General features: G+C 39.5%; 1 long non-coding RNA gene and 1 pseudogene across 1 annotated transcript; one reads left to right on the forward strand and one right to left on the reverse strand.

Moving 5' to 3' along the window:
* Nucleotides 1-23,238: 23,238 nt before the first annotated feature.
* On the reverse strand, nt 23,239-28,656 carry LOC107761603 (late blight resistance protein R1-A-like; annotated as a pseudogene).
* A 21,235-nt stretch (nt 28,657-49,891) lies between these two features.
* Nucleotides 49,892-51,283, forward strand: LOC107764565 (uncharacterized). The gene is made up of 2 exons (XR_001643259.2): nt 49,892-50,697; nt 50,935-51,283. It is a non-coding gene; the product is annotated as an uncharacterized LOC107764565 (long non-coding RNA).
* Nucleotides 51,284-72,089: the final 20,806 nt, after the last annotated feature.

Genomic DNA, 72,089 nt, shown 5'->3' on the forward strand with positions numbered 1-72,089 from the left:
TTGTACAAGCGGTAATGCTTTTCTAGACTAAATCATAGGCAGATTTGAAGCATTGCAAGTCCTATAGATATGATTTCTAACTATCTACGTAATGAGGCAGTGAAGCAGCTTGAAAACCTAGGATTGGCAGCATCGAACTCATAAACAGTTTCTTATGCGAATGATAATATCCTATAGGTAGGATTTCTAACAATTGATAATTAGACTTGGTTTTATAACACTTTATCCCTATAGGTATGTCATCTAAGTGAGGCAGTATAAAAGTAACAGAAAGCAGCTGATCAATTATTTAAAACCTTACAGTGATGATATCTAGATTAGCAAAGGCATGTATTATTATATCCTATAGGCATGCTATCTAAGAACGTTGAGTAGTATATATGGAAACAAGTATAGTAATTACTTGAGCCAATATATTTTTGACAAGTTAAGTAAAGTGTATGCGTGATTCATATAGGCATGGTTCCTATTAGTGTGCACAAATAGGGCATGCTAGACGTAATAGCATATAGAACACATAGACCTTATAGGCATGTTTTCTACCCTTTCACGTGAGTATTAGAGTACCCCAAGTCCCTTTTATTACTAATCTCCCAATTATTCATTATTACAAATTATTACAGACCAAATAAATAGTGTAAATAGAATAAACAGTCATAAGCCCAATAGGACAGTTATAAGCCCAACACCAAGGAATCCTCCAACCTTTTGGGCCTTCCACTGTCTTGTTCTCTGAACCACCAGTAGGCCCAAATCCCAAGCTCACAGGGATAATTAGCATGCACCTGAATCCAGTACCCAGGTCCAACAACACATATGACCCATTAAACCAGGCCCAAACACAAAGACAATTGTCTTGCTTACCCAGTAGCCAATGACAAATGCCACAAATAACAACTCATGCAAATTAATTACTTAAACAACTTCAGATATGTAACGACCCAACCGGTCATTTTGAGTGTATTAACCTCGATCCCCTATTTACTATTTTCCCCATATCTTTTTCTGCTTATGTGACTTGCCGGGAAATCTTGTTTTTGGTTTCAAAGTGTTTTGGTACACTTAGTCCCTAAAACGGAATCTAAGTCTCAGAATTTTGACCGTAGTCGAAATTGTGTGAAGATGACTCCGGAATGGAGTTTCGTAGGTTCTGTTAGCTCCGTTGGGTGATTTTGGACTTAGGAGCGTGTCCGTGAATTTGAGGTTTGTAGCCAATTTAGGCTTGAAATGGCGAAAGTCAAATTTTGGGAAGTTTGACTAGGGGGTTGACTTTTTAATATCGGGGTCGGATTCCGATTCCGGAAGTTGGAATAGGTTTGTAATGTTGAATATGACTCGTGTACAAAATTTGAGGTCAATCAAACGTGGTTTGGTAGGTTTCTGCGTCGTTTGTGGAATTTGAAAGTTTAGAAGTTCTTTAGGCTTGATTCCGGGTGTAATTAGTGTTTTGATGTTGTTTTGAGTGATTCAAAGGTTTGGCTAAGTTCGCATGGGGTTATATGACTTGTTGACATGTTTGGTTGAGGTCTCGGGGGCCTCGGGGGTGTTTCGGATGCATTTCTGAAGGAAATTTGGACTTAGGCATTGATGGTTTTTTTTTCCTGGTGTTTCGCACCCGCAGTGGGAGCCCGCAGGTGCGGCCGCGTAGAAGCAAAGAGGAGGACGTGGATGCGGGCAAGGCTAGTTTGGACTGGAAGCGCAGGTGTGAGGTTAGGAGCGAATCTGCGAAACCGCAAATGCGGAAGGGGAGGCGGAGATGCAGAAAAAGGCCTGAGTAGGAACAAATGAGTGACCGTAGATGCGGAGTCTGGGAGCTTAAGTGGGATCCGCACCTGCGATGGAATTTCCGCATGTGCGGCGTCGCAGATGCGACAGAATGTCCGCAGGTGCGGAAGAACTGGGTAGAAAATGGAACTTCGAGGGTTTTATTCCCATTTCGATTTTGGTACTGTGAGAGCTCGATGCGAGGCCATTTTTCGAGGTTTCTTCAAGAAGATTGTTGGGATAAGTGATTCTAACTCGGATTGGACTATATTTCATGAATCTATTGCTATTTTCATCATCTAATTAGGGATTTGAATTGTAAATTTGGGGGGAAAATGGTAGAAACTTCATATGCTAAAATTTCGAGTTTTGGAAGGCGATTGAGGTTGGATTCGAGTAATGCTTGTATGGTTGGACTCGTGAGTGGATGGGCGTTCATATTTTGTGACTTTTGTCGGATTTCAAGACGTGGGCCCAGGGGCCGATTTGAGCCTATTTCGGATTTTGACTTATAGTTTCGTGTTTCTCTTATGGAATTGATTCTTTTAGCCTACATTAATTATATCGCACTACTTGTGGCTGGATTCAGGCGTTTGGAGATTGATTCGAGGGGCAAGGGCATTGCGGAGTAGGATTTCTGCGCGGTTGAGGTAAGTAACATTCTTAAATCTAGTTTTGAGAGTATGAAACTCCGAGAATTGGTATGATATAAGTGTTCGGAGGTGACGCACATGCTAGGTGACGGGCGTGTGAATGTGCACCGCGAGGGATTGTGACTTGGTCTGTCCCGGGAGACTGTAAAGTCGAATAGCCATTGTTATTACTTGTTTTTCCTTGTCTTTGAGCAATTGACTGCCTTTCATATTAGAAACCATGCTTAGACCATATGATATCACTGTTGGGACCCACAGCGATCGTATACTTGTTGAATTGACTGCTAATTGATGTCTTGTACTCAGTCACAGTCTTACTTATGTGTTATATCTCTGTTCCCTCTCATTTCTTGTTGATACTTGTTGTATTCTCTATTTGGGCTGATTATTATGATATTCTATGAGCCCGAGGGGCTGGAGACATTAGTGACTAAGATGGGGCCTGAGTGCCAAGCTGTGAGCTATGTGAGGGTATATGGATCGGGTTTCACGCCGCAACGAGCCCGATGAATATTTATGGATTGTAGATGGGGTTGCACGCCGCAACGAGCCTTATGGCTACTTATATGATTGGGTCGGGCTGCACGCCGCAGCGATATAGCGCTTGGGCTGAAAAGAGACCCTCCGGAGTCTGCACACCCCCAGTGAGCGCAGGTACCTATTGAGAGTGTGTATTGAGGGCTAAGAGCCGAGAGTATGAGCTGAATGACTGTTGCCTTGAGAGGCTGTACTTGCTTTTATTTATTGTTGCACTTAGTTGTTATCTGTTGTTGTTGTAAAATTTCTGGAAGATTCATATCTGCTTTACATGATCTCAAACTGATTTGACTTATACCACCGGATTTGAAAGCATATTCACCCTTTACTGAAAACTTTTGAAATGATTTGTATTTTTTTGATAGCTCATCACTGCTTCTTAGTTCCTTATTTAATTTTGTTACTTGCTAAGTTAGTTGTACACATTCTACACCCTGCACTTCATGTGCAGATCCAGGTGTGTATGGTTCTGACGGTCGATGAGTTCGTGTGCGAGCTGATTATCAGAGACTTACGAGGTAGCTGCCGGCGTCCGCATTCCATGTTTCTCCTTTCTTATTATCTTTTCTCTCTTGTATTAGCATTTAGCACAGATTGTAGTAGACTCTGTTTCTAGATTGGTTGTTAGATGCTCATGACTTAGTGACACCCCGATGTCGGGCTATCATTTCGCACTTGTATTTTAGGTTTTTACCCCGTTATTATGTAAACCTTCACTTAGTTTAATTGCTTTAGCTCACTTTTGTTATATATTGAAAGCATATTGAGAATGTCTACTTGCCTTGTTCCACGGTAGGCGCCATCACGACTAGTTAGGTATTTGGGTCGTGACAAGTTGGTATCAGAGCCTAGGTTACATAGGTCTCACAAGTCATGAGCGGGTTTAGTAGAGTCTTGTGGATCGGTACAGAGACGTTTGTACTTATATTCGAGAGGCTGTCGAACCCTTAGAAAACTTCACATTCTTGAATTCTTGTCGTGCGAATCTTTTGATTCTGGTAACTAAATTTTTGTTGTTCTAATTCTCTCACATATAGTGAGGATGCGTACTACGGGGTAGGATGAACATCCACTAGTACCACCAGTCAGGGCCGCGAGAGGCCGAGGTCGCAGTAGAGGCCGCGGTAGGGTAGAGGTGCAGCTCGCACCGCAGCTAGGAAAGCACTTGCAGATCCACCAGTTGCCCCAGTTCAGGAGCAGGCTCTAGTTATGGATGAGCCAGTGGGGCCAGCTCAGGCACCACCCGTGCCTATTGTGATTCCAGGCCTTCAAGAGGCTTTAGCTCAGATTCTGACTACGTGTACCAGTGTTTCTTAGGAGATCCCTGTTTCAGCCGCAGCAGCCGCTTCTCAGGCTGGGGGAGGTGCTCAGACTTCTGCCGCCCGCACACCAGAGCAGGTGGTACAGGGATTCCAGACACCGGGGGCACCACCAACCCAACCGGTTGTAGCTGTTCATGACTATGTGGTTCCTGTCATGCCTGATAATGAGCTGTGTCGATTGGAGAGGTTTGGGAGACTCCAACCTCCATCTTTCAGTGGTACCGAGGGAGAGGATGCACAGGACTTCTTGGACAGGAGTCAGAGGATACTCCGTGCAATAGGTATTCTAGAGACCAATGGGGTCTCGTTCACTACTTTTCAGTTCTATGGGGCTGACTTCAGTTGGTGGGAGGCTAACGAGATGCGTAGGCTGGTCGGCACAGAACCCCTTACATGGCAGCAGTTCTCCAGTCTATTCTTAGAGAAATTTGTGCCACAGTCCCGTAGAGAGGAGCTACGCAGGCAGTTCGAGCAGCTTCTTCAGTGTGATATGTCCGTGACGCAGTATGAGATGAGATTTTCAGAGTTGTCCTGTCATGCTATCTGGTTGGTTCTCGCAGACATGGAGAAGATTAGGAGGTTTATAGATGGCCTCACTTTTCAGCTGCGATTGCTTATGACCAGAGAGAGAGTGTCTAGTGATACTTTTGATAAGGTTATCGATATTGCGCATCATATTGAGATGGTTTGCAGTCAGGAGAGGGTTGAGAGGGAGACCAAGAGGCCTCGTGGGCAGGGTGGATTTAGCGGTGTTCATCATAGGGGCAGTTCCATCACGGTAGGGGTCGTTCTTTCAGACATGCTCAGACGGCTCGCCCAGTTCACCATGGTGCATCAACTGGCCATGGTTCACACAGTTATCAGCAGGGCCATTCATCTCTTAGTGCCCTCCCAGATCAGAGTTCGTCCCGTGCTCCATCGGGTCAGGGTTCGTCTATGCCATGTCCTTCTGCCAGTTATCCTAGTGCTCGAGGCTCCCTTCAGTCCCAAACACTAGCACCGGGGAGTTGCTATGAGTGTGGAGATTTTGGCCACATCAGGAGACATTGTCCCCACCTTACGGGAGGTCCGGCTCAGTAGAGGAGCCAGTCTATGACGTCAGCACTAGTTTCTTCACCACCCGCTTAGCCAGCTCGGGGTGGAGTCCAGTTAGCTAGGGGTCGGTCAAGAGAGGGAGGCCGATCAGGGGGTGTCCAGGCCCGTTTCTATACTCTTCCTGCCATACCAGATGCCATTGCTTCAGATGCTGTGATTTCATGTATTGTCTTAATTTGCCACAGAGATGCCTCTGTATTATTTGACTCTAGTTCCACTTATTCATATGATTTCTCGTATTTCGCTCATTTTATGGATATACCCCGTGAGTCGTTATTTTTATATGTTCACGTATCTACTACTGTGGGTGATACTATTATTGTGGACCACGTATATCGGTCATGTGTGGTGACTATTGGGGGTCTGGAGACCAGAGTGGATCTTTTGTTGCTCAGTATGGTCGATTTTGATGTGATATTAGGTATGGATTGGTTGTCTCCATGTCATATTGTTCTAGATTGTCACGCTAAGACTGTGACGTTGACGATGCCGGGGTTGCCGAGCATTGAGTGGAGCGGTTCTATAGACTATGTTCCTAGTAGAGTGATTTCATACTTGAAGGCTCAGCGGATGGTTGAGAAGGGTTGTCTATCTTATTTGGCTTTTGTGAAGGATGTTAGTACAGAGACTCCTGCCATTGATTCTGTTCAAGTGGTGCGTGATTTCCCGAATGTGTTTCCTGCAGACGTACCGGGCACGCCGCCCGACAGGGATATTGATTTTGGTATTGATTTGGTGCCGGGCACTCAGCCCATTTCTATTCCACCGTACCGTATGGCACTGGCTGAGTTGAAGAAGTTGAAGGAGAAGCTTCAGGATCTCCTTGATAAGGGGTTTATTCGGCCTAGCGTGTAACCTTGCGGTGCACCAGTTCTATTTGTGAAGAAGAAGGATGGTACTATGAGAATGTGCATTGATTACAGACAGTTGAACAAGGTCACAATCAAGAACAAGTATCCTTTGCCACGTATTGATTATTTATTTGACCAGCTTCAGGGAGCGATGGTGTTCTCCAAGATTGATTTGAGGTCAGGGTATAACCAGCTGAAGATTCCAGACACAGATATTCTTAAGACAACTTTCAGGACCCGATATGACCATTATGAGTTCCTTGTGATGTCTTTTGGGCTCACCAACGCCCCAGTAGCGTTCATGTATCTGATGAACAGTGTGTTTCATGCTTATTTGGACTCGTTCATCATTGTATTCATTGATGATATCCTGGTGTACTCTTGTAGCCAGGAGGAGCATGCCCAACATCTGATGATTGTGTTACAGAGATTGAGGGAGGAGAAGCTTTATGCAAAGTTCTCCAAGTATGAGTTTTGGCTCGGTTCGGTGGCGTTCTTGGGGCACGTGGTGTCCATCGAGGGTATTCAGGTGGACCCGAAGAAGACAGAGGCGATGCAGAGTTAGCCCAGACCATCCTCAGCCATGGAGATTAGGATCTTTCTTGGTTTGGCGGGCTATTACCGTCATTATTTTTAGGGTTTCTCATCTATTGCATCGCCCTTGACCAAATCTACCCAAAAGGGTGCCCTATTCAGGTAGTCAGATGAGTGTGAGGAGAGCTTTCAGAAGCTCACTGCCATCAGCTTCTGGTTCCTACACAGTGTATTGTGATGCCTCGCGGATCGGTATTGGGTGTGTTCTGATGCAGGAGGATAGAGTGATTTCTTATGCTTCGCGCCAGTTGAAGACCCATGAGAAGAACTATCATGTCCATGACCTTGAGCTAGCAGCTATTGTTCATGCCTTGAAGATCTGGAGGCACTACTTGTACGGTGTCCATTGTGAGATTTACACTAATCATCGGAGTTTACAACATCTGTTCAAACAGAAGGATCTTAACTTGTGTCAGCGAAGGTGGTTGGAGGTTCTTAAGGACTATGATATCACCATTATTTACCATCTCGGGAAGGCCAATGTGGTGGCCGATGCCTTGAGTCGCCGGGTGGAGAGTTTGGGGAGCTTAGCATATCTTCCAGTAGTAGAGAGGCCATTGGCATTGGATGTTCAGGCCTTAGCCAGGTAGTGTGTTAGATTGGATATTTTTGAGTCGAGTCGAGTATTAGCCAGTGTGGTCTCTCGGTCTTCTCTTTATGATCATATCAGGGAGCGTCAGTATGATGACCCCCATCTGCTTGTCCTTAAGGACATAGTCCGGCACGGTAATTCTAAGAATGTCACTATTGGGGATGATGGTGCATTGAGGATGTAGGGCATGCTATGTGTGCCTAATGTAGATTGTTTGCATGAGCTGATTCTCCAGGAGGCTCACAATTTGTGGTATTCTATTCATCCGGGTGCCGCGAAGATATATCAGGACTTGAGGCAGCATTACCAGTGGAGGAGGATGAAGAAGGACATAGTGGAGTATGTAGCTTGGTGCCTAAATTACCAGTAGGTGAAGTTTGAGCATCAGCGACCAGGTGAGGTGCTTCAGAAGTTAGAGATTCCCGAGTGGAAATGGGAGCGGATCACTATGGATTTTGTTGTTGGGCTTCCACGGACTCAGTAGAAGTTTGATGCAGTTTGGGTAATTGTGGAACGGTTGACCAAGTCATCTCATTTCATTCCTGTGATGACTACCTATTCTTCCAAGCAGCTGGCTCGAGTGTATATCCGCAAGATCGTGAGGCTTCATGGCGTACCGGTATCTATCATTTCTGACCGGGGTACGCAGTTTACATCATGGTTCTGGAGGGTCGTACAGCATGAGTTGGGTACTTGAGTGGAGTTGAGCACAACCTTTCACCCTCAGATGGACGGACAGTCCGAGTGCACTATTCAGATATTAGAGGATATGCTCCGTGCATGTGTGATGGAGTTTGGTGGTTCGTGGGATCAGTTCTTGCCTCTAGCGGAGTTTGCTTACAACAACAGTTACCAGTCGAGCATCCAGATGGCACCGTATGAGGCTCTGTATGGTAGGCGGTGTAGGTCTCTAGCGGGTTGGTTAGAGCCGGGCGAGGCTAGATTATTGGCTTCAAACTTTGTTCAGGATGTTCTGGAGAAGGTTAGGGTGATTCAGGATAGACTACGCACAACCCAGTCCAGACAGAAGAGTTATGAGGATCGCAAGGTTCGTGATGTTGCATTTATGGTTGGAGAGCGGGTCTTACTCTGAGTGTCACCCATGAAGGGTGTTATGAGGTTTGAAAAGAAGGGCAAGCTGAGCCCGAGGTTTATCGGTTCATTTGAGGTATTACGACGTGTTAGGGAGGTTGCTTATGAGCTTGCCTTGCCTCCCAGTCTAACAGGAGTTCATCCAGTATTCTATATTTTTATGCTCCGGAAGTATCACGGTGATCCGTCTCACGTGTTGGATTTCAGTTCAGTCCAGTTGGACAAGGATTTATCTTATGTTGAGGAGCCGGTGGCGATCTTGGATAGGCAGGTTTGAAAGCTGAGGTCAAAGAATATTGCTTCTGTGAAGGTTCAGTGGAGGGGCCAGCCGGTCAAGGAGGCGACTTGGGTGACCGAGCACGATATGCGCAGCCGTTATCCTTATCTTTTCACCACTTCAGGTATGTCTCTATGCTCATTCGAGGACGAAGGATTATTTTAAGAGGGAGAGGATGTAACAACTCGGCCTGTCATTTTGAGTGTATTAGCCCCGATCCCCTATTTACTGTTTTCCCCGTAACTGTTTCTGCTTATGTGACTTGTCGGGAGGTATTGTTTTTGGTTTCAGAGTGTTTTGGGACACTTCATCCCTAAAACGGAAGCTAAGTCTCAAGACTTTGAACGTAGTCAAAATTGTGTAAAAACGACTCCGGAATAGAGTTCCGTTGGTTCTGTTAGCTCCGTTGGGTGATTTTGGACTTAGGAGCATTTCCGGACTATGAATTTGAGGTCTGTAGGTAATTTAGGCTTGAAATGGCGCAAGTTGAATTTTGAAAAGTTTAACCGGTGGGTTGACTTTTTGATATTGGGGTTGGATTCCGATTCCGGAAGTTGGAATAGGTCCGTAATGTTGAATATGTCTTGTGTGCAAAATATGAGGTCAATCGGACGTGGTTTGGTAGGTTTCGGCGTCGTTTGTGGAATTTGAAAGTTTAGAAGTTCTTTAGGCTTGAATCCTTAGCTACCCTCTAAGTCATAGAAGTTCGCATGGGGTTATATGACTTGTTGGTATGTTTGGTTGAGGTCCCGGGGGCCTTGGGGGTTTTTCGGATGCCTATTGGAAGGAAATTTGGACTTAGGCATTGCTGGGTTTGTTTTCTCGTGTTCTGGTGTTTCGCACCTGCGGTGGGAGCCCGCAGGTGCGGCCCCGCAGAAGCGAAGAGGAGCACGTAGATGCGGACAAGGCTGGATTGGACTGGAAGCGCAGGTGCGAGGTTAGGAGTGCATCTGCGAAACCGCAGATGCGGAAGGGGAGGCGCAGATGCGGAAAAAGGACTGAGTGGGAAGGATCTCAGAAGCGGGCAGGGCCCGCAAGTGCGAATGAGTGACTACAGATGCGGAGTTTGGGAGCTTAAGTGGGATCCACACCTGCGATGGAATTTCCATAGGTGCAGCGTCGAAGATGCGACAGAATGTTTGTAGGTGCGGAAGAACTGGGCAGAAAGTGGAACTTCGAGGGTTTGATTGCCATTTCGATTTTGGTACTTTGAGAGCTCGGTGTGAGGCAATTTTTCGAGGTTTCTTCAAGAAGATTGTTGGGGTAAGTGATTCTAACTCGAATTGGACTATATTTCACGAATCTATTGCTATTTTCATCATCTAATTAGAGATTTGAGCTGTAAATTTTGGGGGGAAATAGTAGAAACTTCATAGGCTAAAATTTCGAGTTTTGGAAGGTGATTTGAGGTTGGATTTGAGTAATTCTTGTATGGTTGAACTAGTGAGTGGATGGGTGTTCATATTTTGTGACTTTTGTCGGATTTTGACTTATAATTTCGTGTATCTCTTATGGAATTGATTCTTTTAGCCTACATTAATTATATCGCACTTCTTGTGGCTAGATTCGGGGCGTTTGGAGATTGATTCGAGGGGAAAGGGAATTGCGGAGTAGGATTTCTGCACGGTTGAGGTAAGTAACAGTCTTAAATCTGATTTTGAGGGTATGAAACCCCGAGAATTGGTATGATGTGTGTGTTTGGAGGTGACGCACATGCTAGGTGACGGGCGTGTGAGTGTGCACAGCGAGGGATTATGACTTGGTCCGTCCTGTGAGACTGTAAAGTCGAATAGCCATTGTTATTACTTGTTGTTTCTTGTCTTTGAGCAATTGACTGCCTTTTATGTTAGAAACCATGCTTAGGCCATATGATATCATTATTGGGACCCGAAGCGGGTCGTATACTTGGTGAATTGACTGCTAATTACTATCATGTACTCAGTCACAGTCTTACTTATGTGTTATATCACTTTTCCCTCTCATTTCTTGTTGATACTTGTTGTATTCTCTATTTGGGCTGATTATTATGATATTCTATGAGCCCGAGGGGCTGGAGACGTTAGTGACTGAGATAGGGCCTGAGTGCCGAGCTGTGAGCTATGTGAGGGTATATGGATCGGTTGCACGCCGCAACAAGCCTTATGGCTATTTATGGATTGTGGATCGGATTGCACGCCGCAACGAGCCTTATGGCTACTTATATGATTGGGTCGGGCTGCACGCCGCAGTAATATAGTGCTTGGGCTGAAAGGAGTCCTTCCGGAGTCTGCACACCCCCAGTGAGCGTAGGTACCTATTGAAAATGTGTATTGAGGGCTGAGAGCCGAGAGTATGAGCTGTTGAGATGAGTTGAGTGACTTTTGCCTTGAGAGGTTGTACTTTCTTTTATTTATTGTTGCACTTAGTTGTTATCTGTTGTTGTTGTGAAATTTCTGGAAGATTCATATCTGTTTTAGTTGAGCTCGAACTGATTTGACTTATACCACCGGATTTGACAGCATGTTCACCCTTTACTGAAAACTTTTGAAATGATCTGTATTTTTTTATAGCTCGTCACTGCTTCTCAGTTCCTTATTTAATTTTGTTACTTGCTGAGTTGGTTGTACTCATGCTACACCTTGTACTTCATGTGCAGATCCAGGTGTGTACAGTTCTGACGGTCACTGAGTTCGTGCGCGAGCTGATTATCGGAGACTTACGAGGTAGCTGCCGGTATCCGCAGTCCTTGTTTCTCCTTTCTTATTACCTTTTCTCTCTTGTATTGGCATTCAGCACAAACTGTAGTAGACTTTGTTTCTAGATTGGTTGTTAGATGCTCATGACTTAATGACACCCCGATGTCGGGCTATCATTCTGTACTAGTATTTTGGGTTTTTACCCTGTTATTATGTAAACCTTCAGTTAGATTAATTGCTTTAGCTCACTTCTGTTATATATTGAAAGCATATTGAGAATATCGGCTTGCGTAGTTCCACGATAGGCGCCATCACGACTGGTTAGGTATTTGGGTCGTAACAAGACATACACGTATACACGAGGGAATACTTAGGTGTTGTAGCTAATAAAGAAACTGGACTTGTTAAACATGATATCCCAAATAAGCACATGAATAATAATATAACAAAACTCTCAAAGAGGTTTCAATAGATAGGGGTTTAAGACAAACATGGTGCAAAACTGATTCAATAGGAGTTCAGATATATGGAGTTTACTAGGAGAATTTAAAATAAGACAGGCTTGAAACCAGTCCTACAGAACAATCATAGATACAATTCTATGGGATGACAGAGTAACCAGCATGTATTCACTAATTCTAAAGAAAACAGAGATCATATAGGTTGATCAGGCATGGTGAGTTCAGTTATGCATCCGGGATTACCCAAGGGCACTGGACTCAAGTAAATTTAACACTAGCATGGTAGGATGATAACAGGATTACACAAAACAAATAAAACTTTGCTGGGGTTCACTAAAGGTATAAACATAAGTCATGCTCAGTCTAAAACTTAAACAGTGTAACATGCAATAACTCGTGCGATCATGGATTAATTTTAAGAAAAGTTATCAGCTTGTATATGAAACATAGGGAAAGCATGATCACAGCTAATTGACACTCAAAAAGCAGGCAGGCTAGTGGGCATAGACCAAATTGACAAACACATTCGAATTCTAGGCAAATATCAATCATCTCAAGAAGATTTAAGAAATCTAAGGTGATACAGGGACTCATGGCTGATGAAACTATGCAAAATTCAAAGTTAATATGAAAGTCAAGTAGCACTTAAGAAGGCCAGAATCCATTCAAGTTAAAATACACATAATAACAATACATTATATATGTTGAAGCCTATCAAGTTCAACTACTAAAGAACATGGAACTGTAGAGCATTGTTAAGACAATAGAATTGCAGTAAAGCACACACCAACATAGTATCAGGGCTTCATGAATAGCAAGGAAAATCATACTTACTCACAAAAGTTCCAACAATATTGGCACACAAAACACACATGTCATAGACAAATATAAGGGAAGTAGTTAAAATTGAAAGAGTCAGGCACACTAACCAGTAGCAAAGTTAAACGAGCAGAAGAGTGAGGAACTTAGAATACCAGAGTGATTCATTAGAAGCAATTGAAAGAGGACAATGAAATCCCAAATACCTAGTGCTTCAGAGTTCACAAGACCCTCGAAAAGGGCTCCGAGCAGTGCCTCCACCGGAGGAAGTCGTTTAATGGTGTTATGGCCTTGGCTTTCAATTGGACAAGAATTCAACAGTTTCAGAAAATATTCGAGTGTAACAAAGTAAGTGAGTGAGTGAAAGAGGAGAAAAGTGAGAGTAATAGCAGTAATAAGGTATGTCCTAGGGATTTGGGGAAGGGTTTTAATAGTAGTCGAAATCAAACATCTAAACAACAAAACACAATAAATCAAACATAAATAAGGAAGGAAGAGCATGCAGAATCATTTAAGAAATAAATTAGGAAAAAATCAGGCAAACCATAGTTTGACCGGAATCAAAAATTGGTTGAAGATCTTAGTGAATTAGACCCATATGACCTTGCCATGATGCATATAGATGACATATCGTCCAAATCTCGAGGGGTGAATACGATTTTCCTTGATTCAGAGACTGGTATTTGCCAAAAGTGAGGGAAATACTAAGTAACACCATAATCTTGTAAGTAGCAATGAGGTAACGCGTAAAAGGTAAGAGAATCACATAAAGAATCCATGATTTGATCGGATTCGGAGAATATTTTGGGGAGACGGCTAGGGTTTGTGAAGTGAGGGGAGGGTTTGAGAGCGTATAGAGGTGGCTTCAGAGGGGAAATGGGTTAGGGTTTTAGGGGCTTGGCTAATTAAAAGGGTGGGGTAATTGTAGACCGTTGATCTTGAGAGATCAACGGTCAGGATTAAAGAATAGGTGGGGCGGGTCGTTTAACGGGCCTCAATCGGGTCATTTAAAGAGGGTCATATGGTTTGGGTTGGGGGTTATTGGGCTAAGGTATGGAGTGTTTGGGCCACCAATTCAGTCAGAAAAATGGCCTGATTTGGGCCACATTTTAAAATACATAAAATTAATTAAAACAAAGTTATTAAAACATCTAATAAATAAAAAAAAATATTATTCATGAAATAAAAAACTTAAAATTAATAACTTAGAAATATAGAATACTATTTTGGCATAACTAATATAAATGCAACTATTTATAGAATATAGGTTATTATTGCAAAAATTATGTAAATAGCTAAAACTACAAATGTAATTATAAAAAAATGAAGCAAAAATATTTTGAAACATATATGTGGATGCAAATAATAAATTTGGATGATTAATACATCATAAAATAATTTTAAGAGACAATTAATACATATTCAAGTAATTTAAATGCAAGAAAATCAATTGTAAAGCTTTAAAAATTATGAAAAATTAAAAAAATACTTATATGACTCTTGTAAATTAATGATTATGTAGGAATGATATTATTTGAGCATATATGATATTTATAAAAATATGAGGACAAAATTGGGTATCAACAACTGCTACATATTTCATTAACAGGCTACCTTCTAAGGTACTCAAAGGAAACTCACCCTACTCTGTTTTATTCAAGAAAACACCCTCCTATAATTCACCAAGTGTTTTGGTTGTCCTTGCTATGTATCTACTTTGTCTGCTGGGAGAGGAAAATTTGACCCAAGGGTGTCACGACCCAAAATCCACTATAGGTCGTGATGGCGCCTAACGTCACCGTCAGGCAAACCAACGGTGATTTATCAATTTTATTACTAATTTTATTACTTTCGAAATCATAGATTTTAATAAGGAAAGAGACTTACTCTTCTAAATCCATGGGAACGTACAACATTTGTAGTTTATAAAAGAAATGAAAAGTGATAATAATATATGAAATCGTGAGCATCAACTAGTATAACCCCAAAATCCGGTGTCACAAGTGCATAAGCATTATCTAAGGAGTACAATAATAATACATTTGTCCATAATGTGAATAAGACAAGATAAAATAAATAATACAATGGATACTCGGTGGACTGCGATACGTAGCCTGGAATGCAACTCACATGAAGTCCCCTCTACAGGTACACCTACGCGCCAAGATGATCACCAGATGAACCTGTCAGATCCTGCACGTTTAGTGCAAAAGTGAAGCATGATTACGTAAATCAACGCGTACCCAGTAAGTATCTACCCTAACCCCAGAGAAGTAGTAACGAAGGGTCGACATCGACACTTACTAGAGGCAATAAAGTAATATAATAAATCATAAGCAGATATGAAGCACACAGCAATAATGGGGTAAATATGTAAGTCACATAATCTTTTAAATATTTCTTTTAAAGTATGAATTTCTCAATCTTGTATTCTACCTTAACGGCTCAGAAAATGCCAAGTGCCAATATCAAATGCATAAGGAATACCATATAAAATACCGGGCACCAGTGGAAAGATAATCTCGTGAGCATTCGGACTACCAGCGATATAACGCATAATTATGCCGAGGTCATTCGGCCCGATCCAGAATAATATGTACATTACCGAGGGTCGAGCGGCATGAACCATAGATGCATCTATTATACTGTTGAGGCATTCGGCCCACTCTACAAGAGAGGAAGGAAGTTACCGAGTTACGAGACATATGCTTACAATACAGTACATGAGCACAAAGTGAATATAATCTTTACCGTTTCTCAAATAACTCGCCCACAACTCAAAGTGATAAGGCTCGGCCTAGTATACATATATTTATTTCTAAATCAATTTCAATTATAACTTCAATTAATTAAGCCAGCAGAATGAGTTCAAATAATTCAAATATTACATGATAAGGTTCTAAGTTTACCCGGACATAAATATGTTTTAGCTACGTACGGACTCTCGTCACCTCATGCGTACATAGCACCCACAACTAGTAGCACATAAGAATTACATCACATAGGGGGTAGTTTCCCCCTCACAAAGTTAGCCATGAGACTTACCTCGCTCCGAAGTTCCATAACCGGCTCCAACGCCACTCTAACACTCAACTCCAAGCCAAACGTTCCGAAACTAGTCAAACAATGTGCAAATCAATCAAAATATACTCCAATGCTTATAATTTAACAATTTATAACAATTCCCAACTCCGCTCGAAAAGTCAATAAAGTCAACCATCGAGACCACGTGCTCTAATTCTGAAGCTTTTCGAAGATATACATTACCCATAACATTACAAGCTCAAATATATAATTTATTCCCAATTCCATGCCCAATTTCGTGGTCAAAAGTCCAAAATACCAAATTCTAGGTTTCTTTCAAAATTCCCCAATTTATAGTAATTTCCATGTTAACATTCCATATATGTTCATGAAATATAATCAAAAGTGGTTTAGAAACTCTTACCCCCAAGAGGTGGATGAAATAGCTCTCCAAAATTGCCTCGAAGTCTTCTCCAAGAGAGAAAAATGAGATGAAATGAGCAAATCCCATATTGGCTAGCATATATATTCTGCCCAGATGAGTTTTCCGCATCTGCGGAACTCCTTGCACTTCTGCGGCTCCGCTTCTGTGGAAGCTACCTCGCAGATGCATCTTTCCCCCAAGATGCCAGCTTTCCGCTTCTGCGGGCCCTCAATCGCAGATGCGCATCCGCTTCTGCGGAAACCACCCACATCTGCGGACTCCCTAGTTCGAGCAGTCTTCCGAACCTACACACCCACGACTACATCTGCGGCTCTGTAGGTGCGTTACAATATCCGTACCTGCGATCATCCAGTCCCAGACCAATTCCGCATATGTGCTCCTCTGCCCGCATCTGCGCGCCCGCAAGTATGAAAAGTCTTTGCACCTGCGAATCTGTAACTACCCTGGACGGTCATTTCGAGAGTTGTAGCCTCGCTCCCCCCATTTACTGCTCCATTTGTGTTTTATAGCTGTTATATGACTTATTGGGTTAGTTGGTTCGGGTCCGGAGAGATTTCAGAAGAAATTGAGACACTTAGTCTCATAATGGAAAGCTTAAGTTGGAAAAGTTGACCGGATATTGAATTATATGTAAATGACTTCGGATTTAAATTTTGATAGTTTTGTTAGCTCCGTTAGGTGATTTTGGACTTAGGAGCACGTCCGGATTGTGGTTTGGAGGTCCGTAGTAGAATTAGGCTTGAAATGGCGAAAGTTGGAATTTTTGAAAGTTTGACCAGGAGTGAACTTTTTGATATCGGGGTCGGATTCCAATTTCGGAAGTTGGAGTAAGTTCGTGGTATCATTTGTGACTTGTGTACAAAGTTTGAAGTCAATCGGACGTGATTCGATAGGTTTCGGTGTCGTTTGTAGAACCTGGAAATTTCAAAGTTCATTAGGCTTGAATTGGGGTGCGATTCGTGTTTTTGATGTTGTTCGAGATGATTTGAGGGTTCGACTAAGTTCGTATGATGTTTAAAGACTTGTTGGTATATTTGGTTGAGGTCCCGGGGGACTCGGATTGATTTTGGATGGTTAACGGATCAAAGTTTGAAATTGAAGAGGTGTTTATCTTCGTTCGTAGGTGCAGTTTGACTAGGCAGAACATATAAACATAAGGGTTCGCGATTTTCTTCATTTTCTAACATTTTGAGCTCGGAATTTGGAGGATTTTGAAATGATTTTCAAGGGGATTCTTGAGCTAAGTTCCTTGTGTTCATTTTTCTTCAATAATTATGTTTTTTCACTGATTTTCCACCTAGTTGGTATGTTTTTTAGGTGTAATTTGGGGGTTTAAGGCTAGGGATTTAGAGAGTTGATTCTGAAAATTTGAATGACCATTTGGTGTAGGAATTTAATGAATTTAGTATGACTAGGCTCGTGAGTGAATGGGCTTTCGTGTTTTGTGACTTGTTGGATTTCGAGATGTGGGCCCGGGGGCAGGGTTTGGGGCGATTTCGGATTTTTGAGTTATAACTTGGTAATTTCTTGTAGGATTGATTCTTTTAGCCCGTATTGATTGTATTGTACTGTTTGTGGCTAGATTCGGGTCATTTGGAAGCTGATTTGCTAGGCAAAGGCGTATTGGAGTAGGGATTTACTTGGATTGAGATAAGTAACACTTCTAAACTTGATTCTGAGGGTTCGAAACCTCGAACTTATGTGTTTTGTGATTGGTATTAAGGTGACGCACATGCCAAGTGACGGACGTGCAGGCGTGCACCGTGAGAATTGTGACCTGGTCAATTCCATGGCACTGTCTAGTGGTTCTATCTTGTTGATATCCGTGTTTTCATCATGTGATAAAGTAATTGAGCTGTCACTCATGCTAGATATCATGTTTAGACTTTATGCCGGTACTGTTGGGACCCATAGTGGTCGATTCTTGCTGTTGTCTTACTGATTTCATTGACATTTCATACTCAATCATATTCATTCATTTCATATCATATCTCTGTATCTGTTGTTAATTATCGATACATCATATCATTATTTCGGGCTAGTATCATGACATTGTGAGCCCGTGAGAGAGAGACGGAAGAGATTGATGACTGAGTGAGGCCTAGGGCCTGATTATGAGTGACATTTATGGGATCGGGTTGTACGCCGCAACGGTTATACTGATTTATGATAGCGCTTGGGCTGAAGGAGCCCCTCCGGAGTCTGCACACACCCCCAGTGAGCGCGGTTGATTATATTGAGGGATGGATCTTCCCTTGACATGGATCTTGTTCGAAGCATTATATACCTAGAGATGGATCTTCTCCACGAGCTAGATTGGCCCTACTCGGTACTGGGTGACGGCTGGACAGTGACGTATATATTCCGGGATGGATCTTCCCTGGGCCATATACAATACCGAGTGATTGAGCATTCGAGAGTGTGAGCACATGAGGCTGTCATCATGGTGCATCACATACAGCATGTGCATTGGAATGTAGAAGTAGAGGAGTTATATTCTTCATATCATTCATAATTGATCCATTTTTACTATTTTGAGATATCTATCAAACTTGAAAGCGTGTCTACATTTCTGCACTGTTAGTTTCTGTATTGAACTTTGCCGGTTGAGTTTGTCACTACTTTCAGTACACAATTTGGATTTGTAACTTATTGAGTTGGTTGTACTCACACTACATCCTCCACCTCGTGTGCAGATCCAGATGCTTCTGGTTACGGCGGCTGCTGAGTGAGGAGTCGAGATCTCGGAGACTATCGAGATAGCTGCATGGCGTTCGCAGGCCTTAACTCTCCTTCATTATCTTTATTTGTATTTCAGTTCTTATTTCCTCAGACATTGTAGTAGGCTGTATCCTGGTATAGATGCTCATATACTCGGTGACATCCCGATTTTGAGAGAGATTTGTATGGCGTTGTGGTTTTATTTCGGTTTTTAAAAAGGTTTTTCTTAAATATTAACTGCTTCCGTTTAATTTTCAAAGCTTTTATTTGGTTGAACTGGTTGAGTAGTTGGCTTGCCTAGTTCCACGATAGGCGCCATCACGACGGTCGGTTTTTGGGTCATGACAGAATCCAACCAACCTAAAACTCAACCACTTCTGCGACGACATGGCCACTTCTGCGGTCTCGCACCTTCGGCTCTTTCCACGCAGGAGCGATTGCACCATATCACATCTGCCTCAGCAATTCTTCCAAGTCCAAACTCAATCCATTTCCAATCCGATTCGCACCTGAGGCCCCCGGGACCCCGTCCAAGCATACCAACACATCGCAAGGCACGATACAGATATAGTCAAAGCCTCAAACCATGTCAAACAACATCAAAATTACGAATTGACGTTCAAAACCTTTATTTAAACTCCCAAGCATTCAAACCTTGTCGAACGCGTCCGAATCACACTTAAACTTTTTGGAATGATGCCAAACTTTGCGCACAAGTCATAAATCACAATACAAACCTATTCCAAGGCTCGAAAACACAAACGAGCATCAATAACACAAAGTCAACTTCAAATCAAACTTAAGAAATTCTTAAACTTTCAAAATGTTAACTTTCCATAATGAGCACTGAAATTCTCCCAGGCGACCCGATACTCCGAACATACGCCCACGTCCGAAATCATCATACGAACCTATTGGAACCTTCAAATCCCGATTCTGTGGTCGTTTACTCAAAAGTCAAACCTTAGTCAATTCTTCCAACTTAAAGCTTTCGAATTTAGAATTTTCCATCTGAATCAACTCTGAACTTCCCGAAATTCAATTCTGACCACACATACAAGTCATAATACTTGAAGTGAAGCTACTTAAGATCTCAAATCGCCGGACGACACGCTAGAGCTCAAAATGACCGGTCGGGTCGTTACAAAGGGCAAAGCCTTGTGTGTTTTTGGGATATCCTTTGGGGTAGAAAGGGTATAAGATTCTAGACCTAGATACAAAAGGAGTGACAGTATACAAGGATGTACAACTTTATGAATAACAATACCTTTTTTCCTCCACTAATCTAATTCCAACCTCTATTTTTCCTATTCCCTCAACCACAGACTATAGTTTTGTATCAGACCATGACCAACTTAACCCTATGACATCAAAGGAAAACTCTCAATCACCATCTAAATTCATCAACCAAAGCATCTCCAGCACACCTCAGTCAACCTCTAATTCTCATTCAAGATCATTTCCTCATTCCCCTTTGCCCATAACACTTCCAGAAATCGGGAAATCCACCAGAACACATAACACACCTTCATACCTACAAGACTGTGTTTGCAACTCAGTCTTTCTTGCTGATTTAACTAACTCTTGTTTTATGGCACTAATTCAACCTAATGTGTTACCCTTTACAACTTTTTCATTTGCCAACCAATCCTTGATAAACTTCACTTCATACCTCACATAACCTACTTCCTATTCTCAAGCTATGTTGCATCCAGGTTGGCAAGAGGCTATGGCTAAGGAATTGGAAGCTCTTGAATTGAACAAAACTTGGGAAGTAGTACCTTTACCTCTGGGAAGAAAGCTCTTCCCTGCAAGTGGATTTACAGAGTGAAATACAAATCAGATGGTTCTTTGGAAAGGTTTAAGACATATTTGGTTATCACGGGAGACACACAAATAGAAGGCATAGACTTCACTGAAACCTTCTCTCCAGTTGTCAAGATGACAACAATCAGATGTCTACTTGCTATTGCAATAAAGAAAGGATGCCAAGTATCACAACTAGATGTGAACAATGCCTTCCTGAGTAGAGATTTGCAGGAAGAGGTGTTCATGAAATTCCTAGCAGGAATGTCACCACCTTCAACCAATCATGTTTGCCTTTTGAAAAGGTCTCTGTACGGACTGTGACAAGCCTCAAGACAATGGTATGCCAGGCTCACTGCAGCCCTCAATTTCAAAGGGTATTCACATTCCTTAAATGACTATTCATTATTTTTTAAGAAATCAGCAGGCAAAACTACCATAGTTGTTGTCTACATTAATGATATCCTAATCATAGGGAATGACTATAATGAGCGGGCAGAATTTGAATTCTTTCTTAACTCTGAGTTCAAAATAAAGTATCTAGGGGTGCATATTATTTTTTGGGGTTTGAAATTATCAGAGAACAATAAAGAATCATTTTGACTCAGAAGCGTTATACCTTAGACCTCTTGTCTGAGTTTAATTACATGCAAATGCGACCAGCTTCTTCTCCATTGGATCCCACTCAGAAGTTTCTACTAGAGCAGGGTCCTTAGCTTCAAGACCCCACATATTACCGTCGATTGTTGGAAAAATTAAATTTCCTCACACATACATGACAGGACCTCTCCTTTATTGTGTAGCACCTCAATCAGTTCATGCAAATGCCTCCCCAGCCTCATCTAGATGCAACCTTTCACTGCCTCAAATATCTCCTCAAAGACCTTATTTTAGGACTTTTTCTAAACTCCAGGTCTGATTATGAGGTGCTCGCCTTCTGTGATTCCGATTGGAGATCTTGTCCTCAATTTCAAAAATTCATTAGTGGATTCTTCATCAGCCTGGGAGGTACCCCTGTTTCCTGGAAATCAATGAAGCAAACTTCAGTCTCTCTTTCCTTTGCTGAATCAGAGTATCGCTCAATGAGAAGAGTTATAGCGAAAATCACCCGGTTGGTTCGTTTAATAGATGATATGTCCATTTCCCCTTCCTTGCCGGTAAATCTCTTCTCTGATAGTCAGTCAGCTACTCACATCGCAAAAAATTCGGTCTTCCATGAGCGTACCAAGCACGTGGAGTTGGATTGCCACTTTGTGCGGCAGCAATTTTTGGCTGGAATCATCTCACTCTCTTACATCCCGTTTAGATCTCAGATAGCGGACATCTTCACTAAACCCTTAGCTGGGCCGGCACACAGCTCCATTATCGGCAAGTTGGGTGTGGTTAATCCCCCCTCTAACTTGGAAGGGGGGGGGGTGGAGCTAGTTATTCAACATCTACTATGAAGGATTTATATGATAAAGAAGAGAACAAGAGAGAGGATTTAGGGATTGGTCTGAACGAGAATGACTTTGGTCGTTGTGACCAAAGTCATTTATCCTCTCATGATATAAGAGATATGAGTCGTCCAATACAAAGGAAGACTTTTAATCTCAAACGCTCATCACATATGGATTCATTTAATCATCACCGTTGATATGGCACAACTGTCAACTTAGGATACCAATTCTAAATTATTCTTTGTGCACGTGCACACGTGACATTACATAGATATTAGCTTTAATATTCTTGCATATTAGATGGTTAGTTAGGACTACACAAATAGAAATAGTACACATATATCATAGCTTAACAGCTTTTGATTCTTTTTTATCTGTATAAATACATGTAAAGTTGATAAATGAAATACACAGAAAATTCTTCACTGCTTTCTCTACAGTATTCTTTCAACGAGATGGAAGTAAACTCCATTATCGATGGGGAATTTGCATCTATACTCAGTTTTTGGGTTAACTTTTAACTTATACCCACTTTGCAAAAATAATTGCAAGCGTACCCACTTTTCGGGTAACTTTAGACATACGGGCCTGAAGTAGCAAAAAATTATATCTGAAGTTTGAACTTCAGAATGTTTTGCCTGAAGTGTAGCAAAACATCAGATATTTTTGCTTGAAATTTGGCCTAACTTGCAAAGGCAATCACGCAAACTTCAGTTCATAATGCAATGGCAAACTTCAGCTCAATAAAACTACATCATGTTTTGGCTGAAGTTTTTGTTTTGTAATTGTTGAACTTCAGCATTCTAGGAGCTAAAAGTTTGTTTTGTAATTGATGAACTTCAGCATTCTAGGAGCTGAAGTTTGTTTTGTAATTGCTGAACTTCAGCATTCTAGGGCTGAAGTTTGTTTTGTATTTGCTGAACTTTAGAATTCTAGGAGCTGAAACTTTTGTTTATATTTGCTGAACTTCAGCATTCTTAGAGCTGAAGTTCTAAGTCTGCACACGGAAATGAGGAAGATAATCTTTCAAAAAAATAATTCAACAAAAGAACATATTGTACATAAACGAAATAGTACTAAACAACAATGAATTTAATATATCATGATTAGCAGCGATTGATTAGCAGCGATTGATGTTGTTTATTTCAAAGATGAAAGAATGAAAAATATTTTCGACATGAAAACAAGTTACTACAGATAAATTAGAACCAAAAACCAATGTGCGTGTAAAGCTAAAATATCTAAGAAGTTAAATTATTGTGAATAAGACCAAACTGAACATAATGGGACAAGCAGATATATATGAATCATCAGGCTAAAACGCATAACAATATCTCAAGTTTCAGCATTCAGAAAACGAAGGAGGAGGTGAAAGAGGCCTGAAGTTGTTTAAAAAGTGGGTACAAGTTAAAACTTTTTTAAAAAGTAGGTATAGGTTAAATGGGGGCGACCAAATAGGACACCCCATGCAATTTTTACATTATCGAGCTCTGGAAGAAGTAATGGAGAAATGGAGAGAATTGTTTTTATTGCACAACATATCAGTATATTGGAAACAGCTTCTCTGCCCGTCCAAGGTAGGGCTAAGACTGCGTATATTTCATCCTCCACAGACCCCACTTATGAGAATATATTGGGTTGTTGTTGTTGTTGTTGTACAGCAGATCAGTACAACCTGTAAATGGAGGAGTACAAAATAAGCTAAGTCTAGTAACCACCCCTTATATCTATCAAACTACTTCATTATTACAACTAACTAACAGATTAAGACTGAGTTAATTTAATGACACAACTAAGATGACCAAATTGACAGCTAGTATCTCACAGCTCTAGCAATTCCTCTACAGAAACAAAAGAAAATCTGATAAATTAATAGCTCTTAATGTGATTGTTTGACCAAAATATAATCAAAGTGCAAAAGGAACTTGAAGAAAATGTGTAGACAAAGTTATGATCTTTCTCTGTTTTAGTGTAAAATATATTTGATTTGGGACTACCTTTTCAACAGTTAAAGACAACTGAAAAAAAGAGAGTTGAGTATTTGTCATAGATATGTTGGTTCATCTTAGCGATACCTTAATCTTTATTTATCATCCAGCTTATATAGTAACTACAACCAGCACCGAGCAAAGAATAGCTATCAAAAGGGCGCTTCCTAATAGTAATTGTTTGCATTGATAGAAGCTTGGTTTTGAATCATTTTTAAAATTGATAGTACCACTATTTAAAGATATTTTACCATAAATAAATAGATGATGATATAGCTTCGGATATGTGTCGAACAAAAGAAATAGAAAGTATAAGCAAGTTTCTCTAATAAAAAATATGCATTTAACACGATTAAAAAAGAGACTGATACGTAGTTGCATTTTCTCAGTAGTGTACCTGATAAGGGAACCCAATTGTGCTAGTTGATGAAGACCCTAAAATCAGAAATCTGATAATCTTCAACTTTTGTTCTCAAGATATCTATACCCGACTTTTCAACTGATTTATTGCACCACTTTATCTCAATGGACTTTAGAGAAGAGATCTCTTGGAAACAATCAGGGATCACCTTAAGATATTGGCATTTACGCAAAACCAAATGGTGTAGTCTCGGAAGTGCATCGTCTGAGACATTCCATTCTTCAAAAAAGACACAATCTTCTACTTTCAAGTCTATGAGCTCAGGAAACTCGTCATCCCTCACTTTCCATTCTTTATTGTCAAAGACAATATCTACCAGCCTCAGTACCTGAAGTTGGGGAAGGTTTGCAATGTTTGATTCGTGACAACTGCCCAGGGAAAACCTGGACATCGTCAAATTTCTGAGACTTGAAGGGAAGTTGCATGGACCATCTATCATTGAACCTGTTGCCAAATGAATCTCAAGTGTCTCAAGTTGTGCTGGAAAATCCAATTTAGGGAAAAGGTCGTCCTTAAAATCTACAAATGAGCATGCTAGTTCCCGGAGATTTGGTGTTTTTCTCAATAGCAACTCCACGCCCTTCGGACAAGAAAAACTTGGAGAAGAAAGAGTTTCTAAATTCTCAAGTAATTCTTTCCCATCATTTAAACTGAAATAAGCGTTGTCAATATGTATATGCCTCAACTTAACCATCTTCCAAACTGTAATGGGTAGTGTCAATTTTCCTTCCTTTGGTTTGATTATCAAAGTTTGAAGATTCCAAAGATTGGTCATGGATGATGTAATTGACTCCTGAGCAATTTGTGCAGCAAAATACCTCAAGTAAACTAGCTCTGCTGGGAAAGAATAAATAACAATGGACTCCATATCCAACACTTTAAGAAACTTGAAGTTGTGAAAAATGTGTGAGACTGGGCGAGTATAAGCATATGCTCTTCTTCGGCAAAGTACAGAGCCAACAGGTGAGCAAGATGAACAACATTCTACAAGATCATCAGCATCAGAAAAGGCTAGGCGACGTTGAACGAGCTGCTTGTGAGGGCAAATACTGGATGAAGGATTGGCCTTTTGATCCCTGGGAATACATAAATTAGTACAATCATTAGTTGATTTTCAAATACAAATTGAATACTTGATTGTTTGAAAAAAATAAAGCATAGTTAATTGGTCTATTACCGTTTTATCCACAATAGCAGATGCTCCTCCTCTGCTCTTCGCTTGCAGAATTCAAGCAATAGATCATGAATGCGACATGCTTTAATCTTACCATCACAACTCCTCTTAGCATCCATAACGAGATTTCTTCTAATAAGATTCTCCAAGTAAGCTTCTGCTATGTCCTCCAATCTCTTGCCTTCACCATCTTTTATGAATCCTTCTCCAATCCACAACCATGTTAACTTTGAAACATTGATTTCTTCGTCCTCCAAAAATGTTCCAAAATAAACAAAGCAAGGCTTTAGATGATAGGGCAAATGCTTATAGCTATGCTCTACAATGGCCTTTGAGTCACTGTGAATATAGGAACCTAAATCTTCAGCCACTTGACTCCAACATCTTTCTGTCTTCTCCATCTTTTCCAGAATACCGGCCACCAAAACAAGTGAGAGAGGCAGCCCTCCACACTTTCTTGCTATTTCTTGTCCAACACTTTCGAGGACAGGGGAACAGCCTTTATCGCCAAATACTTTTACTTTGCAGTAACTTCCAACTTTCGCTAAAATTAAAATTACGAAGAGGATAGGGTTCACTAACACATCTAGCTTCCTCCGCTACTTTAGAGTACCAAGTTGTTAGAATGATTCTACTTGCTTTATTGTCATCAGGAAAGGACCATCTTAAGTCATCCCACACTGTAGTTTCCCATACGTCATCAATGAGGATAAGATATCTTTTGGGATATAAAAATTGCCGAAGAATGACTGCTAATTCATTGTCCTTTTTTTCCTTATCAAAACGAACATCTAGCATGATCAGAATAGACAGTAACAGGCCCCTACGTGAATATACTTGAGACACACAACACTGTGCACGAACATCAAAGTGAGAGACAACTGACTCGTCAACATAGAGTCTGTTGGCTAAGGTTGTCTTTCCCAGTCCCGGCATTCCAGTAATTGAGATGACGTCCAGCTCTTTGGGTCCGTTTGTTAGTTTATTACGTAATTGTTTCATCACATCATCAAAGCCCATAATTCCTTCATTCATCTCTGGAGCCAATTCTAATGGTGTATGATCAGCACCAGTATTCGTGGTATCATGTAATGCCAAGTCAACCTCAATCATTTTCTTTTGCTGGATCTTTGGTACCTCTGCCCTGATCTCCTCTATAATGTCCAAGAGCCAAAGCATGAGACACCAGTCAGGAACCTTTTTGCTTATGCAAGCATCCACAATGTATTCTACCTCATACGCTTTGCCAATCAATAGCGCAACAGAATGTTGAAGCTTGTCGTCATTGCTGTGTCGCTCTTGTGCAACAGACAGGAGAAAAGGTTGCACGCTCTCCAATTCCTTCTGAATTAGATAAAGTTGAGTCTTGACAAAAGCAAGAGAATCTGAATAACGGTCTTGAAACTCCTTCAGGTTGTTTAAGAGGAAATCAACATAGCCTATTCCATGGATCCTTGGCAAATTAGACTGGAACTCCTTCCGGGTGATATTGTAGATCACTCTCTTGATGTGCTGAATAGTACTTAGCAAATCCAGTGGTAGCTCTCGATTCGCTTCCCCCAACACTGCCTCTTTCTTCTCCTCGTTATCATATAAAGAGTAAACGAGAAGTCCAACATCAACCATCACAGTGTCAATATCTTGAAGATGAAATTCAAGATCTTGTAATGACAGATGGATGAGATTGGCCATAAAGAGGTTGAGCATCTACTGAAGGGCTGCTATTTGATCATTCCAAGCAACTATCCAACTGGGATTACTAATAATTGGAAGCTCTTTCATGTTGTGTTGGAGAGTCTCCACAAAGCTAGCTTGACAATCAGCTGCATGCTCAATTTGGATATTAGTACACCATCGTGATTGTATTGTTGACTTTAAAGCTTGCAGGACCTTGATATAGATCTTGCGGACGCCTGGTTGAATGGGCTTAATCTTCATTCGCAGGAGATCGGAAAGCAAAATATTCACTTGACCAGGAGTCACGTCTTGATTCTCGTTGTCATGGCTCGGCAAATACAACCAGGCAACCATACCTGCGTGGGCGGCCACAAGTAAAACGTGGCTGAAGAAAGTACGTTGACTCTGAGGCTCTAAGCATCTGTCTGAAACAAAGTAGACAAAATTTCTCAGCAACTCCAACTCCTCCAAGACATCTTCGAGTTCTTTCTTGGGTCCAGGAACAAAAAGTAGTGAACTGGAACCATAAATCTTCACTAGATCACCCAGACTCCCTACAACAGTATCAACGAATTCCATTACAAGTTTGGCAGTAGCGATACCATCCTTGCTGGCTGATACTTTGGGAAAGGAGTATTTGGCTTTTAATTCAAACTTAATGATCTGAATCTTGTCCTGCACCTGATAGGTAAGACGATCGATGTGCTGGATCATGTTGACGTTTCTGAGGTCAACAGCAGCATCTTGAAACAGATCTTGCACTTTCTGTGTGATTTCTGGCATGTCAGGTTCACCAATGAAGCTCTGCAAGCTGAGGAAAATATCCAGGAATTTGAACTCCCTTTTGAGGAACTTGATTTGATCCTCTGAAGTCTCCGGCATGTCTAAACCCCATTCATCTTCAATCTTCTGCAGAGGTTCAAGGGGATGATATTTCATTGACGACAGGTATTTGTTTGAAAACATCTCTCCCTCTTTCTCAAAACCAGTTATACGAGAAACTGTTGTGTAATTGAGCTGTGAGGAGGAAAAGGAGAGACTGAACTATGAATCAGACGATTTGACACAACCTTTTTTTTTTTACTCTCTTTGGTTTCCTCTTGTTCAGAATGTTTTGGAGTTAAATGTTTCCAGTTGTCACTAAAGTTTATTTGCTTAAACAAGTCAAGTTGCTGCCTCTCTGCATTATTTATTCCTTGTATTCATATTACACGAGATTCCGTTTCCCTTGGTCAATTGAATATCATATTAAGGAAAGTAGACTTTGGAGAAAGAGCTAAGTCAAGTTCTATCATAAGAGCTTGTCATATCTCATTTTGCTATAAATTATCATATATATATATATATATATATATATATATATATATATATATATATATATATATATATATATATATATTCAACCACAAATCCTACTAGTGAGATTACACTAGGTTGTTATTGTTGTATCTAAATAATACATAAGAAAAGATCAACTAAAAGTGTTAGATTACATTTCTACATCAACCATCAAGTTGACAGATGAAAAGTATTTATCAAATGAGACAAGTCCAAAAATATTAAAGACAAATCATGTTACCATAGTTCAACTTTGATGTTGTGAGTGTTGAAATTGTCAAAAGTCCCACATCGGTGGATGACAATTTTGAATGGGAATTTTACCCAATAAAAAGAGGCCTAATGTTTAGGATTTACACACACCTCTCATTTGCCTTTTTATCTTCTTAAGGCATTTGTATCTTCTCTCTTTAATATTATTTCACTTGTAATTTTGGAGTGAAATAAAATATTGATTGTGTCCGAGGAAGTAGGCAAAATTGGCCGAACCTCGTAAATTCTGGTGTTCTTTTATTGTTGTCTCATTGTCTTGTTTATTATTTAGTGGTTGTCATAATTTTTGGTATAGTAGTTGTGACTCATTCACACTATATACATTTAGCTTCCGCAACAATTGGTATCAGAGCCAAGGTACTGTCTAAGTATGCTCTGTGGTTGAAGCGTAATCTGATCTTCCACATCAGAAAAGATCTATCTTGGTAACTGAGTCAAGGTTCTGTCTGAGTATGTTCTGTGGTTGCAGCTTAGTCTGATCTTCCACACCAGAAAGGAAATAATCTTGATTTGTGTCGTCAGCTACTAAATAATATTTGTGTCAAAATGGGAGACAGTAAACAAGAAGAATCTACATCAAGTGTCAATAATACGTCATCGTTGGCATCTTCGCTTATGACAAAAATTGTGTCAAATGCGAAATTTGCGGTAGAAATTTTTGACGGGTCAGGACATTTTGGGATGTGGCAAGGCGAGGTTCTAGATATTCTTTTTCAACAAGGGCTAGATCTTGCCATTGAAGAAAAGAAGCCAGATGTTATTGGAGAAGAAGATTGAAAAATTATCAATCGTGTTGCTTGCGGTACCATTCGATCCTACCTTGCTAGAGAGCAGAAATATCCATACACAAAGGTAACTTCTGCAAGTAAATTATGGAAAGCACTGAAGGATAAATTTTTGAAGAAAAACAGTCAAAATAAATTGTACATAAAGAAGAGACTGTTTCGCTTCACCTATGTTCCTGGTACCACAATGAATGAACATATCACCAGTTTCAATAAGTTGGTCACACATTTGCAAAATATAGATGCAACTTTTGATGATTGTGACTTGGCCTTGATGTTGTTGGGGTCACTTCCTAATGAGTACGAGCACCTTGAAACTACTCTACTTCATGAAAATGACGAAATTTCTCTCAGAGAAGTTTGTTCGGCTCTGTACAGCTATGAACAAAGAAAGGGAGAAAAACAGAAGGGCGGGGAAGGAGAAGCACTAATTATGAGGGGTCGTCCTCAAAATCAAACGAGGACTAAGAAGGGAAGATCCAAGTCGAGATTTAGACCCAGCAAAGATGAATGTGCCTTTTGTCGAGAAAAGGGGCACTGGAAGAAAGACTGTCCGAAGTTGAAGAATAAGGCCAAAAATAACAATGGAAAGGCCATTATGGATTCAAATGTAGCTGATTGTGATGATTCAGACTTCTCATTAGTTACAACAGAGTTATCAACATCATCAGACATATGGTTGATGGACTCGGCTTGTAGCTATCATATGTGTCCCAACAAGGACTGGTTCGTGAATTTTCAAGAAGGAGAATATGGAGTCATCCACACAGCGGATAACAGCCCTCTTACCTCATATGGCATTGGTTCAATAAGATTAAGAAGCCATGATGGAATGATCAGAACATTAACAGATGTTCGATATGTACCGGGTTTGAAGAAGAATCTCATCTCTGTGGGAGCCCTAGAATCAAAAGGGTTCAAAATCATTGCAGAAAATGGAGTGATGAGAATATACTCCGGTGCACTAGTGGTAATGAAGGCCAATCAGAAGAACAATAACATGTACCGCTATCGTGGTAGTACAGTTATTGGGACAGCAACAGTGACATCTAGTGATGACAAAGAGGCAGAAGCAACCAGGCTATGGCACATGCGCTTGGGACATGCTGGAGGGAAATCCTTGAAAGCTCTATCTAATCAAGGATTGTTAAAAGGCGTAAAGACTTGCAACTTGGAGTTTTGCGAGCATTGTGTCAAAGGGAAACAGACAAGGGTTACATTTGGTACAGCGATCCATAATACTAAAGGCATTTTGGATTATGTACACTCTGATATTTGGGGTTCTTCCAAAACACCTTCATTGGGTGGGAAGCACTTTTTTGTAACCTTTGTTGATGATTTTTCCCGAAGAGTGTGGGTGTATACAATGAAGAGGAAAGATGAAGTGTTGGAAATTTTTCTCAAATGGAAGACGATGGTGGAGAATCAAACAGGTAGGAGGATCAAGTGTATTCGCACAGACAATGGAGGTGAATACAAAAATGATCATTTCAATAAAGTCTGTGAAAATGATGGCATCGTCCGACACTTCACTATCAGACATACACCACAACAGAATGGAGTGGCAGAACGTATGAACCGGACTTTACTGGAGAAGGTACGGTGTATGTTGTCCAATGCTGGCTTGGGCAAAGAATTTTGGGCTGAGGCAATTACATATGCATGCCAACTCATTAATCATCTACCATCTGCTGCTATTGATGGCAAGACACCATTTGAAAAATGGTATGAAAAGCCTGCTGTAGATTATGACTCTTTGCACGTGTTTGGCTCAATTGCATACTATCATGTGAAAGAGTCAAAATTGGATCCGAGAGCAAAGAAGGCTATATTTATGGGGATTACTTCTGGAGTCAAAGGATACCGCTTATGGTGTCCAGAGACAAGGAATATTATATTCAGCAGAGATGTTACCTTTGATGAATCTGCCATAATAGATAAGGTGACAGTTGAAGATGTCAAACAAACTGGTGGTGAATCAAAGCAGGTGGAGTTTGAGGGAAAATTTATTTTTCCTACACAAGAAGCAGAGGAGGAAACTCATGAAGATTACCCTCTGGAAGAAGAGCCAGTAGATAGGGAGATTCCAACTCAGGAACCTCGACAACAACTTAAATCAATAGCAACCAGCAGGCCAAAAAGGACAATAACGAAACCTGTTCGTCTCATAGAGACGGTTGCTTGTGTAACCTCAATTGTAGCTGATGGTGTTCCTACCACTTATAAAGACGCAATCCAAAGTTCAGAAGAAGATAAGTGGAGGATTGCCATGAATGAAGAAATGCAGTCCCTTCATCAGAATCATACATGGAAATTGGCCAATCTCCCGAAGGAAAAGAAAATAATTGGGTGCAAATGGGTATTTGCAAAGAAAGAAGGATTTCCTAACCAAGAAGATGTTCACTACAAAGCAAGATTGGTGGCCAAAGGATATGCTCAGAAGGAGGGAATTGATTACAATGAAGTATTTTCTCCAGTTGTAAAACATTCCTCCATTAGAATTATGTTGGCTTTGGTAGCACAGTTGGATTTGGAACTAGTTCAGATGGATGTAAAAACTGCGTTTTTACATGGAAACTTGGAGGAGAAAATCTACATGAATCAGCCAGAAGGATTCAAAGTTGCTGGAAAAGAAAATATGGTATGCAAACTTAAAAAATCATTGTACGGATTGAAACAATCTTCTAGACAATGGTACAAGCGATTTGACAAGTTTATGTTGCGGCGAGGGTACAAGAGAAGCAAATACGATCATTGTGTGTATTTGCGCAAACTTAATGATGGTTCCTTTGTATATCTTCTCCTATATGTTGATGATATGTTGATAACTTCCAAGAATTCGAAAGAAATTGATAAGTTGAAGATTCAACTGAAGGAGGAGTTCGAGATGAAGGATCTGGGTGAGGCAAAGAAAATTCTTGGCATGGAGATAATAAGAGATAGACGTTCAAAGAAACTCTGTTTATCTCAGAAAGAATATTTGAAGAGAGTACTACAGCGTTTTGGCATAGATAAAAAGGCTAAGCCAATTAGTACGCCACTTGCTCCCCATTTTAAGCTAAGTACTACTATGTCGCCAAAGGATGAAACTGAACAGGAGTATATGTCAAGGGTACCATACGCAAATGCTGTTGGTAGCTTGATGTATGCAATGGTTTGTACGAGACCTGACATTTCACAAGCCGTTGGAGTTATTAGCAGATATATGCATAATCCAGAAAAGGAGCATTGGCAAGCTGTGAAATGGATTCTACGGTATATTCATAGTACTGTAGATGTTGGGTTAGTTTTTGAGCAGGAAGGCAATTGGTCTGTAGTTAGATATTGTGACTCAGATTTTACGGGTGATCTGGACAAACGAAGGTCAACTACTGGTTATGTGTTTACTTTTGCAAAGGCACCAGTTAGTTGGAAGTCTACTTTGCAGTCAACAGTTGCTTTGTCTACAACAGAGGCAGAGTACATGGCTATTACAGAGGCTGTGAAGGAGGCAATTTGGCTTCAGGGGTTGCTAAAGGAGCTTGGTATTGAACAAAAAAATATTATAATTTTTTGTGATAGTCAAAGTGCTATTCAATTAGCGAAGAACCAAGTTTATCATGCAAGGACGAAGCACATTGATGTTCGGTATCATTTCGTACGAGAAATCATAGAAGAAGGTGGAGTCACGGTGAAGAAAATTCATACTACGGAGAACCCTGCTGATATGCTGACAAAAGTGGTGACTGCGGTCAAGTTTCAACATTGTTTGGATTTGATCAACATTGTTGAACACTAAAGATTGAAGATGAAGACACAACCAAAATTTGTTATTGAGAGAAAATAGAAGATGTGAAATTTTGCCAAGGTGGAGATTTATTGAAATTGTCAAAAGTCCCACATCGGTGGATGACAATTTTGAATGGGAATTTCACCCTATAAAAGGAGGCCTAATATTTAGGATTTACACACACCTCTCATTTGCCTTTTTATCTTCTTAAGGCATTTGTATCTTCTCTCTTTAGTATTATTTCACTTGTAATTTTGGAGTGGAATAAAATATTGATTGTGTCCGAGGAAGTAGGCAAAATTAGCCGAACCTCGTAAATTCTGGTATTCTTTTATTGTTGTCTCATTGTCTTATTTATTATTTAGTGGTTGTCATAATTTTTGGTATAGTAGTTGTGACTCATTCACACTATATACATTTGGCTTCCGCAACAGTGAGTACCAACAACTCGGAAGGTGCAGAAAAATTACAGTCTAATTGACTAAACAACAACTTGGAAGGATCACTCAAAAAGTCCTGCTTCCATAGAAAATCAACTCAAATGTTCTGTCCTTTAGCTTCCTTGTTCACTTAAACAAAGGCAAGTAAGACTATTTAGGATTAATTGGTTAGGAAAATTCAAATTAAACATGTGAAAATAAAAATAAAGACAACAATTGCTTTGCACAATTTACTTTGAGATATCTTGAATAGATTGACCTGCCAATATGAAATATAGCTCACACCTAAACAAGCTGGCAACCCAAAATTTTCATGGTCAACTTAGGATGTGTTTGGTACGAACGAAAAATATTTTCCAATTTTTTCATGTTTGATTGGCTTAAATGTTTTGGAAATATCAAGAAAAGAAAAACATTTTCCAAAACGTTTTTCCAACCTTTCTCCCATTCCCCATCCCCACCAACCCCTACCAACCAATCCCCACACCCCCACCCCAACTCCACCCACCATAACCCCAACCCACTCTCGCCCCACCCCCAACCCCACCCCCACCCCCACCTCAAAATAGAGTCATGAAAATGTTGAGTATTTAGGGGAGGGGGAGCACATGAAACATAGGAACTTGGGGGATGGGTGAGGAGAGTAACATAAAAAATTATTTTCATAAAAAATATTTTACTCTCTAACCAAACAGTAAAAAATATTTTACGGAAAAAGATTTTCGCTCACCAATCAAATAAAGAAAAATAAGTGATAAAATCACTCATTTTACATTAAAATATTTTCTTGCCAAACACACCCTCAGTGTTTGTATTGTACTAAGCAAAACAACATTTTGGGAGGAACCCAATGTAAATTGAAATATAATTGACTAAAACAATTAAAAGAAAGGAGTTCAGAATTTTGTATACAGGCAACAAATGAGGTTTCCATTTTCCAACAAAAGTGCCATTGGCATTTGTTGTAGTGAAGTGGAAACTTTCTACAATATCAACCGTACAATATATATCAGAATCAGAATAGATAGACATAAAACTAGCTAATTTCTCATGGATATTAGTAAATCTGCATGAAATTAAACAAATGTAACCATCATTAGATCTAATAACCGGAATAATATAAAAGAAAACATTAATTAAAGGAAGTCAAAGTACATTCTTAGATCAACGATATTCGAGTTGAATTGTGATCATACTTCAACTCTGATGTAGAGTCTTTGCATGTGAGAAGTTAACAATTTAAGTAAATTCGAGCTGCATTTCTTTCAACAGTACTCAGTCAGAAGAAGAAATTTAACAGTAATACCGCTAACAATATGAACTTCTCTGTAAATAGCAATGGAAATTAAGGAAGAACAAACAGTAAAATCTCGATCTTTCACTCCAATACTGCACTAGGAAGTTCGAATTAACAACAGGAAAGAAATGAGAAAATCGGAGAAGAATAAAATTTGAGCGAGAAAAACAACCCCTCCATTTGCCAAGTCGGCAGCTTTTTATTTGAGCGAGAAATAGTAATACTCCCTCCGTTTTAATATATAGAAGCATATTTTCTTTTTCATTTGTGCCAAAAAAAAAATGACCGTTTTCCTTATTTCGAAACAATTTATTTTTATGTAATGATTTATAACCACACAAATTATATGTGCCTCATTTTACACTTAAAAGTCTTCTCTCTTTTCTTAAACTTCGTGCCCAGTAACGAGGGATTAACTAATAACAATCGATTGATCAGTCTGATGAACCTCTAATCTAAACCGGTGATTCACATTGTTTACTTCTTTAGATTTTAGCCTTTCCCTTCTAACTTATTTTGACTTCTTTCGAGTCCCCCCAATTCATTAAAGAACTAGCTGGCTAACCCAAATGTAGTGTTTTTTATTATACTCCCTCCGTTTCAATTTATATAAACTTATTTTTTTTTTAATTCGTGCCAAAAAGAATGACATTTTTCCTTATTTTGAAACAATTTACCTTTATGCAATGATTTATAGCCACACAAAATATATGTGTCTCATTTTACACCACAAGTTCAAAAGTTTTCTCTCTTTTCTTAAACTTCATGCCCACTCAAATGAGTTCACATAAATTGAAAAGGAGGGAGTATAATTTAAGCATGGTTAGTGTATACTATTACTTACACTCTTTTTTGTATTACTAAATGAATATAAATGGATATTAGATGGAAAAGATATAAAAAGACACTCTACCTAGGCTGAAATACCAATTGCACACTTTGGATGTGTTTGGTACGTAGGAAAATGTTTGAGAACTTTACATAACTATCACATTTTAAAAAATATATTATAAATTTTTAGCATGAATTCTGGTATTACAGTTGTGGCAGGAAAATATTTATATTTATATCACACAGTTCCATTAAAATAGGATATCAATTATTAATTCCTAAAAATAAGCAAATTGAATGAAAGGTACAAAAATCACGCTTTTTTGTTCTCTTCATCTATTAGTTTTCCCTTTTTTCTCTCTCCAACTTTCCCCTTCTTAATTTTGTTTTTCGAAGCCAAAAGATCTTCTAAATTTGTCCCATTCATTTTTTTTTTAATTTACTTTCTAAAGTTTTTCTTTTTCTTCTTTCTTCCTTTTCAAAAATTATAGCTCTTGCTTTTGATATTATTATACTGGGTTTGTTATTGTTGTTGTTGTTGTTGTTGTTGTTGTTGTTGTTGTTGTTGTTGTTGTTGCTGCTTTTGATATTAATTTACGTCAATATATACAAAAGGTATACATAGAAAATACACCTTGAATTAATATATAGACAATATACAAACAATATATATATATATATATATATATATATACATATATATATATATATATATATATATATATATATATATATATATATATTTATATTTACAGAATTTGAATTTAACATAAAAAATATATATATTAAAATACATCTTATATTAGAGATGACGTATATGTATACAAAACGTATACATAAAAATATATCATGAATTAAGATTGCACTTGGCATACAAAATATACATCTTAAATTAAGATGGCACTACATATTAAAATACGCAAAAATATATACATAAAAAATTAAAGTGGCACTTGATATTGTTGGTATATTTACGAAATAATTCTGGTATATTTAATACTTGATTAGCAATATCTAGTTATATAAATGACAATATAATGGTATAATATATATGCATCTGTGTATATATTTTAGAAAATATTGTAGGTATATAATATAAAATTTATAATTTGGAAAAAAAAATTGATACATTACATGTTCATTTTTGAGTATATAACTAATTTATTCATGGTAATTGTTTACCCGAAAAATGGATAGAGTTGAATTTATACGCAGTTCTAAGGATATGTGATATTAATTAACACAAATTGGGAAAGATAAATAAATGAATATTAATATTAGTTATAAAAGAAATGAATGCAAATCGAATAAACTAGTTAGCCTAAGCCTTCAAGTTTTATCACCTCCAAATTAAGTGAAGAATGATTGGCAGAAGAAACAATATGACTAAATACCAAAAGCCAAAAAAAAGGATAGTATTTGCTCTATTTTCTGTATATATCAGAATGAATGTGTCTATGAATCCCTTCCCCTCTTACAAATGATAACCACTCTTAATATAATGGGGGAATCCCATTTTGGGTATAATTAAAAATACATAGTGGGGATCCCATGATATATTAATTAATTAGCTTTTCCTTGATTTCCCCCGAGATTCTCTCCTCAAATGCGGCTATAACGGCTTTTTGTCCCTTGGCTCGATCTCGATCCCGACCGATCTCGATCTTGGTCGGTCTCTGAGTCTTAGAGCTCAATCTTGGTCCTGGTCTTGACTTCGATCGGTTTCTGAATCTTCAAGCTCGATCTTGGTCCCGATCTCGATTTTGATCGGTCGCTCGATCTCGAGCCTGGAAATATATACTTCTCACCATGTCTTGATACCATAATGATAATCCTCGGATCACCATGTTCCAATCTCGATTAGACATATGAAGGAAAAATTCGATTTTGACCGTATACATATAGTCCCCTCGTTTCTCGGAAAGAAGATGACGAGAAACGATATGAATTACCAAAGTCGGACTAGGTGAATGATGATGTCAGCGTCGAGCCCGATTATGACGTATGTAACAAATGTCACATCGGTCCATTTACCAAGGCATTAAATGTTTGTTAGTCGTTGGTCGGCCAATATCGGTTCTGAACCGTCATCACCAGACTATAAATATTCAAACTTTTATCCTCATCTAAACTTTTCACTCAAAAGTTTCTTCTCTACTCTTGCATCTTCTTTAGAGATTCTCTTTGCTTCATATATTTTACATCGAATACAACCCTAATTTCCTTTTCCATTGTTCATTAAATGGAAAAAAATCTCTAAAACGGTGCCGCAAAAAGAGGTCACTTCTTCATCACGACCCGCCGATGGTGAGGATGCGGCGGAACCTCACCTTGAGGAATTCGTTCCGGTAGGATGTTCTACTGTCAGTGATTTTAAGGTTGAAAAACCTTCTTCGGTACCGGGCTGATGTGAGCCGGTGTCGAGGTACCAGTGTACAATCACCGAAAAAATTCTCGAGAAAGTAAAACAGGAATGCAACTGAGGTGACAAGCTTGTGGTAGTCCCATCGTCTGAAAAATCAATTACTACTCACATGGAAGGGTTCTTGAGTGTTTATACTTATCCTTTCACGTTGGGTCTTTTGGACCCTGTCATCATCGCCTTTTGCAAGAAATACGACGTGACCCTTGGCCAGATCCATCCTTCCTTTTGTAGAATAGTGATTCTTCTTCGATTCTTCTCAAGCAAAATCGAGGGGTGTCTTTTCACCCTCGATCACCTTATACGCCTTTATAGTCCCCGACTTATCGAGGAGGGTTAATCAAGCGTGCTCGCTGAGCCACCAAAGCACCATTCTCGAGTATAGATGAGACTCGTGATCGAGGTTGGATGGGCCGATTTGTTCGAATCAGGACCTCGAACCTGATCCATGCCGATGACATGCCATTTCCTGAAAAATGGAATATGAACCATGAACACTTATTTCCCTTCGTTCATTTTAATTTGTGACTTTTTATTTTTTTGATCCATTTTTCCTCTCTTGTCACAGCTGTAGCTCGGATGCCGGAACCGATTTCGGATCTTAAATAATGGGTTGAAGGTCTGGTGCTGTAGAAACCGTACTCCGAGCCCGCTTGGGTGAAATTATCAAAGGGTCGATGGGAGGCCCGAGTCATGGTAAGTCTTTCTTAATTTGTTTGTCATTTGTTCTTCTTTACTTACTTACCCCCTTTTTCCCTTTGTAGGACATGGGAAGGACGTTGCCATGAGGCCCCCATCTGGTGATGAAGAGGTTCCTGCCCCGAAGCAGGTTAAAGAAAAAGAAGAGAAAAGATGTACCGAGTTCCCCGATCTCGGAAAAGAAACAACCGACGAAGAAATCTCGCAAGCCAAAGGGGGACTCCGGTGTCATGCCTTCGAAATCGATCCGCCGATTAAGGGATGAGCTTGAAGAAGGAGAAGAGAAATTAGCATGTGTATGGGCTAATGTTGTGATACAACAATCCTCCGAATCGGCAGAGGTAAATAAGGGAACCCTGGCCATAATTCCTGAACAAGGAAAAGACGAGACTATTCCGTCTCGAGCGGAGATGGTTGAAGGGGAGACCAAGGGCAGGACTTCTCGGGTAGCAGAAGATATCTCGAGGGACGAGATCGAGATAATCGATATTAGCGGATCCTCTCAGATTTCAGACGCAATGATCCGCGAGGCCAGCATGTTGGAAGGTCGATCTTACAAGGGCATTCAAGAGTCGACTGATATCCACGACTTTCTGGATGGGCTCGATTCAGCTGCCTCGAAGGAGATTATTGGGTTCGGTGTATTATCGATAACAAAGAAAGCATCATGGTCGGGTTCTACCGGGTCTTCAGCGGTTCCAAAACTGGTGGATCGATTCCCGGCCCCGAGTGTTGATCACGATCGTAGGCGGAAGATAGTTCTCTCCATCCCGGAGGATACCCGAATTTTCTCTCCCCCCATGGGGATTGCTAGTTACCTTTGGTCCTTGTGATCGAAGAGGATCAAATGGTGATGAATGCAGTAGGACCCGCCTGCCTTTTCAACGAGGCCCAACATGCTCTGAATCGGGTTACTTCGATGGCATCTCTACTGTTTCTTTCATACTTAGGGTTGTAGATAATTCTAACATTTTTTCCCATGTTGGTAGGCTTCGATGTTGAATCACAAGGCTTTCCTCTGAATCCAAGAGGAGCATGAGGCCGAGATTCGGAACCTCACTGAGAAGAGCGACTCCTACAAACTTCTTAGTGAGAAACTTCGAGCAGATTTGGCAGCGACTCTGGATGAGCATGAGGATATGGCTGACCAGGTATTCTGAATTATTCACGATAGTGAAGATGAATTGGAGATAGCCACTAACGATCCAATTCTGCAGGTTCGGTAGAGGCTTGAACAGATCGGACGGCTCAATTCGCAGGTAGATGAGCTAATGGCCGAGGAGGAAAAATTTAACCAGAATATGGATATTCTCGCCTCCAAAAAGGAGTCCGTTCAAGCACAATTAGAGTCGGCTGAGAGCCAGCTTCAGGCTGCAAAAGAAAATGCCTCGGTGCATATCGAGAGGGTTAAAGAGCTTCAGCGTCGGTTAGATTTGGCCGCTTCCAATAAGGAAAGCTTGGCTAATGAACTCGAAGTGGACAGGTCCGAGGTGGTCGTAGCCAGATCCGAAGTGGCCGTAGCCAAATCTGAGGTGACCGAGGCTAATAAAAGAGCTGATGCTAAAGTGACCCAGTTCAGGATCGATGTTGAGGTCAACCGGGACAAGACCAAGAGCATGGTCGAATATGCTAAATAGCAGGCTCGGAGGGAAGCTCTCGAGTGGGTCAGCGCTCAGGGCTTCAATGTTGAGGCCGAAATTGAAAATGCCAAGGCGAAGGAAACCAGGGCTCGAAGGCTGGCATTCCCTGAGGAAGACTCCGATAGCTCGAGCGATTCTGAAGTCGGGGAAGATCCCGAGGACGCAACCTCCGATGAAGACCAAGACACTTAGGACTTTAAGTTTCTTGTTTTTCTTTTGTGTTTATTTTGAGGCCAATTTGGCCTTTTGTAAAAACCTTTGAATATAAACATAAGGCTTTTCTTGCCTTTTTGGTTTTTGTGTTTTTCCTTTGCTTTTCTTTTCTTTACAAATGTCGAAAATGCCTTAGCATAAAATTGTGTTCGAGGGTTTGGGCAAACCTTGCCTTTATTTCCCTTCTGCCTTATAAATTTATGAAGTTGTATTTTAAAGTCCGAGGTTCAAACAATTTTGATTGAAATCGAACTAGTGTAGCCTTTAGGTATTTACGATTGAGTGAATGTTTGCTCGAACTCAAAGTAAGGTAACCCTTAGGTTTTCTAGTTGAGCGAGGATAATCTCTCAAACTCAAGTTTGTGGCTTTGTCCCCTTTTCGGCTTTTATTTGCAAAACTTGTAATGCCTTAGCATAAAGTAGGGAATTGTTTGAGAGTTCGAATAATTTTGTACTCATTAGAGTTTTGGGGTTTGATATTACCGGAGCCTTTTTATGATTTTACCGGGGTAGCCTTTTTAACCAGTTTATGAGAGGATTAGAAGGCCTATTTTGTTACGGAATTCGGACGTCTCCGACCCGTGTTAATTTGGCCGTAGCCTTTTGGTTCGGGATTTGCCCCTTGGGCTTACTTTCCCGTTTCACTTCGAGTTTATCCAAAGTGTCAGTCACCAAGTGGGGTGGTCGTGGCCTATAAAATTGAGGGTTGCCTAAAAGGTCTCATGATCTCGGAGTTTATATAATTCGATCTCGTTTATTTTTCGGACGGCAGTCCCCGATTGTGGGGGTAATCATTCGAACTCCGGTCGTGGTCGGCCCTTAAGCTTGTTTACGTAATAGATCGAGAATACAAAGTAGAAAAACTTTTCCAAGGTACGAGATATTGGTAAAGAAGAATATTTCTCTTTATAAATCATTATACATGCGTACATGTTTTGTGCCAGGGCTCGAGTAAACTACACAGGCATGGTTCATTTGATCTTTTGGCCCTTACAAATTTTTCTTATCCAGACTTACGACCATGAAGTAACTTCCTCGCATCGAAGTTGATATTTCAAGGGCAATGTCCCCCCCTGTATTCAGGGTAGATTGTAAAGAAGCCTCGGATACTGCTGAATTGTTCTAAGTTAGCACGATCAATGGTTGCCTCATTAAAAACCTTACTGGAAAATCCATTTTGGACAAAATCGGTCTAAGAGAAAAAGAGTGCAACGTGTGCTTTCACACCTAAGGGCTTCGTGTTGAAGAATCTATTGTTGTTTCTGGTCGAACACCTGCAAAGGTTAGTTTTGAAATATAAATAAAAATGGGTGGGGTCGTACCTTAGAAGTAGTATCGTTTTAGGTGCGATACGTTCCAATTGCTCGGTAGTTGCTTGCCGTTTATCATGCCAAGCTTGTAGGATCCTTTTCCAACGATTTTGAGAACCTGATACAGTCCTTCCCAGTTAGGGCCCAGTTTCCCTTCATTCGGATTTCGGGTGTTGAGGGTGACCTTTCTCAGCACCAAGTCCCCGATGGTAAAATGTCGAAGATTGGTTCTCCGATTGTAGTACCTTTCAATTCTCTGTTTTTGGGCTGCCAATTGGATGAGAGCGGCTTTGCACCTTCCGTCCAACAATTCTAGGCTCGTATTCATGGTATTGTTGTTCGACTCCTCTGTTGCATATCGAAACCTGATGCTAGGTTCTCCGACCTCGATTGGGATCAGAGCTTCGGTGCCATAAACCAACGAGAATGATGTTGCTCTAGAACTGGATTTCGATGTTGTGCGGTATGCCCATAGGAACTCGGGCAGTATTTCTCTCCATTTTTCTTTGGCGTCGGTCGATCTTTTCTTTAAATTTTGGATGATGGTTTTGTTGGTCGATTCGGCTTGTCCGTTCCTGCTGGGATGATAAGGTGTTGATATGATTCTTTTGATCTTGTGATCCTCGAGAAATTTAATTACCTTGCTACAGATGAATTGTTTTCCATTATCACATATGATCTCGGAGGGCATCTCGAATCTACAGATGATGTGGTCCCAAATGAAGTCTATGACTTTCTTTTCTCTGACTTTCTCGAAAGCCTGTGCTTCAACCCATTTAGAGAAATAATCAGTCATAAACAAAATAAACTGAACCTTACCTGGGGCTGATGGAAGAGGGCCAACGATGTCCATTCCCCATTTCATGAAGGGCCATGGAGATAGGACCAAATGGAGTCGTTCGCCGGGTTGGTGAATCATGGTTGCATACCTTTTGGCATTTGTTGTATTTCGAACAAACTCCCTTGCATCTTTGCTCATACCGGTCTAATAATACCCTGCTATGATCACTTTGTGGACCAGCGAATCGGCACCGGAATAATTTCCATAAGTGCCCTCATGAATTTCCCGTAGGATGTAGTCGGTATATCCCGGTCCAAAACATATTCCCAATGGTCCATCGAACGTCCTTCTAAACAGCGTTCCGTCTTCGGACAATGTGAACTATGCTGCCTTTGTGCGTAGAGCTCTCGACTCCTTTGGATCTGATGGAAGCTTCCCGTTCTTTAAGTACTCTATGTATTTGTTTCTTCAGTCCCGGGTTAAACTTGTGGAGTTGATCTCGGCATGACCTTCTTCGATAACTGATCTCATAAGTTGTACGACAGTCCCCGAGTTGAGTTCTTTGTCTTCGACCGATGAACCTAAGTTTGCAAGAGCGTCGACCTCATTGTTTTGTTCTCGAGGTACATGTTGCAAGGTCCATTCCTTAAATCAATGTAGAGTCACTTGTAGTATATCCAAGTACCTCTGCATTCGGTCTTCGACTTCAAAAGTCCCGTTAACTTGGTTTACCACGAGGAGGGAATCACACTTAGCCTCTATGACCTCCGCTCCCAAGCTTCTAGCTAGTTCGAGACCTGCAATCATGGCCTCATACTCGGCCCCATTGTTAGTTAATTTAGTAGTTCTGATAGACTGTCTAACTATATTACCTATGGGTGATTTTAGTATGATGCCAAGTCCAGACCCCTTTGCATTCGAAGCACCGACCGTAAAGAAGGTCCAGACTCCCGAAGATGTACCTTATTTTATGAGTAGTTATTTTAAAGTCAGCCATGAAGTCCGCTAAGATTTGAGATTTGATGGCAGTTCGGGGTAGATACTTAATATCGTACCCACTTATTTCTATGGCCCATTTGGCCAATCTACCCGAAAGCTCGGGTTTGTGTAAAATATTTCGAAGATGATAAGTTGTTGCGACACATATCGGATAACACTGGAAATATGATTTTAGTTTCCTAGAGGCGCTTATTAAAGCAAGCGCTAATTTTTCTAAGTGTGAATATCTAGTTTCGGCATCACCTAAGGTCTGACTGACATAATAAATAGGGAATTACGTACTTTATTCTTCTCGGATCAGGACTCCACTTACTGTTATCTCTGAGACAGCTACGTACAGGTAAAGTTGTTCGTTCACTTTCGGGGTATGAAGCAGCGGCGGGCTCGATAAATATCGCTTTAGTTCCTTCAAGGACTGCTGGCATTCCGGAGTCCATGCAAAATCGCTCTTCTTTTTAAGCAACAAGAAAAATCGGTGGCTCCTATCTGAGCATTTCGAAATGAATCGTCCCAGGGAGGCTATCCACCCCGTCAGCCTCTGCACGACCTTTACATTATCCACTACCATGATATCCTCGATAGCTTTGATTTTATTGGGGTTGATCTCGATTCCTCGATTGGACACCATGAAACCAAGAAACTTGCCAGAGCCAACCCCGAATGCACACTTTTCGGGGTTGAGCTTCATATTGTACTCCCTCAGTATATTGAAAGTTTTCTGCAAATGCTTTAAACGGTCCTCCGCTCGCAGTGACTTAACTAATATATCATAAATATAAACTTCCATTGATTTTCCTAGTTGTACTTCAAACATTCGGTTTACTAGGCGTTGATAAGTTGCACCAGCATGTTTTAGACCGAATGGCATTACGTTATAGCAATAGATACCGTACTTAGTGATAAATGAGGTCTTTTCCTGATCCTCTGGTATCTGGTTGTACCCGGAGTAGGCATCGAGAAAGCTTAGAGTCTCGTGGCCGGCTGTGGCATCGATCATACGATCGATATTAGGCAAAGAAAAAGAATCCTTGGGGCATGCTTTATTCAGGTCTTTATAATCTATACACATTCTAAGTTTGTTTTCCTTCTTAGGGACTACCACCATGTTTGCTAGCCATTCGGGGTACTTTTCTTCTCGAATGGATCCTATTTTGAGAAGTTTGGTTACCTCGTCCTTGATGAAGGCATGTTTGACTTCGGACTATGGCCTTCTTTTTTGCTTCACCGGATTGAATTTCGGATCCAAGCTTAGTCTATGGGTGGTGATTTTCGGTGGGATCCATGTCATGTCAAGATGGGACCAAGCAAAACAATCCATGTTAGCTATAAGAAATTGAATAAGCTTTTTCCTGAGCTCGGGACTTGACACCGTGCCCAGGTATACCATTCGTTCGGGCAGAGGTTCGAATATCATGATTTGCTCCAGTTCTTCGACCGTTGATTTGGTAGCGTCGGAATCACCGGGGACCAGAAAGGATCAAGGGATCCCATAATCATCATCTTCATAAGTCTTATGCTTCTCTAGTTGGGTCGAAGTTGACGTTTGTGATTGCTATTTGGCATCCCTTTTTCCTTCAAATTTGATCTCCTTGTCGATGAGAGTGATGATATTAGAATCACTTCATCGACGACGAACATTGTTTTTGTGGCTGGTTGCTCCCCGTAGATTGTTTTGATTCCCTCTGGTGTTGGGAATTTTAGAACCTGGTGAAGGGTCGAGGGTATTGCTCTCATGTTGTGGATCCATGGCCTTCCGAACAGGGCGTTATACCTCATGTTGCCCTCGATCACGTGGAACTTCGTTTCATGGATGGTCCCGACCATGTTTACTGGCAGAATTATTTCGCCCTTGGTAGTTTCACATGCCATATTGAATCTGTTTAGTACCATGGTTGCGGGCATGACCTGGTCCTATAGACCGAGTTGCTCTACGACCCTCGATCGAATGATGTTGGCCGAACTACCTGGATCAATTAACACAAGCTTAACTTGAATTGTATTCATAAGTACATATATTACCAATGCATCATTATGGGGCTGCATGATTCCTTCTGCGTCTTCGTCACTAAAGGACAAGATTCCTTTAGGTACGTAATCTTGAGCTCGAGATCGCTTATCTCTTACAATCGACATCTTAGTGCATTTACGCACTGGCCCCCGGGCGACATCGATCCCTCCGATGATCATGTGGATAATGTGTTGTGGCTCTTCTTATTCATTTTGTCTATTGAACTCTCTGTTTTTGAAATGATTCTTGGCCCAGTCACTTAAAAACTCTTGAAGGTGCCCTTCATTGAATAACCGAACTACCTCTTCTCTCAACTGCCTGCCATCTTCCGTTCTGTGGCCATGGGTGCCATGATACTTGCACATTTGATTGGGATTTTTCTGGGCTGGATCGGTCTGCAAAGGTCGAGGCCATTTAGTATCTTTGATGCGTCTGATAGTCGATACGATGGCGGATGCATTAATGTTGAAGTTATATTTTTATAATCGCGGTGCTTCCTTAGGTCTGGTATGCCTGTCGAAACTATTCTTGTTCATCAGCCCTCGAGACCCTTGGCCTCGATCACTTATCCTTTCACCTCGTACGAAGTTGCATCCTGGTTCACTACCCTTACGATATCTATTATACGGCCGGCATCGGTCCCTGTTCAACCTTGGTTCTCGGTCGATGTCCCTTTTAATAACGGACCCAGAAGGGGCTCCCAACTGGTCGTCTTCGACCCTAATCTTCGATTGATATTGATTATGTACATCGACCCAGGTAACAGCCAGGTACTTAATCAAGTTCTGCTTCAACTGCTGTGAAGCCATTGAGCTTTGTTCATTTAGTCCTAGGGTGAAAGCCTGAGCGGCCCAATCGTCCGTGACCGGTGGTAGATCCATTCGTTCCATTTGGAAACGTGATATGAACTCTCTTAGCATTTCGTTATCTTTTTGTCTTACCTTGAAAAGGTTTGACTTCCTGGTCTCGACTTTTATGGCTCTGGCGTGTGCTTTTACAAAAGAATCTGCAAGCATGGCAAAAGAATCAATAGAGTTAGGTGGTAAATTATGATACCATATCATTTCTTCCTTTGATAGGGTTTTCCCGAATTTCTTCAATAATACGGATTAGATCTCGTCGCCCTCTAGATCGTTCCCTTTAATGGCACATGTGTATGAGGTGACATGTTCGTTGGGATCGGTCATTCCATTGTATTTAGGGATCTTGGGCATGCGAAACTTCTTGGGGATCGGTTTGGGAGCTACGCTCGGGGGGAAAGGCTTTTTTACTAAATTTTTGGAATCCAAACCCTTCAAGATTGGTAGTGCCCCCGGGATGTGATCAACCTTGGAGTTATAAGTTTCTACATTTTTGTCGTTTGCTCCAATCCTCTTTTCTCGTGACTCTATCCATTTTGTCCGCTCCTCGAGCATCTTTATAATTTCGGGGTTAGTCCCCGATTCTTGTTCATTTGACCTTACCACAGCTGGCCCCATTCTGTGGGTGACTTCTCAGAGTGGACCGAGCTCTAGCGTGCTTGGTGCCCGGGTTTGGCTCTGCAACTGAGCTATCACTACCTGTTGAGCTTGCAACATTTCGAAAATCATACGTAGACTGACACCGTCTTCTCCAACATTTTGGATATTTCGAATTGCAGATCGAGTTCCACCATGAATGCTGTTTTCGGGGTCGGAATGTTGGTTTGCTTCGATGACCACATGCAAATTAACATCAATTGGATCTACAACCCGAGTTCCAATGGGTTCAACGGGTGGCCTTTCATCCCCGGACGTCACGTTGTTATTCTTATCTTGATGGCCAGACTCGTTGTCGATAGGTAGGGCCATTAACTGAGAGTTCGTCATTTTAGCCTGAAATAAAAGACACTTCTAAGAGCAAGTGTAAAATAGTGTATTTTTACAGAGATTTATACCAAATAACCACTATTATCCTTAGCCCCACGGTGGACACCAAACTGTTTACCTGAAAAATAGATAGAGTTGAATATATACGCAGTTCTAAGGATACGTGATATTAATTGGCACAAATTGGGAAAGATAAATAAATGAATATTGAAATTAGTTATAAAAGAAATGAATGCAAACCGAATGAATTAGTTAGCCTAAGCCTTCAAGTTTTATCACCTCCAAATTAAGTGAAGAATGATTGGTAGAAGAAATAATATGACTAAATACCAAAAGCCAAAAAAGGATAGTATTTGCTCTATTTTCTGTATATATCAGAATGAATGTGTCTATGAATCCTTTCCCCTCTTATAAATGATAACCACTCTTAATATAGTGTGAGAATTCTATTTTGGGTATAATTAAAAATACATAGTGGGGATCCCATGATATATTAATTAATTAGTTTTTCCTTGATTTTTCCCGAGATTCTCTCCCCAAATGCGGCTATAACGGCTTTTTTGTCCCTTAGCTCGATCTCGATCCCAGCCGATCTCGATCTTGGTCGGTCTCTGAGTCTTAGAGCTCGATCTTGGTCCTGGTCTTGACCTCGATCAGTCTCTGAGTCTTCGAGCTTGATCTTGGTCGCGATCTCGATCTTGATCGGTCGCTCGATCTCGAGGCTGGCAACATATACTTCTCACCATGTCTCGATATCATAATGATAATCCTCAAATCACCATGTTTCAATCTCGATTAGACATACGAAGGGCAGATTCGATTTTGACCGTATACAGTAATAAATCTGATTATTGTGAGAATAATCTATTAAAATCTCTCGTCCGTATAATTACTCTTCTTCCGATCTCATTGAAGTCGTTCCTACTTTCTCGCTCATGGAGAAAGGAATAGGGAATTAGGGAAAACTTTTTGAGAGAGAATGGGAATATATAAATAAGGGTCGAAACTGGTTCCTAAATTTAAGGGTCATTAATTATTTTTTTAAAACTTGCTTGTACGCAAACTAACATGAAGTATGCTATTATTGTTAATAAATTTGTTGTTTCTGGAATAAACTAAAATTAATGTTATTTATTTAAATAATTCTTAATTAATGACCAACAGTGTAAATATCTCAAAATGGGTTCATGGAAAATGAGTACCTTTATCACTTATTTTCTCTTGTTTGATTGGTGAGTGAAAAATATTTTTTAGTGTTTTGTTTGAGAGTAGAAAATATTTTTTTGTTGAAATAAAAAAAATACTTTTTCTACATGAAAAGAAAGTATTTTTTTTGTTAAAATAAAAAAAATACTTTCTTATATCATGAAAAAAAATATTCATTTGTTGAAATGAAAAAATAAATCTATCTATAACATGAAAATAAAGTATTATTAATAATATTTTAAATTATGGTGGGGTAGGGTGGGGTGGGTAGGTGGGGGTGAGGCGGGGGTTGGGGTGGAGGGGTTTGCGTGGGTGGAGGTGGGTTGGTGGGTGGGGTTGGGTTGGTGGGTGTTGGTGGGGAAGGTTGAGAAGGAGTTTAGAAAATTTGAGGAAAATAAGTTCATAAGAAAAATATTTTTCAAAACATTTAGGCCAACCAAACATAAAAAAAATTGAACATTCATACCAAACACACCCTTTTATCTTTGTAAGAGTCATATTACCTCCTTAAACTTTTTTAAAATAGAAGTACTTCCTTCCTGAGTGCTTAGGTGGCAAAGACAGTACAAAGAAAGAAAGTATGTAAAAGTTTATTTTTGTACCTGTCTTTGACTCTTTTGTTTTTACGGAAAAGGGCCAAAATTATCCTTAAACTATTGAAAATACAACAATTTTGCCCTCAGTTTGGTTTTGGTATAATATTATCCCTATTGTTAATAAACTGGCTCACTTATACCCTCAAAACTAACGATTACGCCACATAGGCACAAAACATCTTAAGAAAATATTTTTTGGCTAAATTGGATCTCCACGTAGGATTGATATTGTCTTCTTTTTACTTTGGATGATAAACATAACTATTTAACCACTCCAAAAATCAAATTTGCTACCGTTCATCCACCAAGAGCCACCAGTACACCCCCATCTTCTTATCCTTACCGGTTATTCCAGCCCATTCTAGGGACTCAGAGAAAGTGGTTCACCATGAAAATCAAGTTATTCATTAGAATACCCACAGTAAAGCAGCGACTAATTTACCGCGGAAAGCAGTTCCAATGGGAGCAAACGTTGGCAGCTAATCTTTCACTTTTATCTCATCTTCTCTTCCTTGCACGAATCACCAATATCAGAAAAAGGCATATCAACCTAGCCGAAAAAGATGACTCGTGCGCCAAAAAGACCTTGTCTGCCAAATCGAAAGGTTCTCCGGTCCGAGTTTATTCTGAGGGCGATATTGCCAGACAGATCTGAAGCTTTTCTAAGGAAGAAATTTAAGATTTTGAAAATGGGTTTGGAGGGTGACTCATTGGTATTGTTTAAGTGGTAATGGATAAGGTTGGCACCTTCACTATTTTGGTGGGCTATTGGTGACGAAAGGTCCCTTTTTTCAATGGTTGAGCTCTCTTATAGTGGTGAGTTTTATTTCTTTGTTTTTCATCTATATCTGAGTGACATGTTGAATTTGGTGAGCACTTATGTTAAATGGTCATCTGCTTTAATTATTATTGTTTGATACTCTATGTTTTAGTTTTGCAGATAAAGAATTGATTAGATAAGCATTTCACAATTTTTAACTTCACATCTTGAATTTCTAACTTGAAGTTGCCTTCTGGATTATTAGAATTGTGACAGTTTCAATGAATATTCAGGTAGTCAAAAAGTAAATTTGGCTCTTTGTCGTTGTGGATGGCTTTCTTCCTAGAGCAAATTTTCAGGTGGTCGCCCATGGTTCTCTTTGGGTTGGAGAAGATAATATCAATCCTGGGTGGAGATCCAATTCAGCTAAAAAAATATTTTTTTATAACGCTTTGTGCCTGTGTGGAGTAACAGTTAGTTTTGAGGGTATAAGTGGGCCAGTTTATTAATGGCAGGGATATTATTGATACCCCAATTCAATTGAGGAAAAAATTACTCTATTTCCAATAGTTTAAGAGCAATTTTGGTCATTTTCCGTTGTTTTTATTATTTTTTATTTTCTTCTACTCGTTTTTTCTCTTACCTCGCCGTCTCACCGTTCTCGGCGCATACATAAGTCGCCGGTGAAATGTTTCGGCATTTTCCTTCTGTTTCTTCTACCAAACTTCTTCCTCTATCTTTCTCTCTCACCCACAAATCACATTTTCAGAAAAACTGTTACTTTCAAGTCAAATTAATAGAGAAAATTACACAATTCTATTATCGGAAAACATTCTCACCGCCGAAAATAATGGTTCCTTGATGTTCCAAAACGAAGGTACTACTAGTCTACTACTATTAGTACTACTTTTTTACTTTTCCCACAACTCCATCTGGTGAAGTGTAAAAATAAAAAATAAAATAAACAAAAGGAACCCATTTATTTTTTATTCTCTTGGGTTGTGAATGGCAGGCAAAATTTTTGGTATGTTTTGGGTGAGGTTTCAGTTGATATAGAAATAAATAATAAAAATGAGGATGTGAATGAAAATAAAAGATAGAACGATTATTTGGTTGAGGGTTCTGCTGCCTGAGAAAGCTTGAGGGCCTTCAATGGAAATTTTGTTGTAATTAATCGCAGATGAGGAAAGAAGAATGAAGAATGAAGAAGAAGAAGAAAACACTTTTAATTAAATAAGTAAATTTGGTCATTCAAAATTTATTTTTCTTTTTTTTATTACGTAAAATTTATTTAACTTTGTGCTTATTACCCAAAAATCACTTTTTTTCTTTTGTTACACAAAAATTATTTTACTATGCTTTAGTTATTACCCAAAAGTCACTTTTTTTTTTTTTGGTTACATAAAATTTATTTTATTATGCTTTAGTTATTACAATAATCACTTTGACCATATTTTACAAACAATTCACCTAAAATATTTATTGTGTCCTTAACATTATAAATCTTCTCATTTATGTAATACCTTCTATATTATATGTTATATAATATATTTTTACCCACGAATTTTTCTTATATTTAAAATAACTTAATATTATTTTATTTATTATTTTATAATATATTCATAAATTTAATTTTTCTTAATATTAATTTTCAAGATATATAATAGCATTATTAAAATTTGTCAGTAACATTACTGTGAACAAATCTCAAGTCCACGTTCTTAATTTAAAACAAAATTGATTTATCAGCCAAGCCATACCCGTTAATTTAAAACACAATTCCCACATTTAGCAAAATGACACATCAGATTAATATTTTCAAATAAATAATATTAACAGATAAAGCTTTAAAAACTTAATATTAAAGACAAATATCTTTGAAACTTCATTAAAAATTTCAATTGACTATAAAAGAATTATGATTTGTTAAGCAAATCTGTTTCTATTATTTTAAATAAATATCTTTTTTATCATTTTTATATTTAAAATATGTTCATGCTTGAATATGATTAAACAAATTGAGTGCCATAAAAAAATATTAGATGTATGGATATATTATAAAAATAATAAATAAAATAATTTAAAATATTTTTAATTATAAGTAAAATACCTAGGTAAAAATATATTATATATTATAGACTTTTCAAGTAAAAGTATTATAAAATCTGGCCAAGGTGACTTTTGTGATAAATAAAGCAAAGTAAAATAACTTTTGTGTAACAAAAGATAGAAAAATGACTTTTGAGTAATGAACACAAAGTTGAATGCTTTTTACGTAACAAAAGGAAGAAAAATAACTTTTGCGTAATGAACACAAAGTTGAATGACCACCCATGAAATTTACTCTAATTAAATTTATAAGATGATATATTAGGCGCGTGTCGTACACTGCTCGACACATATGTGGCTAAGACATTTTTACGAGTGTGTTTAATATACTATATAAAGGCCCAAGAAGATAATAGGGCACCCGTAAAGATAAACGATATTTCAATCTAAGTACATGGGGTCTTTGTGCCTTTTCCGAAAACTAAAAGTCATACTGCGATAATCTCGTAGAAGTTCTCTTTTTTTCACCTTATGTCTGGCACCCCCATTGAGCCCAATTAAATTCGAATATTGCGCCGAGAAATCCCATGTTAAAGGGCGGGGTAAAGCATTCCCAAATAAAGACAACTCTACAAGTTCAATATATCATCTTTTTAGATGAATTATATAATAAATCAAAGTTGAAAATATTAATGTTTATTGTGAACTAATATAACTATCCCTCATGAATTGCAAAAAGTATTATGTTTTAAAGGTAGATGATATAATTCCAAGATAAAGCAGGGTACAATTTGCACCGCATCGACACAAATTAAGCTAAGAAGAGAGAAAAACTAAGAACGAGCGAACCACATAAACTTATCTATCCATTCATGGTTATTTCAAAATTTAAAGCATATTTTTAATATTTAAAAGACCATCTTAAATTGTTTGATTTAAAAGTCTTGTTTTAACTCACAACATAATTATGCTTTAGACAAAATACATAAGTGGGAAATGAGCATGAGAAATAAAAAGTAAATTCCATTTACATAACCAAACCTCCCCACAGTGTCGTTAAAACTTCTATGGACATACATGAGTATAATGGAACTCTGGACATGCACCCACCATAAAAGAAGCGGGATTGATCGCCAATAGTGAATCAACAGAAGGAAAAGGCACTTAACTCGTGCCGTCAAATCTCTTTAACCAAAAAAATATTTTTTGTTGTAAAAGTCAATATTAGAATAAATCGGGTTTCTATTAATCAAGTTTACTTCACTTTTTCAAATATGAAGAGTAAAAAGTAATTAAAATTAAATATTCAATTGACAAAGGAAAGAAAATCTTATTGATGATTGTGGCTTCCTCCCAAGAATTGCGAGTAAGAATCTTCAACCAAGCGGGAAAGTTAAAGTAAAGACTGATTGCATATATTTGTGATTTTTTTGGTAATCGTACAAAGTAAAGTAAGAGACGCTTATATAAGGATACAATATATATCTATTTTCCCTCAATTAATTTCTGTCGTTTACTAACATTAACTACATTAATTGTCCATTACTCAAATTATTCGTAACGGTTATGGTAATAATAAACAATCGCGCATAATTAAGGATTATGTTGATTCCCTTTCCAAATTCGTAACTTTCAATGAATCTTCCTCTTTTGTACTCTTCATGCATCCCGTTCCTATCTCTTTTTTCCTAGTTACCAGATGAGATATCTTTTGTAATCAATCCCGTGAGTGTTTTAATCACGCATCATCATTATCCTTTATTTGATCTTATTCAAATGCCACCAATCAACATACCATTTGTCACGACCGAAAACCTATAATAGGTCGCGATGACGCCTAACGCCACTGTTAGGCAAGCCAACACGTGAACCTCCAATTTAATTATTCCTTTTAACTTTTAAAAACAGAAGTTTCTTTAAATACACCGAATAGAAGTAAAATCTCATGCAACCGTACATACTTCTTTCTCAAAAATATCAAGTGTGAATAATACATAAACCACGATGATAGTAATAATAAGTACAACATTACATAAAATCTAGAAGTCCCCAAAACCCGGTGTCATAAGTGCATGAGCAATCTAGAGAATATACAAAACTAATACAACTACTGTCCGAAGTAAAATAAACAGAAACAGTAAAAAATATAGAGGGAGACTCCGGTGCTGCAGATCGAAGTAAGGCAAGCAGCTCACCACTAAGTCTCCGTGAAAGTGCGTCTATGCGCCCGTGTGACCACTGGAAGTACCCATCTCAGTACCTGCACATTTAAAATAGAAGTGCAGCGTGAGTACGTAAAACAACGCGTACTCAGTAAGTATCTAGTCTAACCTCGAAGAAATAGTGACGAGGGATTGACTTGACACTTACTAGTGGTCAAACAATAATAAAATACATAAGGTAGACATGAAGTCTGTCGAGGCGAACGACCCAATCCCATAGGAAAAGTGATACACAGTACCGCCGAGGCGAACAACACGATCCGATAAGAATAGTGTTACCATACTGCCGAAGCAAATAGCTAGATCCCATAAGAGTAATTTACAATACTGCCGAGGCGAATGGCTCGATCCCATAAAAGTAGAGAAACTACCTCGCTCGCGGAAGTACATGCGAGTCGAGAAGACACGGATCTATAGTTAATCAAATATTTCACAACTTTCCAAAGTAAGAGACTCAATCAATATTTTTATTCTAACCTTCATCTCAGTCATTAATTAAGAAAATCAAGCATGCATGATAATACAAGTAGCACAATTAAGGCATGGTATGAATCTAAGTCTATCCAGACATAACATAATATATAGCTACATACGGACTCTCGTCACCTTGTATGTTCGTAGCTCCCCAAAACAAGTAGCACACAATAATTGATACACCTAAGGGGATAAGTTCCCTCTTTACAAGGTTAGGCAAGAGACTTACCTCGCTTTCAAGTTCACTATCCGGCTCTTTAACTTCACGAGAACTCCTCAAACGACGCCGAGCAATCCGAAACTAATCAAAAGTCATATAAACTAATCAATATGTGCTCAAAAGTTTATAATTTAACTCTTATAGTAATTATCCAACCCAATTTGGAAATTTCTAAAATTCACCCCCGGGCTCACATGCCCAGATCCCGGAATATTTCGTAAATAAATGTTACCCATAACCTCACAAGCACAAATATATAATTTCTACTCAATTTTATAATTATTTTCGTGGTCGACAGGCCTTCTCCGCATTCTTGAACGCTAGGCCTTCCTTCATCGTGAACGCCAGGCCTTCTCTGCATTCGTGAAGAAGGAAACTAAAAGAGCAAAACAACAATAATTGAACTTAGCTCCGGGTGGTCTGAAACTCACCCGAGCCACCCGGGACCGCATCCAACTGTACCAACAAGTTCATAAACATAATACAGACCTGCTCGAAGCATCTAAACTCATAAAACAATATCGAAACTGCGAATCACACCCTAAAACCAAATTAATCAACTTATGAACTTCAAACCTCTTCAACTAGCTCCGAACACGACGAATCATACTTAGACAACTCGGAATGATGCCAAATTTTGCGTACAAGTCTTAAATCAACACACGAACCTATTCTTAGATTCTGAATCCCAAACGGAACTTGATAACACAAAAGTCTACTTCAAACCAAATTTAAAGAACTTGAAAACCTTCAATGCACCAACTTTTAACATTAAGCGCCGAAATACTCTCGGATCACCCAAAACTCGATCCGAATACACGCTCAAGTCTGAAATTATCATACGAACTTATTGGAACCATTTAATCCCAGTTCCGAGGCCGTTTACTCTAAATGTTAACTCAAGTCAAACTTGGCCACCATAGGTAATTATTATAGAACTAAGTGTTCCGAATTCAACCCGAATCTTTCCAAAACCAAACCAACCATCCCTCTAAATTATAAAACAGTAAAAACACATACGTGAAGTATTAAATATAGGAGCGGGGATCTATAAATCAAAATGACCAGTCGGGTCGTTACACTATTGATCCACATGTCATATCTATTTTTCACAAATACAAATAGTCCCCCCACTTTATGAATATTCTCAACTAAATATTCGGGAAGTAGTAAGTTTATTCAAGGCGGGAATGTCTTTTGCCCTTTTTTCGATATCATTATGTTTTCTTCAAAAGAAAAGAGACATATGTCTTTTCCATTTAATGCTCGAGATGTATGTTCTACTATGATTAGTTATGCAGTTTATAGCTTTTTTGTTTTTAGGATTTTTTGCGGCTGCGTCAGTTTGAAGTGACGATTTCATGATGATGGTTCACAATGACGGTTCTCTCTTATAAATATTGTATCACATATCATCCAAAAACTTTTTCATTTAATCTTACACTCCTTTATGAGCTTCTTCTGCAATTTTTCTTCTCCCTTCGTGCTTCTATTAACAAAACATAGCCTCCCTATCTTCAAATCCTTCATCATCATCGGACCCACGACAAACAATCATAGTAGATGAACTTTCTCCTTCTACAACCCCAGTTAGGATTAGAAGAGGTGGCTGACTTCGTAGTTTAGGATCCATATCGAGTCGTAGTTCTGCTCTTCCCCAGAAGATTTCTTCTAAATCTTCTTCTTTTAAAGCCAAAGCTTCATTAACCCCTAGATCTTCCTCCAAAGGTAGAGATTAAAATAAACCGCTACATGAGCCTGTTATTTCTAAGATTGTTCCTCAGGAATTCTCTTTCACATTGGATTGTGAGGCATTAAGAAAACATAACTCAGCCGATCGTTACCCCTTTTAATCATTTTTGGCCATATCTTTTTAGTATGCCGTGAATGCCATTGGAAATCTAATTTCCCTGTTGTAGCTCCTAATGCCGATGATCGAATAACCTTTTATGTTTGTTTACACCTGTTCTTTTACTTTAGGGTTCTATCCACCTATTGATCCAGTGATCATTGAATTTTACCACTATTTTAATGTGTGTCTTGGACAAATAGGCTCGATAATATGGAGGGCGGTGGTCTGCCTTCGTTAGTTATCAAGCTTAGTTTCAGCCCCTTTTAATAGCCGGCACCTACTCCATCTGTATTCCCCGAAGCTTTTCTGTGAAGGTATTTTCTCTCTTGTGGCGAGAAGTAAGAGAGTCTTGGTCAGTCTCAAAGATGACCGTGACCGAGGCTGGTATGCTTGACTCATGGTTGTTCCCACTTGTGATTTAGTGGGTGATGATAACATGCATTTTTCTGAGAAGTGGAACTTTGCACGTAAATACTTTTCTTCGTCACTTTCTTTTCAGAATTTTGGTTTCCTTATCCTTCTTTTCTTACTTTTCAGCAATCATGCAAGTTTTTTGTGAACTTACCGAATTTCTTGATTGGGTAGAAAAAATGATGTCCGTCGTCCCCATGGATAAAAGATCTTGAAAATTTCTTTTCCAAAAGTTCGGATAGAAAGTGAAAACCCATGATATTCTATTTTACTCTACCATGAATTTTCCTTTTTATGACTCCTCCTACTCTGACCACTTCTATCAGTCTCAGGATTTACTATTCGTGGCATTCGTCTTGCCTCTGTTCCTACTGCTAGAATCACTATTAGCACTACCCAAGAACAGATTTTGAGTGTGTCCTCTTCAAAGTGAAAAAACAATAAAACCCGTGCCTTTGACGAAGAAGAAGATGATGAAAGCTCTTTAGTGAAGAAGCCACGATTTAGGAGGCGTGTGATTTTAGATGATGAAGTCACTATTACCCAGGATCAACCTTCTGGCTCCGTGCCTTGCCAACTAGTCGATGAACATGAGCGTGTTCCTTTGGTTATCTCAGAAGATGAGGACGCTGGTCCTGTTTTGAACCCCCCCAAGTCCCATTGAAAGGCTTTTTGCTCAAGGATTTGAGGGTGAAGAAGAATTCGGCCCTGTCTCTGAAGAGCCACCCCTCGCTGCTCTTCCAATGACCCATACTGCTCCTTATGTTATCCCTTCCGTTACTTTTGCTGCCACACCTGCTACTACTTCTGCTGTCGTTCTTCATAAAGAGGTTGGCCTTTCTAGCAAAAATAGAGGCATGAAACAAGTTTTAATTGAAGTCCCCAAGGGTAGTAATTTGTTAAAGAAGTTCAACCAAGTTGCGATTTGGTTGTAACCGTTAATCGGCTCAGTGGAGAGGGAAAAGCTTGAGTCTCATAACTCCATCGCTTTAACGAATGATGATATTCATTCTTCCCTTAAGGTATATTTCTTTTCTCTTATTTCACCTCCTTCCCTTTTTCTTTAAGTTTGTGATTCTTCAGTCTTGCTGTTTTTGCAGATCAATTTAACAAGTACGGAGCTGATGAGGAGGATAGCCTAGAGTGAGCAGTAAGTTGCTAAGTTTTGTACAGAAGCTGACAGTTGGAAGGAGCAATTTGAAAGACTTCAGCTTGAAAAAGTTGTTCTTGCCCAGGAGAAAGGATCCTTGGAGCAGTAGCTCAAGATTACTGTTTAACTGATGGTTTTGAAAGCTTCTGCCAACCAAGTTGAAAAGGAGAAAGATAGAATGGAAGACACTTTTGCTAAACAACATTCATGGGCCACTGAGGAAATACGAGCTTGAAAGAGCTTATAAATCAGAAAAAAGTACACGCAAGTGATCTATACTCAAGCTCAAGAGGATCTTCGTGCTTCTTTTGAAAAAATTAAGTTCCTTGAGGCTACTCTTGAATCTTTGAAGGTGTCTTATGAAGCTAAAAAGGAAGACTTGAAGGCTGAAGTAGAGCAACTGGAGAAAGACTATGAGGCTTTTGAAGATAAACTAACACTTGATGTTAGTTGTGTTTTCTTAAACATACGTCTAGAAACTTGGATCGAGTCTAACCAGGATGGTTTTGACCTTGAGGATGAGATAGCCAAATCTAAAGAAACAATTAAAAGTACTCATCAACGTCAAAGTTTCTCAACACCCGAGGATGAAAGTTCCAAAAGTGATAAAGACGGTTTCGAAGCTGACCAGTTGATGCCCACCCTTCGTCTTATCCTCAAGTTGATCCTTCCACTTCTGCTGATGATGTTCCTTAGCTTCTCTCCTTTCAGTGATTATTATTTTGGATGTAATTTTTACTCTATTGATGTTCATGGAATGTTTTTTTAAGTTAGTTTTGGGAAACGTTTCCTGACTTGTTTTTGAATATCATCATCAACACTAATATTACTTCGTTGCATATCTTATGTATGCTTTTGCTCTTTAGATTTCGAGCCTTTTCTTAAAGTTGATATATGCTTTAATACGCAGCGGCTAAATACACACGATATTATTTTTTTTATAAAAGAGGGTCTTTTATATTAACAACACTGATGAAGATGACGTCCCATCTTCATATTGGTGTAAAGATATGCAATATGAACTAATTTGAAGAAGTTTTATTTGAACTTTCAAACAAATATTCATGTAAAATATTTTTATCAGTGCTTTCTTTATAGCAGGTTTATAAGTACGGGTTTGACTATCCCGTGAAAATATTTTTGGCCTTAACCTAATAGCTCTTGGGAGTTTTCTGCTGAATTTTCAATTCTTTACTTCACATTTCTTCTACGAGCTTGAAAATTTGAAATTTTTCTTCAAATTTGAAATTTTCTTCAATATTTTTCCTTTGGAGTTATGATTTTATGGTGTACATCTTATTACCTTGTGTATATCTTCCATATGAACAGTCCCCCCAGTGTTTGAGTTTTGAAGCATGAAAACTTGAACACTACATAAATTCCTCTTTTTGGTTCTTTCCGTGAAAAAGAAAATACATACGGGACTCGGAGGTAATTTTTTAAATGATGTTAACCCTTTCCATCAGATTTGTTGTAACTTAGACCGTAATTAAGTATTACGCATGCCATTTGGGTCTAATATCATCATGTGGTACGAGCTAGCTTTTTGTCTATCATCTACAATGGTTGGCAAAATTTAAATGAAAAAATAAAAAATGAAATTTTAGTGTACCTGACCGTGGGTACTCGCTCAAAAGTAATATTTCTTCAAGTGAATTGAATTCGAATTGGATGGTAACAATTTCACGTCCATGGTCTCCAATTCATACGCTCATTTTCTACCAATGCCTTTAACTCGATACTGGCCTTCCCAATTTGGATTCAAATTCCCTGCATTGTCTGCTTGTGTTGATCGAAAATACCTTCTTAAGGACAAAGTCCCCAATCTTAAAGTATCGAAAGTTTGCCTTTCAGTTGTAATATCATGCAATCCTTTGCTTTTGTGATGTCATTCGCATCAAAGATGCTTCCCTTCTCTCCTCTGTCAAATCTAAATTTGTGCGGAGTTCTTACTCATTTGATGCTTCATTTTCATGCACGTACCTTGTAGTTGGTTCTCCTATTTCTATTGGAATCAAGGCCTCAATACCGTAAGCAAGTGATAATAGTGTTTCTCCGGTGCTTATTTTTGTTGTTGTCCTGTAAGCCTATAGTACCCCGTTAATACTTTAGGCCACTTTCCCTTTGATGCTTCTAACCTCTTCTTTATATTATTGACAAGAATTTAATTTGTCGATTCTGCTTGTCCATTAGCTACGGGATGATAAGCGGCGAAGTAATTCGTTTAATTTTCTAGATTTTGAGAAAATCGGTAACTTTTGCACCCACAAATTTTGGCCCATTATTGCAAATGATCTCTCTTGGAACACCAAATCGACATGTTATATTCCTCCAAATAAAATCTACAATCTCTTTCTCTTGTACATGTTTAAAGGCTCCTACTTCTACACACTTAGAAAAATAATCAGTTAAAATTAATAAAAATCGTACCTTTCCTCGTGCTTTAGGTAGAGGACCTATGATATCCATCCCCTACTTCATAAACGTCCACGGTGCTATGATTGAATGAAGCAACTCCGCTGGTTGATGTATATTGTTTGCATACTTTTGACATTTATCGCACTTTCTTACGAAATTTTCTGCTTCATCTTCCATCTTTGGCCAATAATACACCGCTCTTATTAGCGTTTTTACCAACGACCTTCCTCCGGCGTAATTTTCGCAATGTCTTTCATATACTTCTCGCATCATATATTTAGTTTGTAATAGACCAAGGCACCGTGCTTAGGGACCCCCAAACATTTTGCGATACAAATTGCCTTCTATTAAATAATATTGTGCAACTTTCATTCGCAACAAATGGGAGTTTTTCTTATCGCCAGGCATAATTCCATACTATAGATAATTCACAAATTTATTTCTCCAATCCCAAGTTAAATTTGTTAAATTTACCTCATTCTTGGCTTGATCAAGGGCCGAATGAAACAAATGCACCACAATTGCATTTTATGCGTTGGACACATCAACCACAAATCCCAGATTGGCTAAAGCATCAGCTTCTGCATTTTCTTCCCTTGGTATTTGGACAGCTTTTCATGCTTGGAATTGTCTCAGTAGTTCTCGCACCTTTTTCAAATATTGTTGTATTCACGTCTCTCTAGCAACATAATTCCCTTGCATTTGATTTACCAGCTGCTGCGAATCACTTTTGATTTTAATTTGTTCAATCCCATATTCTCTTGTAAGCTCCAAACCTGCAATTACTATCTCCTACTCTGCTTCATTATTTGTTATTGGATAACATTTTATTGCTTGCCTTATAATTTCTTCTAAAGGTAAAATTAAAAAATACCCAAACCTGATCCTTTTACATATGAGGACCCATCGGTATATAAGGTCCAAGTCCCCGGATTAGATCCGGTAAATGCTCGTACCTCATTTCCAGCTTCAGGAAGTAAGTTTGAGCTGAAATCTGTTACAAAATTCAATACCTGAGATTTTATGGCAGTTCTAGGCTGATAGATAATATTATATTCACTAAGCTCTATGGCCCATTTAGTAATCTCTCTGATAACTCTTTCTTATGCAGTATATTCATTATAGGGAAAGCAATTACAACAGAAATAGGATGACATTGAAAATAAGGTCATAATTTTCTTGATACAACTATCAATGCTAATGCAAGTTTCTCTAAATGAGGATACCGTATTTCAACATCTAGCAAAGATTTTCTAACATAATAAATTGGAGACTGATTACCTTTATCTTCACACACCACTACCGTGCTTACTGCTACTCTGATACAGCTAAGCAGATGAGTAACCTTTCTCCGTCTCTTGGTTTCGATAACAGGGGCGGTTTTGATAAATACGATTTCAAATCCTTCAAAGCTTGTTGATATTCATGAGTCCATTCAAATTGATTTTGCTTTTTCAATATTGAAAAGTATTTAAAATATTTTTCTGAGGATTTGGATATAAATCTCACCAGAGCTACTACTTTACATGTTAACCTCTGTTCTTTCTTTTTGCTTGTGAGCACATTGAGTATTTCTTCAATTGTTTTGATATGAGCTAGATTCACTTCGATTCCCCTGTTAGAAACAAGAAATCCTTAAAATTTACGTGACATAAAAGGCACATTTCTCTGGGTTTAACTTTATGTTATACATGCAGAGTATTTCAAAGGTTTTACTTAAAGGCTGAAAATGGTCTCCTGCCGGCACTGAGTTTACCAGCATGTCGTCAATGTAGGCTTCCATGGTTTTCCACAAGTGTTCTTAAAATATTTTGGTCACCAATATTTGGTATGTTACTCCAGCATTCTTCAAACCAAACGGTGTAACCTTATAGCAGTAAGTCCCCCTGTTTGTAATAAAAGAAATTTTGTTTTATCTAGAGGATCCATTTTTATTTGGTTATAACGAGAATACGCGTCTAAAAAGCTCAAAAGTTCATAATTTCCCGTAGAATTAATTAGTTGATCTATATGCGGTAAAGGAAATGAATATTTAGGGCAAGCTTTATTTAGATAAGTATAATCCACGCAAACTCGCCGCTTCCCATTCTTTTTTGGGACTACAACAATATTAGCTAACAGTCAGGGTACTTTACCTCTTGAATTGAGCCAATTTTCACAAGTTTTTGTGCCTCGTCTTGGATTACCTGATTTTTAAATTCTCCCTACTTTCGTTTCTTTTACTTGACATGGGGGTGTGATGGATCTTCATTCAACTTATGAGTCATTACCTCCGGTGGATACCTGTCATGTCTAGATGCGACCAAGCAAAATAATCGGCATTAATACGTAGGAATTCAATTAACTTACCTTTCATCTCCAAGCTCAGGTTCGTTCCGATGTAAACTTTTCTATCAGAGCAGTGATCAAATAATATAACAGAGCTCCTCCGTGGTTGTTTTGATATTTTCGTTATCCTCTGGCTCTTGGATCATATCGGTCCTTGAATCTATATCAGCTTCATTTTGTGGATTTTTAGTCGAGGTAGAAACTAAATTCTCCTCAACTGAATTATGTAACTACTATTTCTTGTCTCCATCCTTGAGTGTTCCACTGGATATTGTAACTGTATTGATTTCTCGCACCGCCTGTTGATCTCCTCTAATTTGATGAATCTCCCATTGCGATGGAAATTTGATTACCTGATGCAGTGTTGAGGGTATCACATCCATGTCGTGAATCCATGGCCGTCCTAAAATTATATTATAGTTCATGTGTGCATCGACCACTTGAAATTTGGTATCCTTGACGACACCATATGGGAATGTTGCCAACATAACTTCTCCTTTCGTTAAGACACTCGAATTATCGAACCCAGACAATGTCCGAGCCTTGGGTATTTTGAACACCTAATATTTTACTACACTCGAGTTTTCAATTATATTTTTTAATATTTGATATTTTTTATACTTAATATTGATATTTTAACTTTTATGTTATTTTTTAGTAGTATTTATTATAAAATACATAATAATTTTAACACAATCTACTACGCAGAGGTCAGAAGAATTTATTTTAAACACATACTAAATCTAATAAAATTACTTCCTACCTTCCCTACACTATTTTCTAGTCCCGTCACCCCCACTAACTACAATATTCCCTTTTCCTATCACCTTACTCCCCACACTATTTCCTTGTCCCATCACCTTACTCCCTACACTATTTTCTTGTCCCATCATCTATTCTCTACACTCTTCCTCTCTTCTTTTATTATAGACACACATCTTTTTACACATCGAATAGAGAGTAAAATATCAGCTGAACATTTAATAGTAAGCTGAAGGTTGTGAGCTTTGAGGAGTGATTTTTAGAATGAAAAAACTTTGAAGGAAAAAAGGACCTTTTAGGCAATCTTGAACTTGTTAGTTTTTGGGTTCAAGTGTTGAAGTTGTTGTTGGTTTGCTGCTGTTACGACCTAAAATCACGCCTGTCGTGATGGCGCCTAACTTAATACTAGGCAAGTCGATAACCTCAATAAACTATAATTTCCTTTAAGTTTGAAAACATAATATTTAAATTCAATACAAAAAATAATTCTCACAAATACCGACATAAACACTCCCAAAACTAGGTGTCACTGAGTACATAAGCATCTAAATGATAACAAAGTCTGACTGATAAAAACACTTTCCGAGAATATAGAATAATATAAAAAGTGAACGGAAGGAGAGTCAAGATTTGCGGACGTCGAGCAACTACTTTGATAGTCTCCAACAGATAAAGCTCCAAAAGAAATAGCAACCGCTGTGTCCGGAGGTACCTGGATGCACACGAGGTGCATGGTATAGTATGAGTACAACCAACTCAGCAAGTAACAATACTAAATAAAGAGCTGAAGATAGTGACGAGCTTCACAGCTAAGTCCAATTACAGTAATTTTCAACATAAGAAGGTAGACATGCTTTCAAGTTTATTATCTAAAACTCAAACAGTAATTTCATATCAAATTCGACTGAAACAGAAGATAATGTCTTGCAAAAATTTCCAAAGCAGTGATATATGACAGCTGGAGTACAACAATAATGAAATCAATGCATCCTCTCAGAGCAACAGTCACTCAGTCCTCCCATTCACTCCAACCTCACAATCACTCTTTCCTCACAGTCGCTCATTCCTCTAAATCACTCAACACTCGGCACTTGACACTCGGCATTCGGCACTCGCACTCAGTAGGTATCTGCACTGACTAGGGGTGTGTATAAACTCCGGAGGGGCTCCTTCAGTCCAAGCGCTATAACAAGCCAATCATGGCATATAACAATGAAACATGTCGCGGCATATAGCCCGATCCCATAAGCATTCTCACAATCAGGCCCTCGGCCTCACTCAGTCATCAACCTCTCCAGTCTCCCGGGCTCTCAAAAAATATGATAAGCAACCTAAACAACAATGATATGATGCATCAATAATGAACAATATATACTGAGATGTAGTATGCAAGTTAAACTGTGACTGAGTACAAAACAATAATTTAGCAGATAATTCAACATGCACATGACCTCTGTGGGACCCTACAGTGTCAACACATGGTTTAAACATGATTTATAGTGCGATTTATCTAATACGTGGAAAATGTACGGATATCCACAGATTATTCAACCACACAGTTTCATAAAATTTATCAAGTCACTATTCCTACGGTGCACGCCCATACGCCTGTCACTTAGCATGTGCGTCACCTCAAAACCAATCATATAGCATATAATCCGGGGTTTCATAACCTCAGGACCAAATTTAGAACTTTTACTTAGCTCTATCAGAGCAATTCTTTATTCCAATAAGCCTTTTTCTCGTGCTTCGGCCTCCGAACGCCTCAAATCTTAGTCAAAATAATTCGATACAATCAACATGAGGTATAGGAATCAATTCCATATGAAAATGCTAAATTTTACAATAAAATTCGAAATTAACTCAAAATTTAATAGTGGGGCCCACATCTCGAAATTAACTCCCATTCAACCACGAGTCCTACCATATAAAAATTACTAAATTTCGAATCCGATTCGGTCTTCAAACCCTCAAATTAATTTTTGGAAAATTTCTATTCTAATCCCCCAAATCACGAAATAGGTGCCGGCAATAGGGTTAGATTCATGAATAATGGACCAAATCAAGTTAGGATTACTTACCCTAGTCCAATTTGTGAAGTTTGCCTCTGAAAATCACCCAAACCGAACTCCCCAACTATGTTTATGCCAAAAATGGCAAAACCCCTAGTTTATAGAGCCCCCTTATGTTTGCAGCGCCACAGGTGGCTTGGGGAGCTGCATGTGGCACCGTTTCCAGAACCCCAAAATTTACAGCGCTAGGGATAGCGCCCCACACTACCCTGGATGCTGACGACGAGAAATACTTTCCGACACGGAAATGGGCATAACTGTCTCTTACGATGTCCGAATTCGATGATTCTTTTTGCTATGGCTCCGAAATTTCAATACGGATCTAATAATTCAATCAAAACTGAATTTGGAGTTCCTTTTCTTAATGTGATACCATTTAAATATTTAAGAAATGACGTCAGAACATTCTACATTCGATACTGAAACCTAGCAAATCAAGACTGATTGACCTCAAATTTTGCATACAAGTCATAAATGACATAATAGACCTATTCCACTTTCCAGAATCGGATTGCGACCCCGATATCAAAAAGTCAACTCCCCGGTCAAACTTCCAACTTAAATTTTCATCTTGGAAACTAAGTGTCTCAATTCATTCTGAAACCTCACCAGACCCGAACCAATTACCCCGGCAAGTCACATAACAACTGTAAAGCACAAATTGAGCAGTAAGTGGGGAAACAGAGTTGTAATACTCAGAACGACCGGCCGAGTTGTTACATTCTCCCCCTCTTAAACAAGCGTTCGCCCTCGAATGAGTTTAGAATTATACATAGACTCTCAAATAGGAGTGGATATTTGCTTCGCATCTCCTTCTCAATTTACCAAGTAGCTTCTCCGATTGGCTGACCTCTCCATTGCACTTTCATTGAAGCTATGTTCTTTGATCTCAACTTTCGAACCTGCCGGTCCAAGATAGCTACCGGCTCCACATCATACGTCAAATTACCATCCAACTGAACAGTGCTGAAATCCAAAATATGAGACGGATCTCCGACATACTTCCGGAGCATAGATACATGAAACACTAGATGAACACCCGATAGACTAGGTGGCAAGGCAAGTTCATAAGCCACCCCTCCAACCTTCTTAAGTATTTCAAAAGGTCCAATATACCTAGGACTCAACTTGCCTATCTTCTCAAATCTCATAACACCCTTCATAGGCGAAACTAGGAGTAGTACCTTCTCTCCTACCATGTAAGCAACATCGCGAACCTTTCGGTCGGCATAACTCTTCTGTCTAGACTACGCCGTGCAAAGTCGTTCCTAAATCAATTTAACCTTTTCTAAGGCATCCTGAACTAAATCAGTACCTAATAGCCTAGCCTCACCCGGCTCAAACCAACCCACCGGAGATCTACACCGTCTCCCATACAAAGCCTCATACGGAGCCATCTGAATGCTCGACTGGTATCTTTTATTGTAAGCAAACTCTTCTAGTGGCAAAAATTGATCCCAAGAACCCCCAAAATCTATAACATAAGCACGTAGCATATATTCCAATATCTGAATAGTGCGTTCAGATTGTCCGTCCATCTGAGGGTAAAATGCTGTACTCAACTGAACCTGTGTGCCTAATTCTCATTGCACTACTCTCCAAAACTGTGATGTAAACTGCGTGCCCCAATCAGAAATGATGGACACTGGCACACCGTGTAGACGAACAATCTCACAGATATAAATCTCAGCCAACCGCTCCGAAGAATAAGTAGTACTGACTGGAATAAAATGCGCAGACTTGGTCAACCGATCTACAATCACCCAAACAATATAAAACTTCCTCAAAGTCCGTGGGAGTCCAACTACAAAATCCATGGTGATATGCTCCCATTTTCACTGCAGAATTTCAAGTCTTTGAAGCAATCCGCCCGGTATCTGATGCTCGTACTTCACCTATTGACAATTTAGACACCGAGCTACGAACTCAACTATATCTTTCTTCATTTTTGTCCACCAATAGTGTTGTCTCAAGTCCTGGTACATCTTAGCGGCACCTTAATTAATGGAATACCGCGAACTGTGGGCTTCTTCAAGAATCAACTCCCACAGTCCATCTACATTAGGTACACAAATAAGACCATGCATCCTCAATACCCCATCATCTCCAATAGTAACATCTTTGGCATTACCGTGCTGAACTCTGTCCTTGAGGACAAACAAATGGGGATCATCATACTAACGCTCTCTGATGCGGTCATATTAGGAAGACCGAGAAACCACAAAAGCTAGGACCCGTCTGAGATCCGAAACATCTAATCTCACGAACTGATTGGCCAGGGTCCGAACATCAACTGCAAAAGGCCTTTCACCAAGAGGAATGAATGCAAGGCTACCCATACTCATCGCCTTTCTACTCAAGACATCGACCACTATATTGGCCTTCCCGGGATGATACATAATAGTGATATCATAGTACTTTAGCAGCTCCAACCATCTGCGTTGTCTCAAATTTAGATCCTTTTGTTTGAATAAGTGTTGTAGACTCCGATGATCTGTAAATACCTCACAAGACACATCGTAGAGATAGTGCCTCCAAATATTCAATGCATGAACAATGGCAGCTAACCCCAAATCATGGACATGGTAGTTCTTCTCATGGGGCTTCAACTAAAGCGAAGCATAAGCAATCACTTTCCCCTCCTGCATCAAAACACATCCAATACCGATCCGAGAAGCATCACAATACACTATATAAGAACCAGTAGTTGAAGGTAGGACTAGAACTGTAGTTGTGGTCAAGGCAGTCTTGAGCTTTTGAAAGCTCTCCTCACATTCATTCGACCACATGAAAATAGCACCCTTCTGAGTCAATTTAGTCAAAGGCTATGCAATAGATGAGAATTCCTCCACAAAACGACGATAATAATCGGTCAAGCCGAGAAAACTCCGAATCTCAGTAGCTGAAGATGGCCCGGGCCAACTATGAACTACCTCTATAGTCTTTGGATCCACCTTAATTCCTTCACTGGACACTATGTGTCCCAACGATGCCACCGAATTAAGCCAAAACTCACACTTAGAGAATTTGGCATAAAGTCTCTCCTCCCTCAGCGTTTGTAGTGCAATACACAAATGTTGTACATGTTCCTCCTAGCTACGTGAGTACACCAGGATGTCATCAATAAGTACTACGCCAAACAAATCAAGATACGGCTAAAATATACTATTCATCAAGTGCATAAATGTTGCTGGGGCGTTGGTCAACCCAAAAGACATCACGAGGAAATCATAATGACCATAACGGGCCCTGAATGCCGTCATTAGAATATATGAATCTTGAATTTTCAACTGGGGATACCCGGATCTCAAATAAATTTTGGAGAACACCCTCGCTCCCTGAAGCTGGTCAAATATCTCATCTATACGCGACAAAGGATATTTGTTATTGATTGTAACTTTGTTCAACTGCCTGTAGTCGATACACATATGCATAGTACCATCTTTCTTTTTCACAAAAAGAACCGATGCACCCCAAGGTGACATACTAGGCCTAATAAACCCCTTATCAAGAAGTTCCTGAAGTTGCTCTTTCAATTCTTTCAACTCAGCTGGTGCCATACGATACAGAGGAATAGAAATGGGTTATGTGCCCGGCACCAAGTCAATACCGAAATCAATATTCTTATGGGGTGGCATAACCGACAGATCTGCAGGTAACACATCCAGAAAGTCTCGCACCACTGGAACAAAATCAATAGTAGGAGTGTCAGCATCGACATCCCTCACAAAGGCCAAATAAGACAAACAACCCTTCCCAATCATCTGTTGGGCCCTTAAGTGAGAAATTACCCTGCTGGGAACAAAATCTGGAGAACCTCTCCATTCAATCCTTGGCAACCCTGGCATCGCCAATGTCAAGGTCTTAGCATGACAGTCCAGAATAGCATGACATGGAGACAACCAATCTATACCCAAAATTACATCGAAATCAACCATGCTAAGCAATAAGAGATCAACTCTAGCCTCCAGTTCCCTAAAAGTTACCATACACGAGCGATACACACGGTCCACAATAATAGTATCGCCCACCGACGTAGATACGCGAACAAATAAAACTAGGGACTCACGAGGCATATCCAGAAAATAACTAAAGTACGATGATACATACAAATAAGTGAAACTAGGGTCAAATAATATAGAAGCTTCCCTGTGGCATGCTGAGACAATACTTGTGATCACTGTATCTAAAGCAAAAACATTTGGCATAAAAGGAAAAGCATAAAATTGGGCCTGACCCCCAACTGATCGGCCGCCCCCTCTTGGGCGACCCCTAGCTGACTGAGCCCCACCCCGAGCTGGCTGGGTGTGTGGCAAAGTAACTGGTGCTAAAGTTGTAGTCTGACTCCTCTGCTGCAGTGGACCTCCCGGGTGATGAGGAAACGACCTCCATATATGCCCAAACTCCCCGAACTCAAAGCAACTCCCCAGTACTAGTGGTGGTGGGAACTGAATCGGGCCCTGAGAACCAGAATAACAGCTAGAAGCACTCGGTGCAAATAAACCCTGAACTGAAGGAGCACGGGACGAACTCTGGGCTGGAAGGGCACTGAGAGATGACTAACCCTGATGAGAATTGTATGAACCATGGCTGGATGATGCACTACGGTGAACTGGATGACCCGTATGAGTGTGCCTGAAAGGACAACCCATGCCATCGTAAACCTGACCCCTTGAAGGAACAATGCTGAAACCACCCGGTCCACGAGGCCTCTTGGCCTCCCTCTCTCCACGCTTTTGGCTACAGATCATCTCTATCTGCCGAGCAATGTCAACCACCTCGTCAAAAGTAGCACTAGTTACCCTCTCCCGAGTTATAAGTAACCGTAGCTGATATGTGAGGCCATCAATAAACCTCCTAATCCTCTCCCTATCAGTGGGAACCAACCAAAATGCGTGACGAGCCAACTCAAAAAACCTCATCTCGTACTGGGTCACAGATATGCCATCCTACTGAAGCTGCTCAAACTGTTTGCGTATCTCCTCCCTACGAGACTGCGGCACAAAATTCTCCAAAACGAGAACAAAGAACTCCTACCATATAAGTGGTACTGCACCGACCGGCATGCGCCTCTCATAAGCTTCCCACCATCTGAAGGCAACCCCAGAAAACTGACAAGTAGTGAATGAGACCCCACTAGTCTCCAAAATACCCGATGTCTGAAGCATCCGCTGGAACTTATCCAGAAAACCCTGAGCATCCTCTGCCTCAGCACCGCTAAATGATGGAGGTCGAAGCCTCCCAAATCTCTCAAGTCTCCCCTGCTCATCATCTTCCATAATGGGGACTACATGGGCCTGAGCAGCTGCAATCGGCTGGGCTAGTAGTGCCCCCGGTATCTGAAGTCCCTGCACTACCTGCTCTGGAGTACGGGCAATAGGGGTATGGGTACCTCCCCTGGCCTGAGAAGTGGCTGGTGCGGCCTGAGCTGAAACCACCTGAGCAAGGCCTGTGCAAACAGTCAATATTTGTGCTAGAGCCTCCTGAAGA

This window comes from Nicotiana tabacum, unplaced genomic scaffold, assembly GCF_000715075.1.
Source record: "Nicotiana tabacum cultivar K326 unplaced genomic scaffold, ASM71507v2 Un00220, whole genome shotgun sequence".
Taxonomy (NCBI): Eukaryota; Viridiplantae; Streptophyta; class Magnoliopsida; order Solanales; family Solanaceae; genus Nicotiana; species Nicotiana tabacum.